This window comes from Sesamum indicum, linkage group LG13 (genome assembly GCF_026168435.1).
Source record: "Sesamum indicum cultivar Baizhima isolate 11 linkage group LG13, ASM2616843v1, whole genome shotgun sequence".
Classification (NCBI taxonomy): Eukaryota; Viridiplantae; Streptophyta; class Magnoliopsida; order Lamiales; family Pedaliaceae; genus Sesamum; species Sesamum indicum.
In genome coordinates this window covers 11664776-11736864 of record NC_142669.1, presented here as the reverse complement: position 1 = coordinate 11736864, position 72089 = coordinate 11664776, and the positions used below count along the sequence as shown (strand labels likewise).

The following is a 72089-nucleotide window of genomic DNA, read 5'->3' as shown; positions in this document are numbered from 1 at the left end:
CAAACTGCGCAAGTTGAGAATAAGAGAAGATAAAGAATAGTATTGTAGTCCCATGCATATCTTAGTGATATTTAATATTGAAATGTCATAATTGTTTATTAACACTCACACCTTATCTATACACACACTCGGTTGAAACATAATATTTTTTATAAATTTTCTTGTCTCTAAACTCTATATTTTAGCTCGGATTTGATTCAATCGAATTTGAACCAATTATATGACAAGTATATTGTGATTGGTATACAATTTAAGAAAAGTGACTGATCACATAAATTAATTGGTTCGACCAAATTCGATTCGGAGAAAAAAATTTCGTGTCTAAATTAGACTTGTTACAAATAAAGAAAAAAGTCCTAGACCCAATTCATGTATAGGGTGTAAACCGAGTCCAGACACAAAGTTTATATTAAGTTTGGGTTAGATTTCTACAAATTGATACCCATGAATCTTTATATTCAATTTGGACCGTTTTCTTTCAAAATTTATGCGTTGTAAATATTTATCATAATTCTTTAACTATGTACAATTTTTATTCAATAAATAATTGAATAATTTATTATATAAATATATTAATTATATTAGGTATGTTTGTCAACAGGTGATAAACAATAGTGTTTTATTGAAATTATAAAACTGAAGTTTAAAAATTGGTAATTTAAAATTAATTTCCTTTCAGTATGTTAACTTGATAGTTCTATATCAAAACATTTTTAAATGATATAATAAATTATATATTCTTTAAAAACATTCAAAATTGAAAAGAGATTATTTGTGATTTGAACCTCAAAAATCATAATTTGTTGATAATTATTGATAAAAGTATAAGATACTGATCTAGTATGGAAAAAACCTAAAGTTGGTTCTTATCATATTGAGTATGTCATGATCTGGATTTCAATTTATAGTCGCCAAATAAAAAAATAAAAAGTAAAAAAATTAAGAAATATTGTACAGAATTTATATTTTTGAAAATAATTTTATTGATACCTAAATACAAGTAGTTTATTTATTGGGTTCATTTTGGTAATTTGGATTTAAGTAATGTTTGTATAATATGTATCTCTAACATGTTTTACGTATTTTGCTTTAATTTATATTTTTTTAGTTTTTTTATTTATTTTATATTGACTAAAAAGATCAAATATCACCTACGAAAAGAATAAAAAAAAAAAGAGAAATGAGTACTAGTCTTACGCGATCCATAAGGATTCGTTTGGTGTGAGGAAAAGAAAGTGAAAGGGGGAGAGGGAAGAAAAGAATAATAGTTTTCCTTCAAGTTGTTTAGTATGATTGGAAGGGGAGTAAATCTCAAATACTTCCCCTTATTTGATACATACAATAAAAAACTAATTTTTATAATTTTACTGAATAATCCTTCTCTTCGTTATATATTAGAAAATAAAGGAATTAATATATACTAATACAATTTTAGTATATTAAAAATTTAAAACCATTATCAATGAAAAAGTTTATCAAATAAGAACAAGAATATTTTTTAAAAATAAAACTATTTGTCAAAATGAGTATTGTTCATTTATTCTAAACTGTTTAACTTAAATAAAATAAAAAATACTAAAAATTATTTTCCCTAACGAATTAGAATTCGCACATCAACGCCTCTATTGGTACCAAAAATAACTTTGTACATCCTCTTCAGACACGTTGAAGTAGACAATGCAAAGAAGGAATGCATCTCCAGCGATTTTGTTATAATTTTTATGGTAATTCTGTATAGTATTAGTGGGAAAGTGAAAAGAATTGGAAAAAATTATATATATATATATATATGAGTATAGAGTAAATAAAAATAAAAACTACAATTTTCTATCTTTTTTGCCTTATACTTCCACTTTTTCACCTAATGTGGATGGAAAGAAAATTAGACTCCAGAGGGGTTTCATATACATCGAGTTTTACTTCATCTCTATCCCTTCCTCCTAAACAAACACAAAACTATATCTTATACATTTATTTTTACTTCCAATTATCTTATACTTCCACGTTTCACCCCAACCAAACATACTTTTAGAGTCTAATACAACAACTTTAGATTTAAAGACCCGTTGGATATTTAGAAATACAGAGCATATGGGTATAAATAAAAAAAAATCCTACCCATTAACATTTCTAGCCGAAATCATTGAGGTACAAAAATATAAGTAATTACTAAAAATAAGAAATGCAATATTTAGTTAAGTTGGCGTTGAGCAAATAAAAGCCCCAATTGCATTAATTCATAGTCCCATTAGCAATAGTTTTCCCCACTAATTCAACATATGATCTTTGTTAGGGGCACATAATACTTAATTGTATCTTTACTAGATCGCCTTCTTCTGTTCAGATTTTGTGGGACATCATAATTATTCAATTTTGTTCTTCTTTATTTGGCTAAGTTACATTTTTGCTCCATATATTTCCTTATTTTTGTTAACCTAATTGCATAGAAAACTCTCTCAGTAAGAAAATTAATGGAGAGTGAACAACACGAAATCTATGTACTTTGACCTATTTTTGAATTGAATTTGATTAAAATACTCTTCTATTGTGAACAAAAAGACCCATCTTTTTTTTTCCTTTTATCTATTTTACTTTTTCCTTTTCTTTTTATTTGCATTTTTGGTATCTACATTGTCTTTTTAACTCGCCAACTAAATATAGTTTAAAATATAATATAGCTTCTTTTATAATTTACTAAAAAGTAAAATATAGTTCATATTGAATAAAATATGAAATTTAAAAATATTTTTAAACCCATAATATAAAGATAAAATACTAAAAAAATTAAATAATATTTTCTTAAATTTTTATTAAATAACAAAATACAAAAAAAAAATATCTTTAAGGCTTAACTACATTTACTACCCTATATATTAGAGGGGCGGCACAAACTACCCTGAAGTTAACAATTTTCGGCGATTGTAGGATTCTGGCCAAAATTTTTAAAAGTGACTGGAATTTGCTTATATGGACAAAATTAGGTCTTTTTTTTGGGCATTTGCTGACTGAGCACTTTTTTTATTTTTTATATTGCCACATAAGCACTTACATAGGAAAAAAAGTAGAATTATGTAAAATTAATTTGAAATTTCGTATAATGTCTATAATTATAAAAATAAAAATTATTATTTTATATAATATAAATTAAAATAAAAAATTAAACACCTGGCCAACCCCCCTTCCCAATCCCTCTTGCGCTCTGCCCTCGATGCTACAGCCGTCCCCTCACTGAAGCCGGCTACGACATCACTTACCCTAGAAGAGGGGGTTGATGGCAATGTGGGCGACGTCGAGATCTGTAATTCGGTTGCCCAGATGTGCACTGGGCGATGGCAACGTCTCTCAGGCTAGGGACACCTCGCCCCCCTCAGGGGTAGCGACGTGGAGGCTGGGATCGGGGGCAGGGCATGGTGGTGGGGGTGGGGAGCAGATAGGTTGTAGGAGGTAAGTTTTTTTAATTAAAATTGTATTATATAAACTAATAATTTTAAGTTTTATGACTTCAAATTATCTATAGTATTTTAATCTATTATTTAATAATTTTAAGTATTTATATTTTATGTATACATATCTTTAAATTTATGATATATTTTAAAGTGTGTGTAATAATTTATACACACAAAAATTAAATTTTTTATATACATAAAAGGCCAAATTAGTGAAAAATTCAAATAAAAAAGTGTTTTATTTTTTTCCCATATCATTCCCTCTGTGGCAGGATTTTATTCTATTTAAACACTTAGATGGCAGTTGATTTAAAAAAATAAATGCTCAGTCAGCAAAAGCCCCAAAAAAAGCCCTAATTTTTGTCCACATAAGCAAATTCCGACAACTTTTAAAAATTCGGTGGCTGGAGTCCTACAATTGCCAAAAAAAAAAAAAGAATTTTGAGTTACTTTTGGCCACTCCTATATTTAGGGTCTTTGTTTTGCCACCCTCCTTAATATATGGGGCAATAAATCCAATTAAGTCATATCTTTCATATAATAATTACATATTAACAAAGATGTAGAACAATATATAAATATAAAAACATTCTTAAGTCGGAATAAATTAGTGTTCATATTAAAAAAATATAAAGAAATAATATAAATAATATATATTATTATTCACACAAAATTTTGTATTTGCAAAAATAATTATGAGACAAGAAAAATATGAACAAATGAATTTTATTGATTTAAAAGAAAAGTGGATAGAATCTCTAATTTGAAGATAATCCCTTGAATCTTTGCACCGAATATGGATTCAAAAGCTTGAAGCTTATTTTTTAATGTGGATGCGTAATCTCCTCGAATTGATAGAGCAAACTACGTGTCACCTTGAAATTTGGTATAAAGACTTGAAGATTTGATATCGAGAAAGACGTGGAACCTTCCCGGTTGCAACACTTCGTTATGGTGGAGAGTTTCGGACTTGGGTCCCTTTAGTGTTGTATGGAGTAACTTGTGTAGAATGTGTCTTTTCTTTGTTGTGTGGATGTTCTCTTTTTAACTTGATTGGTGGAGGCCCTATTTATAGGAATGGGTACGGCTACAATAGCTTGGACTCACATTAGTTGGGCTTGTACACTATGGATCCATTAACTATTGGGTTGTACTTGAACATGCTTTGATGCAATTAGCTAATTCAAAATAAAAGATAACTCGTATTTATCTTGGATCAATCCACCAAAATACATAAGACCTAAATTTAGTATGGTCACTTATGCCAATTTGTTATCTTGAAGACATGAAAGTCCAAATTTATTATGTATTTTGATTTGAAACCCAATTATTAGCCACTTTATTTTAAACTTTAATTTGGTTTTGGTGTCAACATATGCCCTATTTTCAAGGCTGGACGAATAACATGCCAATTGTTGTCGAAAGCGGGACTTGAAGTAGTTAAGTTTCTTTCTCCATTTTTTCCTTCTTTTTTTTTTTTTTTTTTTCATCTCAATGTACCACCACACTTGACTTCACCAACTTGTTGTAAAAAAATGCATGTAGCCTTTGAAGCTCAAGTAGGACGGCTTATTTGCCTATTCAAAATTCTCTTCACACAAACACACACATGCACAAGAATTTCTCTTCACGATTTTTGGCTTCTAATTTCTTTGTGCAAATTTTTTTGTTTGAAAGAGGTGGACTTTGAGGATCACAACAAACCCCACCCATCCTCATTTCAAGTGGCAAGGACAACGTCAAGGTCAAGGACACCACCTTGTACGTCTATGTTTGACTGACATCGTCCCACTTTCCTAGGTTCAATCTTTGTACAAGTCATGCACATCCATTGGTGGTCCAAAGAGATGAAGAGAGAGGTGTTTGACTCCCGCTCCAGTGTTTTGTCTCAATCCAAAGCCTTACGACATCGAAGCTAAAATTGAATTAGCACTTTCAAGTCGTCACCTCATCATTGACGGGGCTCATGAAAGATTCTGCAGTCCAAGTTCTCGAGACATTCCTTTACACTGGTTATCGAGGTTGGATGGATGACGTCTTGAGCAGCTATGCAAGCATAGTTCACGCCACCAAGATTTTTGCAGTCGTTCATGCATTTCGTTCCCCGTGTGAAAAACCAACAAGAACTTCATCCATAGACGAAGCGCTAGGTCATCATGTGAGAATCCCTCATGAATCCAAGATTCATGCCACCACTCAACGCATTTCTTTCAACATGCGTCAACAAAAAGAACCTCGTCCATAGATTGCGTCAACAACAAGAACCTCATCCATAGACAAAGCTCTAGGTTATCATTCAAGCATCCTTCACGAAGTCAAGATTCATGCCACCGGTCACGCATTTCTTTCTGCACCCGCGACAGGAGCCCTCGTCCAAGCTTTCCTCGAGCTAAGGTGCCTTTCCACAAATGTCTTTCATGACGTTGTTAGAGAATCTCCGATCTTCTTAATGGATGTTCATGACTGCTTGTACACGAGGAGTTCAATGATGAGGTCAACGTATTTCTTTCAACATGCGTCAACAACAAGAACCTCGTCCATAGGCAAAGCTCTAGGTTATCATGCAAGCATCCTTCATGAAGCCCAGATTCATGCCACCGCTGAAGCATTTATTTCCACATGCGTCAACAACAAGAACCTCATCCATAGGCGAAGTTCTAGGTTATCATTCAAGCATCCTTCACGAAGTCAAGATTCATGCCACCGCTCATGCATTTCTTTCTGCGCCCGCGACAAGAGCCCTCGTCCAAGATTTCCTCGAGCTAAGGTGCCTTTCCACAAACGTCTTTCATGACGTTGTTAGAGAATCTCCGATCTTCTTGTTGGATGTTCATGGCTGCTTGTACACGAGGAATTCAATGACGAGGTCATCGCTTTTCTGAGAATTTGCTAGGCCATGATGCTTGTAAGCCCTCCATGCCCAGAACTCACAAGTATTTGCTTTTGGCTTGCCACTTGCTTCCTACTTATTCAAACAATGTTCTCACCTCCGACCAAATTATTTTTCATTGATACAACACCTTCTTCATGCATCTCTTGAGCAGAAGCCGCTTTTCTATTCTTGAATGACCTTGACTAGTTCTTCTTGTCAAAGCTCTTAATGTTTGCCCATAAACCGTGAATCATTTAATGAGAAGTCTTTTCTGCTTTGGCAAAGACACTCTTTGCATGATGATAAAGAGAGTTTGTTCAACTTCAACAGACATGGTTGTGAAGAGGAATAAGATTCTGACGCTTGAAGGTACTTTATGTTTGCCTGCCGCTTGAAGGTACTTCATGTTTGCCTGCCGCTTGAAGGTACTTCATGTTTGCCTGGAAATGACAGAAGCTTTGAAGATGGAAGTGTTTCTTAAAAACTCGAGAGGAGACTTGACAACTTTCGAAGTGGCCGCCCACATGTTTAACACTTAGAATTTTTTTTCGTTACTTTATTTCTTTTTTCTGATGTAAAAGAATATTTGAGCAATAATGCTCTCTTCTAATGTAAAAGAATATTTGAGCAATAAAGATGTTCTTTCTAAAACTTCTATGCGTATTTCTTCGGGACTTCCCTTTTTAATTTTTTTTGTGTTGATGTTGGTCACGACAATTGCAACAGGTGTCACGTGATAAATTAATCATCTCTTCGAAAATCATTTGCTTTGAAGGCAAAACAAGCTTAATATGCATCGCCTTTTTTCCCTTTGAAGAAGAATGTTTTCCTTTTTAACATGATCGAGAGGAACAGGGTCATGTCAGAGAGCACGACCAAGGAGTGTTCCTACGCCCCTCTGTAATCTCCTTCAATTACCCTAACAAATTCAAATTTATCCCGATAAGACAACTTATATAATCAACAATTGAAATATTCCTCAAGCGAATTAAATACTTCATCAAATTCTTGGTAATATTATTCTTCACCATAACATATGAAATTGACGATATGGAGTTTCTAGCTATTACAAAATAATAGACACCAACTCAGTCACAATTTATATTCTTGTATTTATATACTAGAACTTCCTACTTAAGCTGGCACTGTTAATCCATCTACACGGTTGACAACTAGCTTATGATCTATCTCCTAAAAAAACTATAGAAAATTTTATGAGTTGCCAACTGGCTCATCTTTCCACTATCTTGCATTGGTGAGATCAACTATGCTCACCATTCGATGTGTGCCAATGAAGCAGCTTAGGAACTTCTTTTCCATTTCGTCCAAACCGTCTAGTGACACTATTTCTAGATTGATGTACCAATTGAAAGCATTCCTTTGAGCGATCGAATGAATTGCTTTACCAAAATATCACCATTAGTACTGACGTTGTTGCATGTCTCCATGAAGTGGGCGATGTGTTGTCTTGGGTTGTCTTTTTCATTGAATTGTTGCAGTTCCGGAGGCTAATATCCCATCGGCATCCTCAAAGGCGTCGATCCACTTGCTATATGGCATTGAATACACAGACGATCTTTGGGTTGTTTCGCCATCGTGGGTTTTGATAGTATTTGTGATGTGTAGACTTTTGCACAAAGTCATGCATCGGTGGTGTTTTATCCTCTTGCTCTCATTTTCAACATCGTTTGAGAAGGAGGCATGCTTGTGGTTGTCATGAGGTTCTTCAACGATCGTATGCCCTTGGTTGCTCACCAATTGTGCGATCTGGAGGTTTTTGTCCTTGATGATCTTTTGGACATTAGTTATGGTTTGGGTCATTTGTGCTAATTGTTCCACCATTTAGGTCGTGTTGGTCATCATGGTGTATAGGATAGAACGCATGGATTTTGAGTTGATCTTGGTAGGACTGGCTAAGTTTGAACCATCCGAGGAAGTAGTATCTACAATCTTGCCCCTGGTGGAGGATTGACAGGTGGTGTTGACAACATTATTTTTGTTCATGGCGACTTGATAGTTATTGGATGCCATTGAGCAATTAGAAGTGATGCCTTGAACTTCAATGTAAGAGGAAGGGATGCGGGGTAGAGGTTGTCCCACTGGACATGCCAGAAATTTGTTTACACAAAATTTCATGTTTGCAAAAATAATTATGAGACAAGAAAATATGGACAAATGAATTTTGTTAATTTAAATGAAAAGTTGATACAATCTCTTATTTGAACATAATCCCATGATTATTCGCCCCGAATATGGATCCAAGGGCTTGAAGCTTGATCCTGGATGTGGATGCGTAATCTCTCCAACTTTATAGAGCAAATTACATGTAACCATAAAATTTGGTATCAAGATTTGAAGATTTAATGTCAAGCAAAGCATGAACCTTCGCGGTTGCAGCATTTCGTTGTTGTTGAGAGTTTTGGACCTAGGTCCCTTTGGATTTGTTATGTTGTATGGAGTGACTTATATAGAATGTGCCTTTTTTTTATTATGCTGGTGTTCTCCTTTTGACTTGAGTCGGGAGACCTTTATTTATAGGCATGAGCAGGTTTTTAGTAGTTTGTACTCACACCTGTTGGGTTATACACTATGAATTTAATTTGGATCCATTAACTACTGGGTTGTACTTGAACATTCTTTAACCTAATTACCTAATTCAAAATAAAAGATGACTTGTATTTATCTTGGATCAATCCAGTAAAATACATAAGACCCAAATTTAGTATGGTCTCTTATGCCAATCTGTCCTCTTGAGGGCATTAAAGCTCAAATTTATTATGGACTTTAATTTGAAATTCAATTATTAGTCATTTTATTTTAGGCTTTTAATTGCTAATTTATTTCAAATTTTTTTGGTGTCAATAATTATATATATGTATTGTGTTATTTTTATATAATAAAAAAATAATTTTTAAGATATAATTACTTTTATTTTAAAAAAATAAGCCAATCTTTTTAAATAAAATAATAATAATATATATTTTATTTTTATTTTTATTTTTTATTTTTTCTCTTCCTATTTCGTTAGCCACCAAGGGCGATGATGACGATGGGGCTACACTAAGTAACGGCAACATAGCCCAGATCTGCCCCAAATTAAGGGTGGCGATGTTGCCGCCTCCTTCTAAAGCAGGCTGGGTACAGGTGAGGGGTTTTATGGGGTTGGGACTAGTGATGCTAGGGTGGTTTTAAAGGGGTGGAGTAGATGACGACAGAGGTGGTGGAGTAAGCGGCGACGAAGGTTGTGCAACGAGTGGATTTCAAAGGTGGAGCGGGGATTAGAGACTGGCGGTGCGGGGGTGGTTCAAGGGGTGAGGCAGGCAACGCCAATGTGTGGGAAAGGGATTTTAGGGGGTGGTTTTCAGGGATCGATTGACCGTCGGTGGGGGTTGGGAAGGCGTTTGAAGAATTAATCATTAGTCTTTTAAATTCATTTTTAATGATAAAAATTATAGTGATATATTTTATATTATATATAATATATGTCTTCAAATTTATAAAATGCATATCCTTAATCTGGTAATAAGTTAAATCTAATGGTTGAGCATAGTTGATTAAATCTTATAACATTTATATATTCAAAAGAGATCCCATAGTTATTGAAATATGGAACAATGTATATTAATAAGGGTATAATGGTAAATTAATATAAAATATAACGTGTTGTGTATATTTTATAGAGAGCGGCAAGTAAGGAACATTTATGAAAACATATGGGGATTTTGCTTATATTTCTACTGTAGGGGCTTTTTAGATGAATTTTCAAAACGCATAGGGTTCAATGCAATTTAGCCTCATTTTTTATTCTTTTTAATTTTTTTTTTCATTTAATACATTAATCAATAAGGCTTTGTTAATTAGGTTGGATTTGGATGGATATTAAACCCACCCCAACCCTAGCATTCACTTAAAAAAATTATCAACTCGACTCTATAAAAAAAAATATTTTAACAGCGATTAAAATTTCTGACAGCCAAAAAATATAGATGGGATTTTCAATGATTTTAGACAAATTTTCAATGGACATCAATTTCTAGCCTGACAACCATACCAATTTTATTAGAAAAATCGTATGAAATTTGACATGAATTTGTTGTGTTAAAGTTTTCAAACAATTTTTTCGAAAAATATGTTTTGCATAGAATTGTCTACTGCTTTTTTGATGTCTTTATTTATTTTTGTGATGGTTGACACATGAGGCACAACACAGTCAAAAATGCGTAGTAAAGATTAAAGGAAGCAGATCAGCTTAGGAAGCATGGTGGAAGCACAAAAAAATTAAAAATTGATAATCAAATAATATATATCTTGATCAAGGGTGTACCATTAATCTATTTCACGTGTTCGGTGTATAAAGATAGAATCTAAGGTTAAAGAATTTTAAAGAAAAATCTAGGGTGCATTAATATAAATGAAACCCTTACCCTCGTTTTTTTCTTCAATTCGCTTCAAGCGTTGTTCCTCTCCAACTAGGTCGTCCTCCTCAAGATTCGAACTTTGAAACCCTCCGAAGAAGTCCGGTACAATCAATGGGGATCACTTGTTTTGTCGTGCTAGCAAGACAAGAGGCGGGAAGGTGAGAATCAAACACATGTTATCAAATTAACGGTTTTGATTTCTCTTTTGTTCCTCCTTTGATTCCAAAGGAAACAGAAAGAACAAGATAGAGAGTGTGTGGAGAGAGAGAAAATCGAGTGGTGAGGGTGAGAGGACGGGTGCGTATCTTGTTAGGAGACAATGAGAGTGGAGAGTAGATATGTGTTGTGATGTAGTCTCAACGCACTACAAAAACCTAGCTTATTTAAACTCTCCTATGTTAAGAAAAGCAATCATCTCTTTGATCCAAGCTAGGTCAAAATCGGACGATGAGCTTGGATTTAAATGGACTAGGTTTTGAAAGATCAAGCACCCACATCCAATGAACCTATATATATTGAATTCAATTTAATAATAACTCCATCATTTTAAGGTCCATACCTTTTAATCTAATTAAAAGACCCAAGCTCATTATCTCTTTTTTAATTTATAACTCAATTCATAAATTAAGCCAAGCATAATAAAATCAATCTAATTAATTTTTAAAAGTCCTAAACCCTAATCAACTAATCCAATTAATTATTTTTTTAAAAAATTTGAACTATGAATTTTTATACAATTGATCCAATCATTTATTCTTTCTAAAAAATTAATTCGATCTAATTCAATTAATCCCTTCCTTTCAGAATTAATACTAAATTAATTCCATCACATTTTGGTGATTAAAGTGTGACTCTTTAAGTTCACCTCAACTAAACTTGAGCGTGTGTGACCAACACAATTAATTAAAATTAATTCAATCAATTATTTTCGATTAACTAATAACTATAAATAGTCTGTTATCATAGGCGATCATCTAGAAACAGTACATGGCACTGGAAACTAGGTAAATAGTGGATTGAACATTTAATTTTCGAGTTCCATACCGGTATGTTCCTTGAATAAACCGTCTCCTGGCCTTAGTCTAAGGTATGGAATTGAGAGTCGGTTCCTATCTTAGACTAGACATCTGCTCTTATAACACGAGTCCTCATTTACCCTACTAATTGACATGAAAAATCCTATCTCATTCATTCAATCACTGTAGCCACAGATTCGAAGGGTTTAAATGGGTCCTAGAGCGTATAGGAGATACTGATGTGACAACACTGACGGGAGAAGGATTTTATTTGGAATCCACCATCCTCACTACATACTCCGACTGTATTGGATAAGGCTTATGATAACCATGTCTCACGACATGCACATCTTATCATATCCAAGATATAGTTTTCGTATGCACGTGACTGCCATGATTCCTCAAATCCAATTACCAATCCCAGTCATATCGTCCAAGCCCTCAAGGCTTTCATATGACGAAACCCGCGAGTCAGTTCAATTAGTCAGCTTCCTTACCAACTAACCTACTAAAATTGAATAGACGGCCCACGTGCCCTGCTGATGACACACGGCTGCAATATTTAGTCTCTATAGGACACTCAATGCCCCGTTTCGAAGTTCTCGACTTAGAACATTTCAAGCCGATCCTTAGAAGGTGGTTTCTTAGCTGCCAAACCTATGAGCAGCCTACTGCTTCCTTGGTGTATTCCCATTATCCTATATGTCATGCTCAAAGCATACACAACATCAGGTCCAATATATCGAACAACACAAAGACATAGGGGATGTCAAAATATCTAGGCTTTCTCATCAGTTTGCCACGACTAAGTCATGAACAACTTATCCATTTATTTAGAAATCCAATTCCTCTTTATGAAGAATTTTGTGAACAATATTTGTATCCTTGTACTTCTTAACATCTTAACCTCATATTAGATGAATAAAATGTTACACACTAAACACTTTGAAATACAACCCAACTCCCATTAACTTTTGAACTCACTTTATTGAATAATATTTAATATGATTTTAACAAATCGAATAATTCTAGTTTCCAGTTGAACATTGGCTAGACAGGAAAATCCGGACCAGCTAGAATGTAGCAGGACAAAAATTATTTGACCACATGCACGTCGGCCATTGGATTATGTAAATGAGATGGTCATTGGTGTATATACAGATACATCATGTGACGATTCATGTTGATTAAGATATCTCATTTGTCTGTTTTTTCAATAAAATAGAAACTCGCAGCCTCAATTGTCATCTCACGACCAAAACCACTTTTTATTTTAAAGCTGTCACATTTACTGTAATTATTATAAATTTATCTCACAACCATTTACAGTTCTCACAAATAATATCTCATTCCAATGAAATCAATTTGATCTCACTTTTTTTTTTTTTTATTGCGAACACAAATACAAGCAAGCAATCTCAATCGTCACTGTTGTATCTTTCTTCCAATCAAACCATTCCGACATTCAATTGTCACAGTTGTATCTTGGTACAAGTTGAAAGGCTTACCTGGGAACGACAATATCTGCACAAGTTTGTCAACATTAATTTGGTCAACCCTTCTTTTGTACAACTCTCTACACAAAACAATTATTTTCAACCTACTGATGTGCTCATATTAAACCACATATATGATTCCAAATTCAGTCAATGTAGCAATTTGTGGTATCTCAAAATCGATTATAATACCCCAAATAAGGTAGAACGTATAGACTACGATATAGAATACGAATAAATTATTAAAATGGGGTGCGGTTTAAGTCAATTCAGGGTTTTGATATATATGCAATATGAGTATAATTAAAACTAAATTAAAATATTCGTTACTCAAGTGTAATTGATCAAAAAAAATTTGTTCGTATGCGATTTGTTAACTTTACGAATTTGTTTGATAAATTTTCAAGATGGTTCAATTTGAACTCGTTGATAATATATTTAAAAATATCAAGTTATTGAAACTTGTATTACGAAAAAAATAATTTTTCGCAATACTATAAATGACGATAATATAAAAATCATTATAAATCCACACTATAAATCGCAGTCAAATAAAATCAATGCAAGAATTTAAATTTTTACCACAGCTAATCAACAGTTACGTTGCCATAGTTTCAGCTATAGCCAAAACATTTGGCAAGATTTTAGCTACAACCAATATTTTGGACTCACTTCTAAAAATAATGATTAATAGCAGTTGTGGAGCTATGGTTAATTTGTATTCACCACGTGATGTAGGCATGCATCCTATCATTGTTGCAAACGAGGAGTTTGAGTGGTTTATAAGCTCCAAGGCCTCCTCTACCTAGCAAGGTGCTTTTTCCGGATAAAATCATGAGACCCATACAGAGCCACAACGGACAATACCGACGGGACATCGATCGAGTTGCAAATTGCATCAATTGTCTCCGTTTGTGGGAACGGAGCCATGTGCCCCTTCTAAACCCCATCTGGGGGGCTAATGATGTAGGCAGATGTCCCACATTGATTGCAGATGGGAGTTTGAGTGGCTTATAAGCGCCAAAGCCTTCTCTCCATAGTGAGGTGCTTTTGTAGGAAAAAACTGTGAGGCTCAAAAGAATCCAGGGCGGACAATACCTCGCGCAATAAGGAACAAAATATATTTCTTCTAGTGTTGAATTAGCATTTGATCCAATAAAAGTTCGTTTTAGCTCGATTAGATCAATAACCAAACCTAATTCAAACACAAATTTTTACGCTCGATAATAACTGATACAAATTTGAATAATTATATATTCAATTCAACTCAAATCATAACCTAATTAATATAATCCCTCAAAAAATTATAAAATTAATGTATCAAAGAAGAAAAAGAATTATGTATTTGTATCATAAGCTTGAGTAGTATGGAAGATTTAAATTATATCCCTATGCGAAACTGGGGTGTCATATAATCAATTAAATTATTGTTTGTTGCATATTCAACGATGCATGTAACTATGTATGTATATAAGAAGAAGAAACTCATTTGACGTAGAATATCCCTGTGTGGTTAAACTTTCTAGGCCAAACATTAGGATTTCACAAATTTTTGTGGAGTTCCCAGAAAAAAAAAAAAAAAGAAGAGAGAGAGAGAGAGAGAGAGAGAGAGACAGCTCTGCAAATATTTCCTTATACAATTTAATAGAGTTGATAAATATCAGGTATATTTGTTTGTTCTTGTGGATTTGACTATCTTATTCACTGAGTAATCGAAATGGAAGCTGAAACGCCTGATCAAGTCAACAAAACTTCAAGAAACTCGAAAAGAACCAAAGTTTCAGAAGCTATGAATTGGGCTGATGAGGCTGCCGGCGGAGAAAAAGACGTGGAGGAAGGAAAGAAGGCACTGGAGGGCGACTTCGTCGTTGACGTATCAAGAAACAGTGGAAACTCAAAAGAGGCAGAAAAAGTGTGCAGAATTTGTCATTTGTCCGAGGACTCGGAACTCGTCCTGCTTGGCTGTGATTGCAGAGGCGAGTTGGGTGTTGTGCATCGCGATTGTGCTGAGGCCTGGTTTCTGCAGAAAGGAAACAGGTAATTTTCTTGTATAATAGAACAGTAATACTCACGTCCCAAGTTACTATGGATGAATGATGAACAACCCATCAAAAGATTGGGTATATTGCTATCATCTCTCGGAAATGCTCACTAAAAAATAAAATATCCTTTTATCCACTGTGTTTTTTTAAAAAGGAGCCATTGCCTCTTCAGTGAGGAGTAATTTGCTCCTTTTCAAAAAACATAGCAAGATAAAATAGTATTTATTTTTTATAAAAATTTCTGCGAATATTTCGAATCATACAGGAAGATAACTTGTAATTTACCCTCAAAGATTTGTTGACTTGTCTACTATTGCATACTTTTTGTGAGGTGTATGTGAATCTTGTTATAGTGTTTACGAGATGCAACATATGTAGGTTGTATTACTTCATTTTAAAAGATATACGGAAATAAATTACTTGTTTCTTTTTTTCTATCGGAGTTAATTTGCTCATTTACAATATCACACTTGTTAAATTATATTTAACCCTAATACTTAAAAATATAGAACTTGAAAATAAACTAAGGCCATATTTGGATTCATAAATTTCGATTTGAGAAAAAAATTTGAAAAAAGGATTTTAAATAACTACTTATATCAATAAAACTGGCCGAAAAATTAAAAATCTTCAAATTAAACAAATGCTAATTTTCGGACTAAATGTGCTAATTTTTTATTTTTATTATAATTGTCAATGCAAATTCTAAAATCGGAGAAGACCAAAAGTGCCGCATCTATAGTTATAAGATCAAAAATATATTTATCCCAACCTCCAAAGGTCCCTGTCCAATTTGCTTATGTATAATCATGTTCCCTACTCTGACAGATTGTGTGAAATTTGTGGAAAGATGGCTAAGAACGTCAGAAGCAACAATAGGGAGGACGCTACAGCATTGGAGATAGAGTCGAATGAGATGAGACTGGTGGCAGCCACTCTCGATACTGCCGACGAGAGCTCGCGACGTTGCAAACGATCTTTCTGCAATTTGCTGCTAGGATGTCTGCTTCTAGCTTTTGTGCTGCCGTGGTTGTTGCGGGGCATCGACATGTTGTAGTGATGGATGGATATAAGCTGAAAATCTGCCGAGGGTTTCTGGATCAATTTGCACCATGAATGTGTGTTAGAGGTGTTGGTTTCTTTTCCCAATACGATAATCTTCTAACACCGGAGTCATAATTAATCCACTAGAAATATAAGAGGTTTAATGCAATTTACTCCTGTGATATTTTGAATTAGTAAATTATCCTTTAATGAAAAACAATAGCAACTTGTCTCCCTGTGTTTTTTATAATGAAGTAATTTACCTTCTTAAAAAAAAAAAGGGAGTAAATTGCTACATTTCGAAAAATATAGAGAGATAAATTACAGGGGTTGCATGCATTTTTCCAGAAATACAAGGCCAAAGGAATTAAATTGCATAAAGTCCTTTTAATTTAATGAAACGAAGATGTGGAAAAGAGGGAATGCATGTTATTATTAGGGTTTAATGCAATTTACCTTCATGTGATATTGCAAATGAACAAATTATCCTTCTATTATATAAAAAGAATAGCAATTTACCTTTTTATACTTTTTAAAATGAAGCAATTTACCTCTCTGTCTGAGGTAAATGGCTTCATTTTTAAAAACACAAAAGGATAAATTATTATATTTTAAAACATATAAATAAATAAATTAATATTTTTTCAATAAAAAAGTAATTTATTTATCTACAATATTACATGGGATAAATTGCATTTTTCCTGTTATTATTATACTATCATCGCCTTACAGTAGTGGTTTTAGTGGTGTGGTATTTGGGTAAAACGATAGAGTGATTTCGTCCCTTATTTCTGCCTTATAATTTTCTCTTCAATTGCAAGTGTAGAGGCCCATGAGAATGCATTGAACTTGCTGGTTTTGAATATATTAATCAATGAGGGTAAATTACTCTATTTTCTTTGATTGCTTTTTTTGTAGTTATAAAAAATTTCTTGCAAGATCAAATGTTATATTTATATTTATTGAAATTTGTTCCATCTTATATTTACTTTCTAGCATTAGGGTTTCCACCAAAATTCTTATGAATTAACTTTTTATATGTCCATCTATTGGGACAAAATTTTGTTGACCCAGATTTGAAGGGCTTTTAGTTGGTGGGACTGTTTTAAAGAGTCCACTCCACCATACCTTTTTTGGGAAAGCATGTTCTACATTGATTTTATTTAAGTTTGGATAGGGTTTGAATATTTGGATCCGATTTGATTTAAATCCAACAAATTAAATCAAGTTCCATAATATTAAGTTTATTATTTAATTCAATTAAATAAAATAATCAATAAAAAATTCATGTGAATATTTTAATCCAATTAAATATATACGGTCCAGATATGCTCAATTAATAAATTCAATTTATTAATCAAGACCAAACAATCAATTAGTCCGACTAATAAATTTAAGCTCATCTTCACTAATTAATGAATCCAATCCATTAAATAGACAAGCCCATCTACTAATTAATTAGTCGAAGCCTCTTTTAAACTAATTCAATTAACTTAAAAGGATAAACCCACAATTTTAATTAATCCAATTATTTAAATTCTTGGATTAATCCCAAATAAATGATACAAGCTTTTACTTTTCTCCATGAATTAATTTAATTTAACTAATTTAGTCCATTTCTTCCAAATTTAATTTTAAAGTGATTCTATCACTCACACTATAATTTGTATGCGACTTTTAGGTTCATCCTCAACTATACTTAGGTATGTTACCAACAAATTTAATGTTGGCGTGAATATTTGGGCTCCAAGTTCCATATAAGTACAGTCCTTTTGTCTGTCATCTCTCGACTTTATTCTAAAACATGGAGTTGGATGTCGTTTTTCATCCTTGACTGGGCAACTATGATTCATACTCGAGATATATTTATTCTATTGATCCGACCTAGGGAATCTATCTCTAATCGATCAATGGCTTTGGCTAAATACTTTGACAATCTAAACTATCTCAGAGCGCAAGAAGAGTTACTGTCAAAAATCAATAGGGGATAGATTTTCTCTTCGAATCCACTGTCCGAGGACTAATCCCATACTATCGAAATTGAAAATTCCAATCGTATCAATCAAGCATGAAAAAAATACAATTTGGTCCAGCTTCTTAGAGGTGGTGGCACTTGTGGTCCAGGTCTTTTCCAAAATAGCATATGAGCATTGTAATTATAAAAAGTGGTAATTTAAGCATAATTTGCCCTAATTTCTCCATATTTGGTCACGTGGACTGCACATGACATGTTAAATTTGGGACTTTCACACCTGTCCGGGACATATTACCTGCGTGGAATTTAAAAGAAAAAATTATGGTGCAATGAAATAGCAGCATTTAACTTCAAGCTTTCTTATTTTCATTTTTCCCAAATTTTTTTGTTGAAGAGCCCTAATTAGAAGATGGACGAGCTCTTACAATCTCTAATGAAGGCGAAATTGGGCAAGATTTTGAAGATGTCTATTGTTACTAGTTTGGTCGAGTGCTATTATGGAAGGAGGGCAGTGATTCGCACTTTGTGGACTGACATGAACCCTAGAAGAAGGTTCATTCTTGTAGAGATTATAATGTAAGAAAATATTCTCCTTGCTTCTTTTTTTTATGTTATAATATCATGATTTTGAGGTATATCGTTCGTTTCTTTTTTTCCTTGTTGTAGTGGGTGGGTGTCAATTTTTATTTTAGGAGGACCCTCTAATGTATAGGAGGGTACAAGCAGTTATTCCTGATTTTTTGAGGAAGAAGAATGAATTGGAACTAGAGACTTTGAAGTTGAAAACCAACAACAAAAGATTATTGAAGTTGTTTTGTTTTGTCATATTTGGCTTGTTTCATCTGCATTTGGCTATGCTTTGGATTCTGTACGAGGAAGGATGAAGGGTGCACTAGCTTGAAGATGAAGATGGTTGCTGGCAATGTGGAGTTGCAATTGTAGCTTATGTTTGTGTATGTTAGGTAGGCCATAAAATTGTAGCTTAAGTTATGAAGTTGTAATTGTTGGTTGAGCCAAATGCTGCTATTTTAGATTAATGTAATACCAATGTACTGTAATGAATTGTTGTTTTCAGCAATGTTAATCTTTTGAGGTAATTGTGTTTTTTATTTTAGCCTGTTATATCTAAGTAGTTTCAGCACATAAACGAGACATTGCAAACATACATACAATGAGATTCCATTAACTGTAATGAAATCCAGCAATAAGAGTGTCATTCGCAATCCATGTGCCAAAAAAAGTTGTCATTTTCATTCATCCCATTAAGCGTGGCAAGTAACAGGGATGTATGTGCCAAAACTAATCACTATAATAAAAACCATATCCATAAAGAGCAACAACTATGTCAAAAAGTTGTTTTCAAGTTTGTCCATATAAAAAAATTGCATACAAAAACCAACCATGTTCAGCTATTTTTAATCTGTACTGGTAGGTCGATTTGAGAGATCCACAAAACTTTGTCCATGTTCCTTTATGACAGTCTTAGAGACTAGGATTGCTGGTCTATTTGAGACACAAGTCATGAATGTATGAGCAGTCATTGGGGAAGGTGCCCTAATATTCAGTCTTGGCTGCAATGTGGTTTATTATTGGAAGGACATTGTGTTGTGAGCCATCTTCAATTGTTCATACATTGATGGCCCCTGCAAAGACACTTGAGTCATAGTAGGGCTTGGTTCTGTCAAAATTGTCTGGCTTATGTTCTGTGTTATAGCTTCAGTTTGATTGGCCTCTTCTTGTGAAATGACTGGAGGAAAAATAGGTGGATGGACATTGGTCTCCATTTCTGAAACACTCTCATTCACCTAAAAAAAATGAGCAGTAAAAATATGGAGTAATAAATATAAAACCAATACATGACCAAAAATTTAGTAGTAAGTTATTGTTCACTTATTCTATTTGGATCTACATATATGCAATGTTTTCTAGGCCTTCGGTTGCTTGAAGTTGAAGCTCTTTTCTGTCCATAAAAGCATAAAACAATTAGAAAACATATCCTTAAACAATGAAAAAATAGTAAATATGGAGTCATTACTAACCTTCTAATTATGTATTAGAGTGGGGTCTGAAGTTATTCCATGGTTGTTGCATATCCTTCCAAATTGCACATCCCTTAGCATTGTGTCCAGTCTCACCACATATTGTGCAATGTTGACTACAGCGTTGCTTTTTAAGAAGCTTATATGGCTTGGTAGGTCTCTTACCTTTCTGCTTATCAGACATAAAGGTGAATTCAGCATCGCTTTGAATGTTCAAATATTGTTTTAAGACTGTTAAAAACAACTCCCATGTATCTTTGGATTCTCTCTGCATCACTGCATATGGAACTGGGTATAGATTGTTATTTGGGTCTACCCCAACAGGAGTTAGCAATATTCTCCCATGTGGGCCTTTCAAGTGACAACCATCTACCCTTAAAATGGGTCTGCACCCTGCCAAAAGACCTTGTTTCATAGCACTAAAGCATACATATAATTTCTCAAATCTGTTTTCCCCATTTTCATCATTCACCCCTAAAATGACTGTGGAACCTAGATTTGCTCTCTTCGACTCTTTTGCATAATTCCAAAGTTTACTAAATTGATGTTCTGGACTCCCTTCAAAAAATTTCAATGCCTGCCTTTTAGCTCTATATGCCTAATCTCTGGATGCGTGACATCTAAGCTTATTCATAATGTCTACCTTCCACCCCTTGACATTTCTTTTAAGATCGAATTTGAAGTTTTGAAGAAACCTTTCACTTAGCCAAGTAGTTTTCATATTTTTGACATTAAACACTTGTAGGCAAGTATGTTCATCCTTATACAAATTAATCTAAAAGGTTTGTTCATTCTTTAGCTTGTTTGCATGAATTCTCCATTGATAACCCTCCCCCAAGACACACCGCATATATCCTGAATGTGTCATTTTTTGTAAACCTCACACTTCTTTTGTTTTTTATTTTTTTGTAAACCTCACACTTCTTTTGTTTTTTATTGCATGAGACTGAACTGCTTTTTTGAAAAAAAAAATTGAGCTAAATATCATCCCCAATTCCAGTGAAAAATCATACATCTCAATTGAATTGAATACAGCATAGATAGGCTCATTTCCCTCCTCATCTGATATCCTATGTTCATCCATGTCATTGTCAATAACCACTACATCATCTGAATCCCATTCTGAGTTAGATTCATCATCATTCCCAAAGTTAACACTATGTTCATCTACATACTTCCCATACAGTTCATCATCATCAAAACTACTATCAATCTCCATATCAAATTCATTTTCTAAAAATCACCATCAAACCCACCTCCCTCCAAATCCCTCACAGCCCCTGCACCTACATCTATGTCATCAGATATTCTACTTTTACTTGTTTCATTTACATTGATATTTGTTTCCCCATAAATTCAAAGTCATCATCAGCAAGAACCTCTTTCTTTTTTCTTTTCCATACCCAAACTCCTACCTATACTGCTTTTCCCACCACATTCCACGCCCACCTCCTCGGGTTGTGGAGGATCATGCTCTATATACATAGAAAATTCCCTACCTTTCAAATGATTCAAAGCATGTTCTAATATATTCTTATCACTAAACAACAACTTAAACCAATCATTTTTTATTATGTAATATCTTATCCCTTCCCAGATATTTCACATTTTTCAGCCAACAAGTCCAAATTGTTCTTGTTCATATGAGTTGCATTAACATAATCAATTTTTTTAACTGTGCCGCCAATACAAGTTGCTATAGGCAAATTCCTAAGCTAACCACCATAGTAGAATGATATTGTTATGCTTTGAGTGTCAGGGTCTGTAAATTGAAAAAACAAAAGCCAAAAAAAATAAAACAAAACCAACTAAGTAACACAGCAACAAATTAGTAACACAACCAATACATTAAAGTAGTATATTATGTGGGGTAGTAAATATTGTAGGGCACATAAGGGGACCATGAATACATTATTCAAAAAAGCCTCATCTTTTAAAAAAATAGAGACAATGAAACAAATATATTAAACCATTGGAGCTTTCACCCAAAAGTAGAACATAAAGCTTGGGAGAAGGCAATTACAATATGCTAATGGCAGCATTTTCATATGCCTCTCAGCACGAATCATCACCATCCTCACAAATCACGACTTCAGCTCTTAAAGAGTAGACCCTCTCCAAAGCGTACGCACTTTACAAAAGTCTTTTGTAGATCCTCTTGTGACTCTAGGGATTTCGAGAGCAATTTGGGTTTCTTCTTTTTGGGAGAAGACAACACATCTTTATCATGTGTCGTTAATTTCCCTCAAAAGATATTACTTAGGTGCTACTATTTCACTGAGGTGGCAAGGCCACATGGTTTTTTAACCATGTCAACCTTGCCACATAATTTTTTTAAAAAAGTTTCACGCAGGAAATATGGGTTGGACATATGTGAAAGCCACAAATTTAACAAGTCACGTGCAGCCCACGTGATCAAACATGGCAAAATTAGGGCTATTAGGCTTAAATTGCCACTTCTTTATAATTACAGTCCTCATATGCTATTTTGGAAAAGACCTAGACCAAAAGTGCTACCACCCCTAAGAAACTTGACCAAAATTTCATTTTTCCCATCAAGCCTTGAGGGCTTCCATATGAGGATTCCCGTGAATCAATTCAATCAACTGACTAACTTGTCAATAACCTACTAAAATTGCATAAACGATCTATGTCTCCCGCCGATGAAACACGACACTGCAATACTTAGTGCAAGTCTCAAATAGGACTCTCAATGCCCTGTCTCGAGGTCCTTGCCCTAAAACGTTTCAAATCGATCCTTAGAAGCTGGTCTCATAGCTGTCTAGCTATACGCAGTTCAAATCCACAGGTTTAACCTTTCAATTTGTGGGCATTTATTTTTACATTAAAACAGCATTCAATGTAAGTAGTAAGCACAACAAGCACATGAGTCAATTATAAATACTTACTCTATTCATCTGAATAATATTAGTTTTATAAAAATTGATTAATAGTCCCAATCAACTAATCTAATTGGTTTTCTATACACCTATTCTAACAATCTTCTACTTGACCACTAAGCTAATTATCCATGTCGGTCAAAACCTTGTGAGCATGTGCAATCTAGATACTGGCTCGGCTTCGTGGGTCTACTATAGCACCAAAAACTCTCGATCTAATCAAATGGTAACAATCAGTTCGGTTCACCACTTTAAATCTAATTCCTCGAACCTCCCAAAGATTATTAGATTTGTGAGCCCTATATTGATCCTGTGTATTTAGTCACCTACAGATGTCACACTAGATTTAATCCAATGAACTACTGGCAAACCCACTTTGTCCCACGAAATAGCTTTACAATCTTTCTCCTTCTCAAAAAGGATTTGCAAGCGAATAAACCCAAATTGTCTATTACTAAAATTGGCCTACCATAACTATAAGTTTTGTCTTGATTATCTATTTTGTAATCCTTTGTTTGAGTATTTATAATTTAATTATGAGATAGTGTTTAATTTATGTATCAACCTAGCAAACAGGAATATACATTTTATGCAAAAAAAAAATAAAATAAAATAACTTTTTTGATCAAAAAAATGTATTTCAAAATATTATCCAACAATAAATGAGACATACTATAATCTTGCTAGGTTACATAAATTCTATAAACACTATCCTAATATTATCACTGCTAAACCTAACTAGTCCCAAGTCTTTGCAGCAACAGCCTTGTTAGCTAAGCCTTAGGACCGTTTGTTTTGGTTTTCTACTCCTTATCACTACGTGCAAATCATTCGCAAATTTATGAATGATTGGTATCTAATACCAAAGGGTAGAATAATGTGAGGATTGATCATCATTCACTAATTCGTGAGAAGATACTGAACTTTTATATTTGAAAAAGGTTTCAGTAGGGATCTCTGAAATAGATGACGGTTGATAGAGGAATCTTTAATATCATAATTTCCAATATTCATACTGCGTCCAACAAAAAACTTATGTTGGTCGTAAAACACCGATTTGCTTGTTGAGACCTAATTCTACCTTCATAGATTTCTCGAGATATTTTTTTACGAAGTTTTGTTATAACATCTATAATTGCTTCTGATTTAGGGGGACAACCTGGCAAAATAGACATCCACAGGAATTAGCTTACCGATCATATATATATATGTTCAATCATTTACGTGTAACACTAGGTTTTTAGCAATAGTAAGTCAGCTACCATGACTGACACATGTCGTTGGCACAACCCCCCTTGGCAGATTTATGAAATGTCATCTGTTTTCTCATTCTGTCTCTCTCTCTATAGATATATACCTATTCTTCATACTCATTCCCTCTCTGTACTAAATTGACAAACTTCACTTGCAAAACTGGAACTGACATATATATACGCATTAAAATCAAAATAAACTTAATTACTTACAGATTAACTTCTCATTTTGGTGGTCATCAATTTGACAGCAAGAATACCATGGGAAACTGGAATCAGTCAGTCCTGAATTCTAGTCAATCGAATGTATCTTGTATTGCAAATGAATATTTACTACTGCATGTTTCCATACGAGTTAACTTACATAATTACCCTCAGAACTAGTATTATCTTAAAAGACATTCTAGTCGAACAAAAAAGTGATACACGCTTTTTATATTTGTAGATAGAGACATAGATACAGATAGATTCCGGTGCAAAAAGGCTCCACATAAAGAATATACCAGTGAACCATGGTTTACATGTTGAAATCAGAAGATGTTTGAACGCTTCACCATTAAGAAGGATGGCTATCTCCACATTTCGAAAAATGCAATGGATTATCATAAAGTGCCAATTCAATTGAACACCTGAGAGTGGAGATGGAGCAATTAGGCGTTGGGTTTCTCTCTGGCTTTTCTGTTGTTACCAGACACCACAGAAGTTCTACTCATGCAAACCCACAGAAAAGTTGTAATACGAAGCTGATTGTGATGCCAAGACCTATTAAAAGTTGCACACTAAAATGTGGAGTTTCTGATCAAGCAATTGTTACCAGGCTGAGAAACTCTACTCTTCATTTTATTGGCAAATGGAACTGGATAACATCTAAGCATCGTGTATAGAAGATCAATGAGTTGCTACAGAAGAAGGCTTCAGTTTGTGAATAAATGAATGAGGATATCACTCCTGACGTATAAAATTTAGTATACAGACAGTAAGAATAGCAATTTTGACCAACTTCTGAAGCTACTGAAGCTGACGAAAGTGTAGAATCCTGCCAAGAAGGGGACTGCCAGATCCAAGAGCTCGAGAGAAAGCCCAAATGATATTACTGTGTTTGCAGATTTTCACCAAAAGCCAAGTTGTATATTTGAGCATAGTCGTCTACAAAATGTACCTCAAGGCCCTCCTTGACATTAGGTGCCAGCTCGTCAAAATCTCTCCGGTTAGCTGAAGGAAATATGATGGTCTTCACATCACTGCGCCTCGCAGCAATCGTCTTTTCCTTAACCTGATTTTACAGAAAGAGCATTTCATGATGAATTAGGAAAGCCAGGCAACATGAAAAGATAAAATAATATGGCATGTCTCATGATTTTAACTACTTTATTTGATGTACAGACACTCCAGATAATGACGGCGAACAATTTGTTTGCTCGGTGTGGCAAACATGGAAAATGCGGTCTTACACCGAAGCATAGATGACAAGTAAATCTTGAACCACACTCAATCAACTTGATTTTAAGGGAATGTGCACAAAACGGCCCGTGATGAGCAAATGTAGGGGCAGAACAAGCGTTTTTAGCAATACTTTGACAGAAGATAAAGATTGCTTTACATACCCCACCAATAGGAAGAATTTTTCTCGTTAACGTGACTTCTCCGGTCATTGCAAGGTCCTTCTTGACAGGTTTATTCATGGCAAGAGATAGCAAGGATGTTATCATGGTGCATCCCGCACTTGGGCCATCCTTAGGGGTAGCACCAGCAGGAACATGAAGATGAAGCTTTGTATTGCCAAAAAATGGGTTCTCAGGATCCTTCTCAAGCAATATGGCCCTGGCAACGGTGTACGCAATCTGGGCACTTTCCTTCATGACATCACCAAGTTGTCCGGTGAGATTGAGAGCCCCTTTACCTTCACCTTGCTCAACTGGGGTCGTTTCTATGTAGAGTGTAGAGCCACCCATTGCGGTCCAAGCAAGACCCATAACAACTCCTACTGGAGTTTGATCGTATATTCGCTCAGCATGGAAAACAGGCTTGCCAACAAAATCAACAAGGTTAGATGAGTCAACTAAAACCTTTTCCAACTTTTCAGCAGCTGGAGTTTCCTTTGTCTTCTCAGCTTCCAAAGTATCCTGCCAGGATGACATCCACAGTACGAACGAGTCAGCACCAGTATTAATCGGGACAATACAAATGGAAGAATGCATAGCTCATGTTCAGGAATTAAACCTTCACACAGAACATGTAAGAACATTAGAACTAGCAAGCGATTTCTACCAAGAAACATATTTTCCGTCTCTAGTTAGTTGAATACCATATAAAGCTAATGCTAATTTAATTAACATCATTTAGAGAGACTTAGAAACAAATATCCCATTAGTCTATAATATAAAAGTGGACATATTTGAGATACCTCTAGAGTGCCAGATTGATCCAGAGAAGTTGGAATTTGGTCAGCTGGGGAGTCCACTATTTCAGCTTCAACCGCATTTCCAGAATCCTTTTTATCAATACTACGATCTACTGTTTCCGCTTCTACCCGTTCAACTGCAGTTTCATTAGACACAGAACCAGATTGAGCCTTTACCTCATCAGGTTGGACCTGAGCTCCTTGACGCACAAGTTGTAGAGCAATCTGAAAAGTAATTAATGAACCGAATTGTGAGAAAAAGCACAAATAATATGAGTTACCACGTATCTCAAACATGATAAATTCAAATCATCAAGACTTATGAACCAATGATGAATGATGCATGTGTAACTCTGAAACTTGATGCTCCAACCAATAAACAGAAAGTTATAGCAAAAACCTTTCGGTATATCTTCTCAATTTGCTTTTGGAGATTCCGGACCCCTGCCTCTCTGCAATAATTTTCGATCAAAGCAAGAAGTGCTGAATCTGTGACTTCAACCTGGTCCAGAAAAGAGAATGGAAAACTAAGTGATCTACGTAAGAGAAGAGACATGTATATACAAGCATCAACAATATTTCAACGATGGGCATATCATTACTTGTTATTGAAAATCAGTTGAAAACAGATGAAAGCTCAAAGTATAATGTACCCTCAACAGTAGGTAAGCCAGATAATAGAATTCAAGATCACAGCCAACAGTTCATACAGCACGTCGATAAACGCCAACCACAACAATATCGCTTAGCATCATAGCTCATAACCTTTTCAGCTTACCTCTGTATAGTCATACAGTACCAGCCCCAAATTCATTTTAAGCCAAATTAGAGCTTCCATAACTAGGTTAACTAGAAATAAGTGCAAGATATATCCATACCAGAAAGTCAAGGCAGTGAATTTGGAAGCAAAATACGATCATTGTTCTGTGCTGGTGACAAATTTCATCAAACCATGTTTTGAAATGAAACATTTGTTTGACGAAAATCATATACACAGAAGGGCAAATAATATGAGGAAATTTATGAAGATCCTCCGGCCAGAGCATCCAAAGTCATCTCCCAATTATTGAATCTTAATTTTAACATTTATATGGGACCAGAGTTCTTTCAGCCTCTGTTTTGCTTAGCAGCAGCCACTTTCAGTGGAGTGGTCTCAATAGAACTTTTCATGCATCACCTATCAGCTTAAACTTCACGCTCCCTATGCAGTGTCAATTAGAACTGTGCATTCATCCACATTAGAAGAACCATCAAAAAACAGAGACATACAGAAACAGAAAATCCATCCCCAAGCTTGATGGTCTGGACTCCCAGACACCATCCTGTGAATTACAAACAATTTTCTAGCATGTCTTGTCCAGTATAGAAGTTTTGGGAACATCAATGACATTCAGGCATGAGAACTAGGAGGTGGTAAGTTCCACCTGCCGCTCATCTTCAAAGTGTGTTTGTTTTTGTGTGTGTGTCTGTGAGAGAGAGAGAGAGAGAGAGAGAGTATAGGGAGGCAGAGGAATACCTGTTCAGGTTTGATACCACATGCTTCCCGAGTGGTTTTCTCCAAGTAATCCCTCGCAATGTGCATTTTCTCATCAGTTATATACCCGGCAATGGAGATTACCTCCATTCTATCCAAAAGGGGGTTAGGTATCATTTCAACGACATTTGCTGTGCAGACAAACAAAACCTGCACCAAATGTTAGAACGTAAAACACATTTATAACACATTAAGCAGGTTAAGAAGAGAATCACAGCAAAAAATCCAAAGTAAAACATAATCAAGAACTATGTATATGGAGTAAGTCACTATTGCTTATAAACAATTCAATACTTGCACTTGCAAAAGACAATATGATAGACAGCTAGAGTATGAGACACTTTCTTTTCCGGCAATTCCAACAAAATATTACCATAATAAAGTTTTGTACCATTTTCACTCCATGTACCCTATCAAATGTCCTTGGTTAGATTGTATTAAGCCTCAAGAGACAACCACTGCCCATACCACAGGTTATGCAGCATAGACACACCACAAATAATGAAGCATATAGACACAAGAATGGGAAGCTTAAGCAAAAGGGAGCAGTTAAGTCATGTTACCCACAATTATATGCCAACCTAACAATCTTAAAGCTTCAGTATGGACCAGTACAAGAATCCTTAATCAGAAGTCTACATTAAGATGTTAGCAATCTCAAATAGGTTAGTATCTCAATCTAAAGCTTTCTTTGGGATATTCAGAATATTAAATTTCAAAAATCAGATCTAAAATGTCTTACCATGCACATCAGATAGATCACTATGCAGCAAACAGATACACCACATCATCCAAAGATCAAAAGTTTATAGTGGAAAGGAACACCAAAGTGTATGCCCAACCACAGTACATCCAGTAACATCATTTTTAGGTTTCCAATGTGTAATAACGAATTTTTCTGAACTTGCATAACATGCTAACCGCATTGGTTATTGGGAAGGAAAAATAATACTATTTTGCCCCATTTGTCAAAATATTCTAAAGAGGATCTTGAAACCAAAATTCTAAAGATCATCAAACTTCTAAAGATGATCTTGGAAACCAAATTCTTCACCAGTCTAAATCACCCGGTTGGACTATTGAAAAATCACCATCCTGTGTGAGAAATATAATTACGAATTACTTGTTTAAAAAAAAATGATGAGCTCTATGTAAGAAAATAGAAAAGATTTGAGTAAAATATCATATCCATTCTTAATCATACTCAAGACGAGAAAGTATTTATACAAGATGGTGCCTTGACAGAATGTTTGTACAATTCCAAAAACACAAATTAGACCTCTCGCAGGAAAAGACACAGGGAATATCCGGCGATAAACATGCTGCCTATTCCCCATCGTGAGCATATAAGTAGAGAGAGACAGAAAATATATTTCACTCTCCAAACTGGTACTTTTGAAAAAATTGCTAAAGGAATGTCAACAAAGAGGCATAGGCAACTCGTCTCTGCTACAAAACATTAAATAGCATTGTGTTTACAGAAAACGAGAATGCTATGGGCATGATTTCAACCAATACTTAGATATGAATACTAGCGAAAACCTATAACTATATCGACCTAACCAACCAAATCTAACGGGTAATTCTCTTCTCACATGCCGCAAAATGATTTTGCAGTTAAAGTATGAAGCAGTGCCAGAATGGTCGTGGATTTTAACATTCCATCTCACACTGAGCACCAGGAATAACCATGCAATGTGAGATTTCAAGAAAGTCTTACTTCATACCTATCCTTTCCTATCAACTTCAACAAGGTCAAGCTTGTATGCATTACAGGCAGTCATAAATATGAAAAGAATATAACCAAAGTGTTTCATAGTAGATCAAGAGTTCCTCTCTGTGCTAATTATGAGTATAATTTTACATTCTGTCCATCAAAATCAAATCCATCAACCCCAATAAGAAAAATGCCCCCGTAAAGAAAGTCAAAAGGACATCTCATGATTCTGATCCACATAAAACTAAGTCTGAATCACACTAACCTTGGACAAATCAATCGGAACATCAAGATAGTGATCTAGAAAGTTTGCATTCTGCTCAGGGTCAAGGAGTTCCAGCATTGCACTTGCAGGATCACCTGCATGTCCTCTCCCCAACTGCCAAAAGATACATGAAATCAAGAATGTTATAAAATCTGATAATGAAGGGCACGTAAGGCAAAAAGATAGAATAAAAAAAGCAATGGAGCTGTTCATCATGGACACAACTGATAAGGAGGAAATACCTTATCTATCTCATCAATTAGAACAAGAGGGTTAGCTGTTCCCACACTTTTTAGACATTGCACCATCTTGCCTGGCATGGCGCCAATATAGGTTCGGCGATGCCCCTGACGTGCATCTCAGAGTTACTAAAGTATATCATGATGTGAAGTTTTATCTTCAACTTAAGTGTTCCAAGCATCACCTACCTTGATTTCGGCAACATCAGATAAACCTCCGACTGAGAACCGGTAAAATTTTCGGTTCAAGGCCCGGGCAATGGAACGACCAATGCTCGTCTTTCCCACTCCAGGAGGTCCAGAGAGGCATACTATTTTACCTATAAATAATTGAAGAAAGAACAAGCAATAGGTTCAGTACTCTATGTCCTAGATTTATTTGTTGCAGGGATGCAGCAGAGTTAACCAAATTCACGGAGGCAGAGGAAGAGAGAGAAATGGAAGAGTAAAAGCAACCTTAAACGTGCTAACTACATCTGCTGTTTCCAAACTTTTATTTACTAGTCAAACAAGCGGCAGCTCAAGCACCAAACCTTGCCTAATGAAAACCTGAATTGAACCAACAGCAAAAAGCCAACAAGCTGGCTAAAGTAGACTTTTCTAGTCCAGAATCCAAGGTCAAACATGAAAGTGAAATCAAGACAAATTCTTTTATTTTTCCAACTTGGTACAGACCGGCAAACAAAACCAAAAACTTGAAACCCTACAATTGTCCTTGTTCTGTTTAATTAGCCCCCGCCCCCGCCCCCTCCACCCCCCAATAAAAACAAGAAGCATATCTATAAAACCCAAGGACAAGACACATTGTCTACTCTATCAAGCGCGTTCTTTCATCAACTCGTGTCTGTGCATGAAACCACATGCACGCTAATATAAAGATATGTGACGGAAACTATAAAGATGGCTAGTGCAATGGAATGCACTCAATGTATAAAAAACTTCAGTAAGACAGTTGAAAGCACATTATTCAAAAGTGCCAACCTTATTCGAGAAAATTATAAGAGATAAAATTTAACAAACTGGCAAACCTTGTGAGGTTCCTCTCAGTTTCCCCACTGCTATGAACTCCAATATCCTCTCCTTAACATCTGTTAATCCATAATGGTCTTCATCCAGAATTTTTTGTGCTTGAATTACGTCGAAGTTCTCATCGCTGAACAATAGGAAAGAAATTATAAGCAGCATAATTAAACTGTCAGGTATTTGTAGCAAAGAAAAATTGAAAAAGTAGCAACTATGAAGTATTTTACAAGTCTGACAAATTTATATCAATGGGAAGCATACAAAATGAAAAGGTCCACCTACTCAAGTCAATTATCATATTTGCATCGGTTCTAAAGCCAAGAAGAGATTTCCAAAATTACAAAATGAAAACAAGCATCAGCTAGCAACTACTTCGTCTAAATTCCAATGAGCAGGAGTATTCCCTCGAACCTTATGCTCCTAAAGAACCTGACCTTTAAGGCATTTTTGTGTAGTAAGCTCGGTCATTCCAAATGACAGTCTTTGCCTCCATCATTATCTTTCTTTTCAGGGAAACTAATGTCTTCTTTCCTCCACCAACTTCCAGAAGATGGTAAATCACTGTGTTTTTTCACAAGATTAAGAGTGACATTGCCCACTTCTCCATCTAGAACCTCACTCTTCTCACCACAATAGCTCCAACTGTTAGTTTCACCATTTCCACCATTCTCCCATCAGGGTGACAATATTTTACTTGGCGCAAACTCTCGCACGGTCGCGCCTACATTGTTGGTGGTGTTCAGTATGTTATTATGCTTTATTTTTCATGACTTGTGTTGTTTGTTTATGCATGCAGCATAGTTGTTAAAGAATGGCGCATATTTGCACAAATAAATTATATGTTCATATCTTAATATGTTTTAACATCAATATTACACAAACAATAAAATACCAACACTAGAAATATATTAATCATCATACCATAAAAGAATATGTAAAACAAGAAGTCGTGGATTTTATGTTCCTGTTTTGTTTTTCTTTTCTATTTTTATGTTACATTTTTCTATTACTTTCTTTATTACAATTAAGTGTTTTTGTTTTTGTTTCCTATTTTTCTGTTACATTTTTCTATTACTTTCTTTAGAGAAAATAAGTTAAAAAGTTGGTTTGAGCAAGCCTGGAAATATATATATTCCTTTTTTATTTTGTTTTCTCCTTTTTTTTTCTCCTTTCAAACAGAAAAAAGAAAGAGAGAGATGAGCCCTTCCTTCCCAAAACAATAGTTCTGCACCGCAGCTGGGAACCCTAGCTCCGGTGCCGCCTTCGCTATCCCCACCCCCTGCCGTTGGACACTCTTTGTCACGGTGCTGAACCCTCGGCCCACCCCCATGCCTCTTTGTTCCTTCAGCTCTTGCAGAATTGGCAATGCCATGGCAAAGCCAGCGAATCCTCTAAGAACGGCGCTGGGCTCTCTCCTCGCGTTCCATTGCCTTTCTGTGCTTTTAACAACTATGGCATGCAGTTTACCAATTCGAATGCCTTTGGCTTCTACAGGTCTGATATTGGTGGTACAGTGGTTTGACAGTCAATAATTTTGTCCACTAAGTGACAAAACACTAAAATCAGTATGGACTGTTGATCAAATTTGTTTTTCTACTGTGAAGAGAGCTTTTAGAGTTATAGCCAAGTCCAAGGGCACACCCGCTAGCCAAAGCTTGCCCCCAACCTTACCCCATACCCGCTCAAGTGGTTTACGTTGAATGGAACTAATGTCATCTACTAAGTCTGTATAGGAATTCCATAAGCCTCATTTCCCATTCTTTTCCCCGACCTCTCTTGTCGCATCAGTGTTTAATGTTATAGTTCTTGTATATCTCTGCACAGCAACTATGTTAAGGTTGAAATTTCTTCCATTGTATGGGAGCTCTTTTAAGCATTTTCCAGTCACCAATATATGGTTAGCAAGATGCTATTTGGAAGAATCTATAATGGGGAAAACCACCAACAAAGTCAACTGAGACCAAAAAATAACATCATGAAAAAAGAGCTATTTGGCACTGTATAAAATGATCACAATCTTGAGATGGAACTATGTAAATTTACAGTAATTAATCTTGAAACGGAACCATGCAGTAATACTAAATTCAGTCCCTTTGGATTTTTTCAGCCCACAGTTGTGGGGGAAAGATGTTCATTAGCAAATTATTGGCCTTCAGATAAAAGTTCAGTACCATAAAGATGGCACAATAGCATCTATGCTAATTTCACAGCTGTAGGTTTTTCCAGTTCTGAATTTACTCGTGTCAATATCAAACTTCATGAACTAATTCAAACTACACAAGGATCCATGACATGATAATTAACTACAAACCTGTATTCTCCCCAAGGCAATGCAGTCAACCAATCAAGATAATTGCGTGTCACGTTAAATTCACTTGAACTCGCTTCTAATAATTGTAATTTTGTTAATTCTTCTTCTATGACTTGCAGAACATGTTGCGGGATTTTCTCCTTCTTCGGGTCAAGCCTTTCTCTGAACTTTGCTGTAGCGACATAGAATGTGAACAACATTAATCAGAAACTATAATATATAATTACATCAGACAGCTAAGGCAATATACACTTTCATATTTTCCTGACTCTGTGTACCAAGAGGATATGTGAATAACAACATATGGAAAAAGACATCACCTGCACGCATCAGCAAAAGTAATCCATCCTAGTACTAATAAAAGTAGGAACACACATGTACAGGGTGAGAAAATAAGAAAATAGTTGATCTTAGGGTGACCAAGTAAGAAAATAGTTGGTTTTAGAGTGGGATTCTTTAACCAGCTATTCTTATATCTATGCTATAACAAGAGAATGCACTATTATCAAGCCTTTTAATCTGCCTATTCCACCTGGTAACCTTCAAGCTTCCCCATATATCGGCTAACGAACCTAAGGATACAAAGCAGCATACACCACATATCTAAAGCTAGCTACATTAAGTGAGCATCATAATTTCTTAAAAAAAAAAAAAAAAAAAAGGAGGCAGTCATGGACATCCTTGACATTATTTTCCCCGAACCAGTGTAGATTATATCACATCTTTTGCGTATATGATTTGCAAGAGGGCTTTACCCTTATGCAAGTTGTCAACTGCTTTAATCTGTATCAAACACCTATTGCAGTTACAATAAAGGCAATACGAAAGAGGACATGTACAAAATATCAGATTCAATAGAAACAAATCCAAGTGAATTCGACGAAAGAGAACGAACCAGAAAGAGCAGTTTTGTCATCTGTCTCCAAACCAAGTTCCTGCACAAAAAAATGCTTTTATAAAACTTACTCCTAGCAATAAATATCCCACATTTAGAAGCCTATTCAAGCAGAAATGTAGTCACAAATCAGAGTTCTTTATGATATTCAAGTAACGTATTAGAAACCACTTAAAATTTTCCACTAAAATAACATGCCTTCTTTATGGCCTTCAGCTGTTCATTCAACAGGTAGCGACGCTGCTCTCCACTTATCTTCTCCTCAATTGCCTTGGCAATAGATTCCTTAGCACAACCAAAAACAGAGAAAATTTGAACAAAGTCAACAAACATAAATGAAAATCTAAAGGTTCCAGTAGCAATTTATTGTCCAGCCAGTCATACCTGGATCTTGCTAATCTCCATCTCTTTCTTCACCAACTCCAATGTGAGCTTTAGCCGTTTATGCACCTGAAAGGTGCAGAGACTTGATAGCATTAGAAATGTGAGAAAACAAATAAATCCCAACATCTCCAAAACAACACCACAACAGCACGGATGAATAGAGTACAGAATAGTAGTTTTTGAGGAAATGGTTTTTTTTCTCCAAGAACCTTGAGCACACATATCAAGATCAAGTTCATATATTTCTTTCCACAGCCAAAATGCTTCAAAGATCTTTCCAGAATTATACACTTTTAAGGCTTGACATGCTTTTGGCTTTTACTATGTTAAACAGGACATCCATAGACCAGGGAACAGGAACGATGATTTGACCCTCTGTGAAATATTCAAAACCCTTCAGGACACCCAAAAAAGCCATGTAAACTAAGACTGGTCTTCGGTTCCTAAAGAAAGCCTGTCACTAAGCAGGCGGAGACTTGATAGTTACTCTGAAAAATCAGTAGACCTAAAAGCAGGACAAAAAGAAAGTTGAAGGCCCAATATTCATTCTCAACAGGGCTGTATGCCGGTTACATTGTACGTCATAACTACTTACATCAAGTTCTTCAAGCACTTGCTGGCACTGTAATTTGTTGGCACCTGATATTGCTGCTCCAAAATCTGCCACTCTTGGATAAGTAAAATCACCTATATGCTGCAGATATTACAGGTTAGGAGACAACACATAGCCAGAAACATAGAAAGACTGGTTCCCCTTCTTCTAAGAATGACCTTTGCAACAGTCCTTACTTCTATTTTAAGTATATTGTGGTTAAATCAAGCAATAGATTCCACAATTGTCTCAAGCATGCAAAACTCATGTCATTAAAAATGTTAAGTAGTTTTTCCAAAGTATAAAAGACAACTGTTTCTGGACATAAATCTCGAGAAAATTGAATATTTTAAGACAAAATATATTTCATGAGCATATAACATTAAAACAGATATCTTACAACCATAATGTCAATTCAAATTATTAAGAAGAAATCAGCATGCATGTTTCATAAGCATATGGGCAAGAGAACTTCCCCTTTATCAGGAAACAGATGGACAAACCCATCTAACTGCTCACTGATAGCCTTTCAAACACAGTCACCCCCACCCTCCACAATATGGTACAAGGTTGGATCCTTAGACAGCTTTTACCAGTCACCAAAACAGCATCAATAGATGCAACACCTAACAACGGCGTTCTACATATGCAAGGTGACACTGACATCTCAGAGGGAGGTGGTGCCGAAGACATTCGTACCTGAGTATAAGTTTGTGCATGATCTCGCCAAAGGGGGCTTGTTTTCAGAACATCTCTCAAAGTTGATATAACTTCAAAGGATGTGGCCTTGAGAATGTCATCATCCTTATCATATGGTTTTTCCTGAAACACACATAAAAGATATAGTGGAGAAGGCGTCAGATAATGTGGACTTCTAGTTCTATCTAAGAACTCAAGTTATACACACTGTACAAGTTTTGCATACCTTGAGATGATCAACTTTAACTGTGAGAGGATCTTCACTGACCTGCATAAGGAAAATACCTTAGTTGAGTAAAGTTTGCACCAGTAAGATAGACATAAAAAGCACAAATAGTACAACAAATCCTTTTTCTCAACTGTACGCATATGTGAAACAAATGAAAACTTGGTGGGGGGCAAAACAAGATGAGGTTAGTTAATATATAGAGAGTGAGTTAATAAACATGACATATGTATAATCTACAGAAGAAACAAAAATGTGAAGAAAGAGCTCTACTCACCATCTCTGTGATCCGAAGTCGTCTGTGACCGATGAGAACAACCTGATCTCCTTGGATGCTTGTAATCTATATCATTAAACCAGCTTGATCAATCTAAAGCATTTCTCATTTAGATATGAATTCATGGCATGGATAAAAAAGTAGGAGGAGACATTACCTGAGCAAGTGTACCAACTTCATGAAGGCGATTGAGCAGATCCTTTCCTTTGAGGTCATATATGTTCTTTTCTGCATCTGAACCCTCAGTACCTTCCTCGTCTTTAAGAAGGAAGGCTCCTGTATAAGGGGCTTGTCTTTTTCTACTCTCTACTAAAGCTGCTAACAATTTTGGATCCTTGGAAAAAAATCTAATATTCAGATCTCTGCTAACAAGAAGACAAGAGTATGTTTTACCTTTACCTAATAGCAAACTGAAACAAGTTCACAAGGGTAATGGTATATATATAAAGATTATTGTTTAAACTTCTTCACATATGGTACCAAAGAAATTCAAGCTGGGTAGTTACCATTTCTTAATCAAAGCACTGCAAGCTCAAGAAGTAGGATATACAAGACAAAAAACAGCACCAACAAATGATCAATGTTGAATTCAGAATTCACAATGTAATTCATACATTAATGTTATTTTTTTTCGATGGAATAAAATTAATACGAATTTTAATTATGATTTATCAATATTTGTTATGATTTTATTTATAGTTAAAATAGCTGCAATAATATTTAATCATGGTAAATATTTTGGGATCTTACTTGTAGAAATGACGATATACAAATATATTCACTACGAATTTTCTACTGTTAATTATGACAAATTAATCAGATTGAAATCCATATTTCTTCTAATGGATATAATTGACTCGAATATACTAAAATATAATTAATCATATTAAAAATATTATATTTCTTTCTAAAAAATATAATGATACATATAAATGTTATATACAGTTAATTTAAATTTGGAATAACTGGCATATGCGCCTTCACTTATTTGGTACATTTATCAGTCGAGAAGATGGAAAACAGACAAACATCATAAAAGGATAAGTAAAGACATCCAATAATACTATGGCTGTTTATAATACTCCAGGAAGAAATGTAAGAGACTGTAACAGTATAAATATAGTTATACAGAAAGTACACAACCAGAACCAACCATACCTTGACATATATTGGCATATAAAATCCAGGAAACAATGGTCTGTGTGGCAGTGGCAATGCTATAACCTGAACAAGAACAAAGATTAACGAAAATAATACAAACAGAACCCAGAATATAATGATCTATCTTGCAGTGGCAATGCTATAACTTGAAAAAAGAGAAAAAACCATATACTTGTATAACTATGAGAATAACTTGGAACAAACAACTAGAATCCAAAATTTTTTTTCTTCAAAGTAGTCCAATGACGCTTCTTAAAACTCAATGTAGGAAACAGAATATCCAGAACAGAACAAAGCTACTGATAGAGATTAAATTCAAAGGAGAAACAAAGACGATAAGAAAATTTAAGTTTGCCAGCAAGAAAAAACTTGAGCAAGATCACAGGCATTATAACAAGCATATATGTAATTGCATTTGCTGCAATGCATCTAAGGAGCACTATACAGTGCAAAGGATCAGCCGACTCCACTACGTAATCATTTAAAAATAGCAACTGGGAATACATGCTCCAATTTTTACACTGGTAGCTCTTGCACACTAATTCAATTAATTAAATCACAAGATCACCATAGGTCCATAGCAGTGATCTTTTATGCTTTTCAGAAACTCCTGCCCTGGTAGAGTACATTTTACTGGTGGTCACTAGGAAGACACCAAATGATCCTGGCAAAAGAGCATGGACAACTGTGGGGCTGAATTTTTGGAACTGGACAGAGTTCTCCCTGGAGAGAATGCATCTGTTTACCATATGACCTTTCAAGAACCAACTCCAATTAGAAAACAGACCTATTAAAACAGATTAGAGAAGTAGTAATAGCGAAGCACAATAGACTTGCTTCCCAAAACTACAAACTGGCAATGAGCAACATCAAGCCTGTGTTCCTGCACTAACTACTAAACCCCAACCCGAAGAAGGGAAATTAAAGAAAATGGTGACCAGGTCCTTTTTACAATCACTCATTCAAAACTTGGTCCAAGAAAAATTTACAACCTCATGGTGCCAAAGACTACCATCTTGGTGAGGGCAAGGATAAGCATCCTTCTTACCAAACAACTGAAAAAACCCATGCCTCAGGCACCATCTTCTAGCCCTCATTAAAGACAAATTTGGGTTCCTGCTTTCTTGTGTCTAGTCTAAGTATGGAAGAGAGAGAGAGAAGGATGTTAAATTCTGTTTTTAAATACCAGCTTCTAGAAGTAACTCCTTATAACAAAACAGTTCTTTTACATTGCACCATATAGCCAAATTACCTACGTGAGGGATAACTATGTTCTTCTCAGTAACTAAGAACTCTTATAATAAATAGCACCGCAAGGGGGGCGAATTAGTGGACAAATCAGCACCAAGAGAGGCAAAGTTCAGCAATGAATTTCTTGATATGCTTTATGTCGTAAAACAATTCAGAAACTTCTAGCATTAACCTGAAAACAAGCTATTCCTATAAAGTCCTCCTGCAACCAATTCCACTTGTTTCATTGCTAAAAATACAATCACATACGAGAAGATTAAAACTGAAGAACGACTGCAACATCCTAATCCAATAAATAAATTAACTCATACTACATTCCTCAATTGAATAATTAAATCAAATATTCACGTCTCACTCAAAACTATATCAGTGATTTGTAACATAAAATGCAAAAGACAAATTTGAAGAAATAATTACATTCCATTACAATCACTGTGGTGCAAGTTCGTATATATGAATATATATAAACAACTTCTTCCTATCCTGATCATAAAATTAACGCCAAACACATTTTTTTCATATGACATCAGATAATACCAATCCAAATACATAAAGCAACGTCAATCCTGAAAGCTTACCGTTAAACAATCTTCCGGTTTAACTACAGTAGGTACAATAGCAGATGAAGACTTGGACTCTGGTGTCTCTTCGCCCGCCTCGACCCGTTTCATATCTGACCCGGCCGGGTCAACCGGGTCGGACCCATCGGTCGAGTCAGAGCAAAAGAACCTCCGGAAAAGATGCGGACTTCTATTGTGCCCTCGAGGCACCCGCAGCAATGTTGATACGGGCTCTCTAGCGGGCACGTAACCGTGGAGGTGAGCCCCTAAGGGGACCCGAGAACTGCACCTGGTTAAGGCCTTCAACATGTGGAATTATTCAGATGCGGAGGGTTTTGGAGAAACTAGGGTTTGGAATTTATGCCAGGACTTTGTATTAAAGTTGGGTAGGATCCCGAACCGCCATTGCAGATTGATGTGAAGTTGTCTTATGCTTGGGGAAGAAGTAGCAGACTTTTATGAGTTTTCCTCTTTTCTGGTATAAGCCCTGCATAAACCCTTCCCTTGCTCTCTAGTGTCCTAGTACCATCTTTGGTTGCCCCTTAAGAAATGATGGGAAATTAGTTAAATTAAAAAACAATATAGAAATATATTACATATACTTAGTGTGTAAAAGCAAATAATTGGGTGATAATAACAAAATTAACCTTTTTATATATTCATTATATTTCAGTTATAATATGTTCTTATATATATAATTGACAAATATGTCTTATTATATTGATTAAAAATATATATTTTCCCGACATTGAAAGTCTAATGTGACAAAATTAATTCAAAAAAAAATCTTTTAAATTACTTTAAAATGACTTGAGAGATATATTATATTTTTCAATAAACTTCTCAAAAACATTTGCGGCGTGTTTGGATCTAAGGGCGAAACAGGATATATGTTGGGTTGAAAATAACTTGACCCATTTTTGTGTATTTTTTAGTGTTTTAGCACAGTGTATTCATTGTTAGGTTTTTATTTTTGTTGTTTTTGGTGGTGGTCCCATTGTCATTATGTAGAGGTAAGAGTTGGCTTTGGTGCAGAATTGAGAACAACCCTTAAAATCTATGCCCCTTCGCCAACCACCCTCACCGGTGTCAAAACCAATTTCTCCATTGCATGAGATGCGATCAACAAGGCAGAGCGAGCCACCTCGTGATTGTGGTTTGTCTAGATCCACTGCAATGGACAGTTGCGCCGCCGTCTGACCCAAAAGTCGCAGGTCTGTTAAGTTGCTTCAGCCCAGAGGAAACATTACCAGCCATCGCAGGTTGGTTCCCCCTTAAGGATATGCTTCTTTCGGCCCAAAAGACCCAATGATGCTACCCATGGTCGTACTCTCCCGTTGATTTTGACCCAATGATGTCAAGACCCTCACCGGTGATGATGTCAAGACCCTGTGGTGACTGTCATATGACCCTCACCAATAATTTTGAATGAACTTCACAGGATAAAATCAACTTGTCTCCCTTCCCAATGATGCTACCCATGGATAAAATTGTGTGGAGACAAGTTGATTTTATCCTGTGAAGTTCATTCAAAGTTATTGGTGTTTGATGCTTTTGGCATTTTTTTCCTTATGTGTGTGTCGATATTGTTAATTTTCTTACTCTGGGAGTTGTACGGTGTCTGTATAATGTCAATTAAATGTGCTAACAATGCCTTGTATGAGAGTGATTTGGTGTGTAATAAGAAATCTACATGTTACAAGGAGAGTTGAGTTTCACAAATGGGGGATATACTCTACTTCATTGTTTGAATTGACTTAAAACTTGAAACTATAATTTATGAAAAGTCGATCTATCAAACATGACTGTCATATATTTATAGTTGCAATCTTGAGAATCCTTCTATGTCCTTGTGAGGCAGCAAAAAATTAGTTTACTGACAAATTAATGCAATATGGTTAGTATATTTTAATATTATTTAATATAGGATTAAATACACTTTGCCTCCTTCAACTATACTCTAGGTTGCATTTACACCCCAAATTGTATAAAAATTCAACACTCACCCCCTTAAATTAATTAGTTGAACAAAATTGCCTTATGTTATATATAGTTATAGTGCTCTTAATTAAAATATAAATTATATAAGTTACTTAGTTGGAATATATTTTTTCTCATTATGAAATATTTGAATTTTTATATAAATATTACACTTATTAGTTTGAGGGGGTAAATAATATGTGTGATATAGTTGAAGGAGGTAAAGTGTATTTAACCCTATACTCATGTATAGGTTTGACTTACTACTTGCAAATTATGTAGTAATACATTTAGTATGTATTAATATACACTTAAATTAATATGATTTAGTATTGAGTACATAAAAAATGAGGGTTATGCATGGCTAATGAAACATTTAACTTATTTGGGGTTCCATATAGATGCATCGACCAAACGACATAGGGTCATCAGAGAGCTCTCGTGCAGACAAAATTGTTTGGACAGTAGATGCAGAGCGATTGTTCAACAAGTTTATGCACGAGGAGTATGTCAACCACCATCTTAAATCACCAACTTTTTCACCTTCGGTGGGGGCTCGTATAACCAAAAGGACGAATTCGGTGTCAAGCTATATGTTTAACCATGACCAACTAAAGGGAAGACTCAACAGAATGCGTTGTGCATGGCTCCTAATGAATGACATTCTTAATCGGGGGACTGGTTTAGGATGGGGCTCTAAATGGAACAGTACAACTAACAAGTCTGGACGTTTGTAGGAGTTGTGTCGGGTATAAATCCTTTGCCTTTAATTTACATGTAATGTGCAGCAATGTTTCACATATATAAATCCCCTACAAATGGTCTAATGTAGGAAAATCCCAAGTATAAGAAAATAATTAAACACGGACTATCACACTTTGGCCTATGTACCCAAATGTTCGCACAAAACATCACAACAAGGGGCATTGCAAGATGCTCCGGATCTGCCTACCCACCCCATGCATTCCAAAATGCATAGGCCGGAGATGATAAATAAGCGATGGTACTAATTCAGGCAACGACAATCAAGAGAAGACTATGAAGATACGGATTTCTCTCAGTCACCTCCATCCCATCGCATGATGAGTACTTTTTCGGTCCCCCTACACCATCATTAACCTCCCCATCTAGTAGCAAGCATCGGACATTATGTGGGATAAGAAGTATGAGATCATGGATAGGCTGGATGAGTCACTACATGGAAAGATTACCAGAAGTGGCTCTAAAGCCATGGAGTCTATCGTATGGTGTGTAGATGAGTCAACAAAGTTTAAGGATCTGTCGAACGTCATCTTCACCAGCACATCGGAGCATTTTCATAGTCACAACACTTAAACAATCTTCCTCCATTTAGATGATGAGAACAAACTGCATGGTTGCATTCCCTAGGCAAGTGATTGTGTAATACATAGTCATTGCACCAGTTTGCACGGATTTGTGTTAAGTATTTTCAATAGATGTATTATAGTTATCCTATAGAGATTGTAACCCTGTTATGTATTTTTACGTATTATTTATTATATTTTCTAGTGTCATGCTTGTTGTTCTCCTCTCCCTTTTAACTTTATATCTAACTTTGGTATGCCTAGCACAGAACTATTGCAAGCACTAGTGAAGGAACTAACAATGACACGAACAATGGGAGCGGTAGTCTGGGTTCACCAAGAACCCCAAGGAGCAATGAATCTAATGTCCCAAAGAATTCTACACTTTTAGAGATCTTTTTTTTTTTTTTTTTAGAGTCATTTTCGGAGATCTAATATACCCAGAGTTGTTTAGAAAAAATGTGCTAGGAAACACTTCTGTAATACAGGGTGAAGGTTGGTTAGCAGAGATAATGACAACCCCATACGTGGACAGGTTTTATGACAACATTCAAATGACAAAGCCATGTTTATATACATTAGTTGAAGCGTTCACTTCAAGGGGGTTGCTGCTCTCATGGACATTCCTTGAGAGTCAACTCCACAAAGGAGGTTGTACTGTTTATGTATACGGTTGGCATGTACAAAAGGCAACACGATAATGTGTAGCTCTTTCAACACTTGAGACTATTCATCACATATTCCACTAAGTGGTTTCTGCATTGTGCGCTATGGTGCTTGAATTAATCACTCGCCCAAATGTTACAAACAGACATCTGAGGGTGGCTAATAATGCATATTCTTCCCATACTTTAAGTTACATTCAATCGTGTACATCTGTCTGTACAGGCAGATTGAGTAATATTTTTTGGGATAATTATTTTGTTCATGCTCCTTTTTCTCACATATATTTCTATGATGTAGGATTGCATCGAAGTGATGGACATTACATTTCCACCAACATGGATCCCAAGTGTGGATCAAAATTGATACCAATCTCGTAAAGGCAGCCTAGCATAGAACGCAATAGCAATATGTGATTTCGATATGAATTTCACTTATGTGTATGCTAGATAGGAGGGTAGTGTAGCCGATGCTCGTGTCTTGCACCATGTGATATCACAAGACCCATCGTTCCCTTTCCCTCCAATCGGCGAGTAATTGATGTTATGCTTTTTCCAACACATAAGAACCCAATGTAATTGATCTTTCTGTCTATGCATTATAAAGGTATGTGGGACAAGAAATATAGGCAAGTATTATCTTGTGGATGCTGGTTTCACAAACTACCATTACTTCTTAGTGCCATATCGAGGTACTATGTACCACCTAGCTTAGTACAGGGGACATAGTTGTCGATATCGTACCTCATAGGATTTGTGTAACCATGCCCATTCTAGGTTGCAGAATGTAATTGAACATTGCTTCGGTGTGCTGAAGACGCAATTTCCAATATTGCAGTGCGAGATGTTGAGCTACTTTGTTCAACGCTAGGTCGACATAGTCATTTCATGTTGCACACATCACAACTTCATTTGCTTATTAGTTTATTATTTTTTAAAATTTTTAATTTTTCTTTTCTAAATATTCATTATGTCCCTCTTTTTATTTTTATATATAATTTGCTCCCAAAATATTTTATAAAACTCTAATTTACTTCGTTCAAGTTTTAATACAATCAAAATTTGAATCTATAATTTATTTACTAATTAGTTAAATTTTGTAAATATTTACCTATTAATCTCATAATTATGTATCACATCCATATTCTCACCTAAATATTTTTTTACTAATAATTTGTGACACATTCTAAATATGTGCGTAATTCTTTAATATTATTTAAAATAAAATATGTATTATTTAATAAATTATATATAAAATAATATGTTATTACTAGATTTATAAGGAAGTGACAACAAAAAAAAAAGATAGTGATATAATATTAGAGAGGAAAAAGATGCATATATATGGAAATTTAAAAAAAAAAACTACCTAAAAGATAGTAGGAGAGTGGTAAGTCAAATAAATAAATTAAATAAAATATTAAAATAATATAAAATAACAGATATAAAGGATGAGATACTAAAAATATATTCTTAAATTCCACTCCCATTTTCTGAGATTTGGTGTAATTACATGTAAACACCTTGTTGTTTGAAAAATTATTTTTGGTACTCCTGATATTAGAATCAGTTCAACAAATAGGTTTTTTCATTAGTCAAAATTCACTGAAAATTTTTTTGTTAAGAAAATTAAATAAAAATTTATATTTACTCTGAATTGATTTATTGCTGGCTTATTGCAAGTCAAACAAATCTTTTGTGTCTAAACTACTCTTATAACGGTGAAAACATATCTCCTCATATGCATTAATATATGAACATGTATAAGAATAATTTGGTTATAAAAAAAATTATTTGACCTACAATATATTATTAATAAGTCAATCGTGAATAAATATGATTTTTTCATTCAATTTTTTTTATTAATATCATCAAATTCGATGAATTTTGACTAATAGAGAGACTTATTTATGAGACATAAACAAACCTCAGAATAACTAAATTTAATTTTTCAAACCACACAAAAATTATATATAATTACACTAAATTTTAAAAGAAAAAAGTCTAATTATTCCTAATAATAAAATACAAATAATGAGAACCTTGGCCAATGCTTTTTTGTGGACGATGCCACAAAAGATCCTCAATGGAATACAACCTTCAATGCAAAAAAAAGTCATGACACCCATACCCTACCTGCCAAAGACCTTGAAAATAATACTTCCAAGAGATAGGATGAATACGTACTACTCGCTTCACACTGTATGGAAAAAAAAAAATATAAACAATTCTTGTGATATTATAAATTATTTTTTTACAAAAAATAAAATAGTAATTTAATTTTTTGTATTTTAAAAAATATAGTAATTTTTCGTTCTGTATTTTTTTAAAATGAAATAATTTAACTCCTTAAATAGAAAGGTAAATTGCTTTATTTTGACAAATACAGAATGGTAAATTGCTATTATTTCTTTATAAAAGAGTAATTTACTCATTTACAATATTCAAGAGAGATAAAAATTAAACCCGTATATATATTATATATGCTATTTAAAATAGTATATGTTTGCTTATTCAAAGTCTTGGCACCATAATGATAAATTTCTTGTAGCTGAATCATTCCAGTGATGTCCAACAAGAATGCATAAACACATCAGGACATATATTATATTGTCATTTCCCTTCCAGTAAGCAATAGTTATATTTTATTACAATATGCTGGCTCATGATCTCACGAAATCTGGTCCGAGATTTTGGGGGTCTTCCAAGTCAATTGAGGGGTTCTTGAATTTATGATTGTTACATAATGGGATAATTACATTCCATTTTTTTAAAATTTTGTATAATTATATATAAATTTTTTGTAATTTGAAAAATTACATCTGAAACTCTTGAAGTTTGCTTCCGTTAAATAATTAAATCCCTTCGTTACTCAAGATTTACTGAAGTCGTTGATATTAACAAAATTAATAAATAAATAAACGAAAATTGACATCATTCCTTGATTGATTTGTTTCTAACTCATTGCAGGTAAAATATACCTCATCAGATGCATTTACGTGTGAAGACGTATAAGGGTGATTGGGCTATAGAAAAATTATTTGACCTGCAATAAATTAGTAATAAGTCAATTGCGAATCAATATAGATTTTTTTCTAACTTTTTTTGTTAATATCGACAAATTCGATGAATTTTAAGTAACCAAAGTACTTTTATATGTTAGGCGAAAGCAAACATTAGGGGTGCTAGACGTAATTTTTCAAATCACAAAAAATCTACGTGTAATTACATTAAACCTTAGGGGAGGGGAGTATAATTATCCCTTATATAATTGTTAGACATTTTGAAATTATTAGTGGTAAACCCTGCATGGGCTAGAACTTTTGGAACTCTGTATATCCCATTGTTTTCAAGATAAATTATATCGACATTCCTTAAGAGTACATCTAATTACAAAACATTTTAAATCATTTACAATTATAATTATATTTTTTGAGATTGTACGTAATTGTAATTTATGTTCATTAGAAATAAATTTACTAGTTATGGAATAAAATTATGGTAATAATAATTATTATTAACTATGGTTACACAAAAATTAATGTAAAAACATAATTATCTACCTTTCGAAACTATTTTTGCCATGACTATGAGCTATTACAAATGTTTTTATACATGGCTCTTAGGATGCAGTCTCTCTAGCTCTTTACTTCAATGGTTGGATTACGCAGTGTTGAATTATGCTTCTGTTGTTAACTTCAAAATATTGCTTTTAATTTGTCCATTTTTGTAGGAAAAGATTCAAGCAATTCCCTTTAATAAAAAAAAAAATTATAATATCACAAATAAGTAAATTATCTCCTATGAAAAAACATATCAATTTTATCTCCTATGTTTTTAGATGCAACAATTTATCTCTTTATGTTAGATAAATAAAGCAATTTACCTCGTTCGATAAAAAGATAAATTTAATATGTCAGAGTTTCAACCTATTAGTTTATGCAGTGGCATACATAAGGTAGTCTCTAAAGCTATAACCAACAGCCTCAAGCCTATTCTTAGTACACTCATTTATGATACACAACCGGCTTTTGTCCCCGGTCGCTTGATCGCTAATAATGTGCTTCTTGCCTATAAGCTTAACCACTTTCTCCTTCCTAAACTGGGGGCAAGCTGGCCATGTGTCTTTAAAGCTTGATATCAAAAAGGCGTACGACCAAGTGGAATGGGTTTTGCTTCAGAGTATATTAATCAGACAAGGTTTCCACCTGAAAATTGTTAAATTAATTATGCTTTGTGTTAGCACATTGACTTACTCTTTTTTGCTTAATGGTGAACAGTTTGGATTTGTGCGACCTAATCGGGGTATCCAATAAGGGAACCCTCTATCCCCATATTTGTTCTTATTTTTAGTGCATCAAACTAAGAAGCAGGGGGAGCTCCAAGGTGTGGCGGTCACATGGCATGCGCCCAATATTTTTCACTTGTTGTTTGCAGATGATACATTATTCTTCTATCAAGCTAGTAAGGAGGCACTCGGGTGCATAAAGATGATTCTCGGGCAGTTAGAGCAAGCTTCTGAGCTGAAGATCAACTTAGACAAGTCGACGATGGTGTCAGTAGAAATGTGCCGCAGGCTCACCATACATCCCTTGCTACTATTCTTGGTATCCAGGTGGTGGCTAAACAAGCAAGTACCTAGGGTTTCCAACAACGATGGGGAGATCTAAATGAGAGGTGTTTGAGGAGATGAAGGAGCGAATGTCGAAACGTCTGCAGAGTTGGGTGACAAAGCAGTTATCCAAAGCCGGGTGGATGGTCCTCATCAAGACAGTCCTGCAAGCGCTACCAACCGATATGATGGGTTGTTTTGAGCTACCCAATTCCCTCATTAAAGAGATGGAAGGGATGATGGCCAATTTCGGTCCTCTGGATCACGTGGGATCGTTTGTGTAATAGGATGAAGGAGAGTGGTTTGGGCTTCAGGCGGATAAGGGAGTATAACATCGTGATGGTAGCTAAGCTTTCTTGGTGTGTTGCGACACAACCGGATAGCATCCTGCATCAAGTGCTTAGGCAGAGGTACTTCCCAAATGCAACTTTCTTTTAGACGAGACTAGGGGGCTCCCCTTCTTTTACTTGGTGATCCTTACTCCGACCAAGGGATCTACTGGTTGTAGGGACCCGCTGGAGAGTCCCAGATGGGAAATCTGTTTCGATCTTCGGAGTTCCTTGGCTGCCTCGGCCTGATACGTTCCAACTTATCTACCCACCACGATCGCTCTCAGGTAATACTAAGGTCGCAAATCTTATGGGTGGGGGCTAGAATGAGGCTCTGATCAATGAGGAATTCAGAGAAGCTGATGCCTCTTGTATTCTGTCTATCCCATTACCCGAACAACCTGGTAGGGATTGTAAGGAGTGGATCGATTTCCGGCCAAGTACAAAATCAGAGATTTACAGAAACTTAACAATATTAGAGGCTTTCCTATAACAAATTACAAGTATTCTAAGGAATATAAAAACTGATACAAGAAATAAACCAGAAAATAATACAAGTACAGTAGAAGGGGGAATAAGATACTTTAAACGGCTCAGGAGCCTAAGACCCAAGGCCTACAGAGGCCAAAGGCCACAACCCTCACACGGTTGCACAAACAACTTAAAGCCATAGAAGGCTTTCTGAACCACTAAGGTTCACCCACAGAATCCACAGAGGAATGCCACAAAGGCTTTATCAAAAGAACCACAGAGATTGAGCCACAAAGGCTTTTGGTCGTATTTCAGAGAATAAGAGAAGAGGAAGAATATTGATTATCGCTTAACCCTTGAGCCATAATAGACCAACCATTTAAAGGGGTCGTCTATTAATGGCGGATTAACGGCCATTGATTGGGAAGACAAGAACACAGAACCCCAAAGAGGGTTATGGGAAGAGCCCTAGGAGACAGAAAAGGAGAAGAGACAAGAGAAGGCAGAAAATGGTTTAGGATTAGATAGATTAGGGTATTTATATTTAGGGTAGGTGGGTCAAACCTTTGCGGATCGGGTCAGGTGGATAGGTGGCCCAGTGGGCCTTAAGTTGTTTGGCCGTCCAGTGCAGGGCCCAGACTTTGGTTTGGGCCATAATTTCTTAACAGGGATGAGACCATTTGGCACTATGAGTGTACAGGGAGGTTTTCGGTGAGTAGCGCATACAATCTGGCGTGTAACCAAACTGGTGTCTCTAGCTCAAGTTTAATTGTCCAGGACTGGTCTTTCCTTTGGGACGGGTTCCTTGGAAGGTCCAACTATTTCCTTGGTAGGTCTGTAAAAATGCACTCCCTACGGTGTTCAATTTGAGGAAACGAGGGGTGGGGGTTCAAGGATGGTTGTGCATTGTGTGTCCCGGAAGAGGAGACCGTGCTACATGCTTTGGTTTTGTGTCTGTTTGCTAGACTAGTGTGTGGTCATTTCTATACGCGAGTGTGGGCTTGAGGAATGGATGCGGGTTGTGCGCCATGAGCTGGAACGTGAGGATTTCGAACTCTTCCTGCTCATTTGTTGGAGCTTATTGCACAATCGCAGTAAACCGATCTTTTGAGGGCAGGAGAATGCGTCAAGTTCTGAGTATGGCCAAACAACATTTTCTGGTGAGGAGAGATCGTCTTATTTTGGAGCAAGGATGAGCAGATTAGTTGGTTGGGAATTGAATCTTTGTGCTCCTTTTGTATTTGTGTTTTCTTTTCCTTAATTGGTTTTTTGGCTGTTTTGTTAGTCCGGGGTTGGATTGTTTTGTTTGATTTTTTTGATTGAATACAATATCCCCGCTTTCACTCAAAAAAATAAAAAATAGAGAGGTAAATTATTTTATTTTAAAAAGTATATGGGTAAATCACTATTTTTTTATTTTAAAAAAATAATTTACTCATTTACAATATTATAGGGGTAAGCCCAATTTTGTAATTAGTTCTTCGTCAGTTCGTCTGCAAGATTAGATAGAAAAACAAAATCTTGACTGAAGCTCTTGAAGATGCATGAAGGACCAGAATTTACACTTAATCCGCATTCATTTCCAACCATATTTCTTTGTCATTATCATTCAACACGAAACAAAACAACAGAAACTGGCAATCAAAACTGTTCAAACTTGAACCTCAACACCTCGTAAACATATGTACAATGATAAATTCTTGAACCAAGACAACAACATATGAGTGCAAAACACCAAAAAAAAAAAAAAATTATAGAAAAAAATTCAAGCAACCCCTGTCAAATATTACAAATCAACAAATTATTCGTATGAAAAAGAAATAGTAATTTATCTCTATTTATTTTAAAAAATAATTTAATTGCTTCGTTTTAAAAAATATAAAAATAAATTACTATTCTTTTATAATATTACAGGGAGGTAAATTGCACTAAATCAAAAAAGTATAACCAAAATGAGAAGTAAATTACTCTCATCGAAATGACTGATATCAATATGTTATCTAACAAATGATGCAACAGTTTGAGCCCAAACTTTGAGATGCTTTTTCATTCTGATTTCATTCTCTGAAGATGGGATTCTCCAGTTCATCAAATGGTTGTTGCTTCCCATTCTCTGATTCGGAACACCCCACCCTTCAGACAAATAAGGCCTGGAAACTCGATCATTTTCCTCAACTTTTTCACGATCCTCAGCCATTTTGCCACATTTCTGCAGCCCCGGAATGATCGAAACCAGGCCTGAACTCTTGTCCTCTTCAGTGAAAACAAATCCCAAGTCAATGAACCCTTTTACCTCCTCAAACTCGAGAGCTGATGAGCTTCTCCTCATCCCTTTTCTCTCCTGATTTCCGGTTCTACACTGTTTCTTCCCATTCGATTTCTCAACCCTGTCTTGTTCGGCAGCTTCCCTGGAGAAGTCAACCTCTTCTTTCCCGGATAAAATCTTCTGCAGCTTCGGTTTGATGATAACTGATCTTGAGGAAGTTGAGTTCCCGGCAGCGTCTTTGAAATAGCTGCGCGTGTCGACGCCTAAACACCGAGCACTGAAGGATCGGACTTGAAGATTTGCCACCCGGAAAGTGTTTGGTTCTTCACTTTGATCCCTCTTCTGATCATGCACCATCATGGCTGCCGGAGACGGACGGCTGTGTTTACTCGCAAATATTGGACGTTCGAACCAGCAGGAATCGAGGAGCTTTAGAACTTCCTCGGCTTCCATTTCGCCTCTTCTCTTCTGATCACGAAAGATTTTGGTGTAGAACAACAAAGGTCTTGCAGGGCAATCAGTACATGCCTGAACTTGGAACAATGGGAAAAAATTATATTTTTGGTCTGAAATTTTATATTATTATTATTTTTGGTCCTATAACTTATTTTATTTATATATTTAGTCATTCTTATAACGAATTTAGTCCTTACAACTCATATCTGGTCCTTTTTTCCGGTAAATTTGGCCTCAAATAGACAATTTTGATGCCAACGGCTTATATTATACGACTAAAAGTGAGATCTACTACATTGCGAAGGGGACCAGAAATGTAAACACATCACTAAATCTGTTAAAAAATAACCAGACATGAAATATTCAGAACTAAATCAGACAAAATAAAAACTAAATATATGAATAAAGTAAATTACAGAACTAAAAATAATAAAAACATAAAATTACAGAATTAAAAATATAATTTTGTATAGAATAATAGTTGTGATTTGATGCGCATATTATAAGAATCTTGTCATTAGATGGCTAATATTTTATAGTATATGATCATATCACTCTACTGTTTATTTAAATTTTTAATGCAAGTACCCATTTCTTTAGTTCAATCATTGTGCAGTTAGTCGGCAGCTCAAGTCATCCGCACGAAGTTGAAAACCGTGAGCAGATACAGAAACTATACTATATATGTTTGACTGTTCTAAAATTTAGTCTGTTAGAGATCTTTGGCAACATCTAGGCAAAATTCAGCTTCTTCTACTTTGTAAACCACGTGGGTTACACATAATGCTTATTGCTTTGACAATATTTAGAGATAATTATATTTACACCTCGTATCTATTGTCTTTTTATGTAAATTATTCCTATCTTTTGAAAAATTACAAAAATCATCCTGACAGTCTTTAAAAAATCCAAAAATGCTCCTGTTGATTAGGTCAATCTTTAAAATATTTCTTTAAGAATAGAAATGCCCTTTTAGGGTGTTTTTGTAATTATCAAAAGGTAGAAGGGGTGTCAAAGTAATATTTATGAAAATGAGTAATATGACCCCATATTTTTTTCTTTTATTTATACCTTTTTAGTTTTATTAACTTTTTTTAGTGAATCTCTATATAAATTTGCAACTTTCAATAATTAAAATGTACGATTATTCAATTAATATATAAATAAAGTTAGTTAATAGATTATAAGTTTAAATTTAAAAATTATCACACTTGTATAAATTATTTAAAATTAAAAAAATTAGTTCTCCTCTATTTTTATTTATAACTAAGTTTTTTTACTAAAATAAGAATTAAAAATAATTTATGTATTTTATATAAATCTAATTGGAATTAATAAAATAAATTTATTTATTTATTAAAAAGATATTTTAATAATACGGGGGTTAGGGTAGGGTGAGCATTGCGGAGTGGTTGGGGAAGAAGGGGTAATTTTTTAAAATAAATAATTTAATAATTTAAAATATCTTTTTACTAAATACATTATTTATTTTATCAATTCTAATATGATTTATATGAAATACATAAATTATTTTTAATTTCAATTTTAGTAAAGTTTATAATAAAAATAGAGATAAATAATATTTTAATTTTAATAATTTTACTATGGGATAATTTATATATTAATTGAATAATTTAATATTTTAATTATTAAAAAGTTTAATTTTATATAAAAATTCAATCTAATAATTAATATTTAAATTAAAACTGTATAAATAATAAAAAAATATATTGGGTGATATTACTCATCTTCATAAATATTACTTTGACACCTCTTTTACCTTTTGATAATTACATAAATACCACTAAGGGCATTTCCGTATTTGAAAAATTATTTTAAAGGTTGACCTAGTCAATAGGGGCATTTTTGAATTTAAAGGCTGTCAGGGTGGTTTCTGTAATTTTTCAAAAGGTAGGGGTGATTTGTGTAAAAAGACAATAGATGAGAGGTGTAAATATAATTATCTTTAATATTAAAAATTTAATTAAATAAAAATATAAGGTATATCATAAATTGAAAAGCATTACTTCAGAATTTGATAAGTACTTTATAAGTGAAAAGATTTTATTGATTAAGTTTAGGGTAAATTACATTTTGCCATACGAACTATGTTTCTTTTATTACTTTGTAATCGATTTTTTTTTGTGTTAACTTACCATCTCAACTTTGCGAAGTTTGCACTTTATATGATTGTTTTTTGTTGATTGCTTGTCAGAAATATATCACATGTTGTGCATATGTGAAAAATATGATACATAATCTTTAAAATATCACATGTGTATTGTATGTAATATTTTCTCGACAAAAAATTTGGTTGAAAAATAGTTATAAATAGCAAAGTGTAAAATTTCGTAAAGTTGGATGGTAAGTTGACAAAAAAAAAAGTTTAGATGCCAAAGTATAAAAACCATTGTAGTTTGGATGGCAAAATATAATTAAGGGATAATTGCATTTTTCTCCCCTAAAATTTGGTGTAATTATACATAGATCCCTTGTGGTTTGAAAAATTATATCTAGCATTCCTAAAGTTTTCATCTAATTGAAAAAAAAAATCTATCTTTACCTCCGATTGACTTATTACTGATTTATTGCAAGTCAAATAAATATATTTATGATCAAATTATTGACATACGTCTTCACGCATTGATGCATGTGAGGAGGTATATCCTCACAATTTTAAGGGTAGTCTAGTCGGAAAAAAATTATTTGACCAGCAATAAGTTAGTAATAAGTCAATCGATTCTAAATATCAATTTTTCATTCTGAATTTTTATTAATATTAGTAAAGTTGGTGTATTTTGACTAACGAGGAACTTATTTAGTAGACAATTGAGAAAAATATTGAAATTTTTTGTTGACTAAATATTGGTGATTAAATCCCTCACGTGACAAAAACGTATGTGTAGTAGAGAAAGAAACAGGGGTGTTGCATATTTAGTAAAGTTAGGGTAATTAAAAAGTAAAAAAAATGTAATTTACCCTCTTCTAATATAAAAAATTCTTTGTAAAAAATAGATAAATAGTAAATTATCTCTTATGTTTTGATAAATATAACAAGCTATTTTCCTTTTAGACCATTGATAGGAAGTAATTTGCTTCATTTTTCAAAAATACTGGGGATAATATGTTAATCTTTTTTTATAAGGGTTTTTTTTTTTTTTTTGGCTCATTTAAGCCTGAATGAAAATATAAAGATTGTGACATAAACTTTAATTTTGTACTGAAATATTAAGGCACTGTATTTATTAAAATATTCTTTATAGAAAATTCACACACTTCTACTAGAATAAACCTATTCGTAATTTTAATACATGTGCTGGAGTAGCTCAGTTGGTTAGAGCGTGTGGCTGTTAACCACAAGGTCGAAGGTTCAAGCCCTTCTTCTAGCGATGTTAACTTTGCTGTTTCGTACTTTTTCCTCTGTTAGGAATAAAGTTAAAGTGTATTTCCTCAATATTTAACTTAATGTTCGAAAAGTTTTGGACTCGTTTGCAATTTCTAAAAAAATAAACGATAAAAATATCAAATCGAGATGAATATATATTATATTTTGAGAGCTTTTGCAAAATTTGATACCGAAAGAATCAAAATCGTGAAATGTAAAAAAATTACAGCACTATTTTGTAATTCTAAAAGAATAAAAGGATAAAAATAGCAAAATATTAAAATTATAGGATCAAAAATATATTTAAGTTTATTTTATTAATTAGTATATTAAAATCAGTAATGCAAAAATGAATAAAGGGGAAAGAAAGAAAAAAAAAAAGAAAAGGGAGAATGCACATGTCCTCGTATATATTACCTTTATACAATTGAAAAGCACTTTTTTTGTATTTTTAATTATTTGATCTGTGAATTTATTTTAATTATTTTACTTTTTTTTATAAAAAAAAATCCACATCCTTTTTTCTTCTTTATTTTATTTCAATAATTTTTCATGACTTTCATAGATTTTTTGATGTTTTTTTTTTATTAATTAATATATATTTTTAAAATTCTAATAATTTTTTTAAAAACTATAAAATATTATGCACACACGTTTGAGTGTATCACATTTACTAGCATCGATAAACAGCTTTATAAGAAGGCCTGAAAAGAAGGGTAAATTACAACCACTTCTTTTGAGATTTGACATAATTACAAATACTTTCTCATTGTTGGAAAGGTTATAAATACCCCCTTGGTTTTACTGTCCATCTAACAACGAGCCCATTCTGTCGTATTTTCATACAACTTTTATGGTGAATTGACAAAAATGCCCTTTTTTATTATAAATTATAATTTGATACATATCTTATAATTTTCTAAAATATTTTTCTGAACTAATATTCCATTTATATTATTTATTTTACACAATCTCAATTTTTTTTTTATTTTTTAAAAAAATTCAACAAGGGTAAAATAGTAATGTCCACTTTACCGTCGGCTACATAATGATTTTTCATTTTAGGGAGATATTTGTAATTTTTCAAATAATGAGGGAACATTTATAATTATATCAAATTTTAGCGGATGAAGTTGTAATTTATTTAAAAAGAAAGAAAGAAAAAGAGTTTTGCTAGATGGCCTTATATGCTACAAGTTAGTGACCTCTCATGGCCTATGGGTTCTCATTGTGGGGGGAAGATTGATTTGAGAGGAGTGTCTGGTTGGTAGTCTCCTGTGCATCTACACCTGCAAGTATATACAACATCAGAATAAGTTGCCAAGTACAAATTCATCTCAACAAGATTATATTTGTTTGGAATAATTACATTTACACCCCATACTTTATGCTTCATTTAAACAAATCATCATATTTTATAAAAAATTACATATATGTAGTCTTCAGAAAACGTGACTATAATTTACAAAATCATCCTTGTTTTTCATAACACATACATCTCTCAGAAACGTCAATATCATTACACAAACTATCCTTGTGTTTTGATTATCATGATAAAACTTTGTTCGAACTTGATTTATCAAACTTAACAAATCAAATCTCATTTATCAAACTGAGTCGTGCTTAATCCAATTAATCTCGTTTGAGTTTGATTAGACAAAACATCAAATCAAATTGAAAAGTAATTTTTTTATGTTCAATAATTCAAATAAACTTAAATAAATGTGTTCCGTTTGATTCAAACCATTTAACTAGTTTTGAGTTGAGTCGGATAACTTCAAATTTTGTCGGACTTAAATCAAATTGTATTACATTGGATTTAAAATGAATTGATTACAATTTTAATATAGGTTGACCTTATTTGGATTTACTACGTGAAATAAAAGTAAGATCTATTCTAATTGTATTTCTCCCTTGATTAATATAGAAACCTCTTTCCTATTTGATGGTTAGTGAAGCCCACAGGCTCAATAGAGTTTAACACACTTTACAGAACATAGAAAATTGCCATCATTACATGATGGGCGATGAATTTTATCTTGGAACACACCATTCCCCATACGTGTTTTGTTGTGCTAGATCAGGGCTTTTGGCGACCAAGATAAAATAGTCATGTTTTCCGAAACTCAAATATAGTCTCCCCAAATACAAGGTTACTGTGGCTCCTCAAGTTTAAGGATTAAATCCTGTACTATCACATCTAAGAAATTTAAGATATACCGGTCATGTCTCATGGACTTCCATATGACAACTTCTATGAGTCAGTTCAGTGAACTTGACAACCTCTGGTCAAGCAACCATTAAAAATCATAGACGTCATATGTCTGTCGTTAATGAAACTTGACACCTAACATATGGATACATTATTTACTGTGAGTCTCTATAGAACCCTAGACGCCCTATTTCGAGGGCTCTCGACTTTCAATATTTCAAATCAACCATCGAAAGTGGATTTTATAGTTGCCATAATATCCGCAACCAAAATTATTAGTTTATGTATAGCAAGAGAAATAAGCAAACGCGACAAAGGAGGCCGAATAAGCTTTATTTTATTCATGATTTTCAATATTACATTTTAAAGAAATTGTAGAGATAGACTACCAAAACAAACATTCTAATTGACTTCCTGATCAGTTACACTAAAAGTTTCCTCATACGGAGGAGGGCAGAAAACTTGGAGTCGGCTTGGGAAAGTCGCCTAGTCGACTACATGAAATTCCCCAAATACAAGGAGGAGCTAGCTCGCAAGGTCCGCACGTATAATATGTGATGCTAGCAAAAAGTTGCTTGTGTGGATAGGTACGACTCAGTCTTTGGACCTTGGTTCCTACCAATTCTTTTATTGCGCCAAATAAACTGTACAAGTTGAATTTTACTATGAATTTTATCATGTAGCAATACTTTTAAAGAAAATAACGTTGTTTAATGTTTTTACTACGATATTATTTTGTTGCAAAAGAATTATATTTTATTATCATTATCATATCAATAATCATTATTTTTTAATATATTTACATACATAATTGATCTTCAAAGAGTGTATATATATATATATTGACAAGGGCACTTCGCCCTTTTAATTGATTATAAATTGGAGTATTTTTCCTCATGACCAACTTTCCGACAAGTTATACAGCACTTTACATCTAGGAATTTTAATTCTGTAACTACAATCAATGGTAATTTTGATCTTGTTTAAATTAAGTTTCATAATTTAATTCTATTATAAAAAAAATAGTAATTTTAAGACAATTCTGGCTATTTTTTTCAGAAAATTTCATGTGACTTGCACATGATCAATTAAATCATAAATTTCGGTAAAATCGATCGAAATTGTCCTAAAATTGCAAATTTATTTTAAGTATAGGATCAAATTACAATATTTGATTTCAACAAGATTAAAATCACCAAACCCAATAATTACATGACTATGTCGTCTATGCCAATAAATTATACGAAATATTGAATGAGGGATAAAATAAAAAATTTATACAATTTTTTTTATCAAGATTAATATTTTTCGTCCAAATCAATGAAGAAACGTAAAGTTGTAAATTGAGAATTTTTGCCAGAATCAAATTCCTTTCTTCATAACCGCAAGTGAATCTTTTTATCCTACACCAACACCACCAGCCATGCCAAAAGCATCTTTACATTAACAAAGATGTCAAATTCAGCCACTATAGAAAATGATAAGTTGATTGATTGGTTTGTATCTTCTATCACATTTTGCTATTAGAAATTGAAATAATATTAATAATTAATTGATACGTGTTCTTTTTCACGTTAGAATATATTATAATTCTGAGTAAATTACAAAAATCTCTCATGACGTTTGACATAAATATGGATATCCTTTCGTTGTTTGAAAAATTACGTAATATTCTTTCTGATTTTAACAATGGTCTGATAATTAGCCCATTCCGTTAATTTTTATTAGATTTTCATCCACTTTTTGTAGTGAATTGATCGAAATGCGCTTGTAGACTAAGACTTATAGTTTTATTTATTTTTTGAAATTTTTCGAATTTTCTTTATAATTTTTGAAAATTTTCCATCCACATCATTTGATTTTTTTTACAAATTAATATATTTTAAAAAAAATGTAAAAAAAAATACAATAAGTGCAAAGTTCATCATTTCGTACCCCCGTCCAATGATTATATAATTTAATCAAACATCGAGGGATATTCATAATTTTTCAAATAACGAGCAGTAGTCGTAATTTAGACAAATTTTATGGGGGTCATTGTAATGTACCCTGTAATACATTTACATTAGAAAATTTGACGAAAGGAACTATATACAATATACGTGTGGATGTGAACACGAAAATGTAATAGAAGATACTTGGCGCGTTTCCGACATGGTAAAGCAAAAAAAATTCCACTACGTAGGCAAAGTTGATGAATAAAATTCCTCACCCTGAAGCCTTCATTCCATGTCTTAAACACCATGAGTGGAGGCTCCCGGAGCAGTCGGCCCTCCGAGAATTGGCAGCCTGGACCTGACTACTGGATTTATCTGCCTACTAATCTATCAGACTTTCTTCCCCCACGAAGAACTCCGGTTTGCTGCCTCAGTCTCTCTCTCCCTCTCTCTCTCTCTCTCTATATATATATATATATATATATATATATAAACATGAAAACTAGACATCTTTGTCTATTGATGTTGAAGCTAGATCATACGTTTCATTGCATCTTTTTCTGGTTTGTCTTGTTTTCAGAGTCAGAGAGGAAGAACGAGAGATCCGCGGTGGTTTCTTGAGGAGAGATCCATACGAGGTCCTAATAATGGCTTAGTCAGGTAATTTCATTAGAAGCAATTTACACATATCATATCGTAAACGAGCAAATTATTCTTTTATTGAAAAAAAAGTAGCAATTTATTTCTTTGATTTTTTAAAAATGAAATAATTTACCTCCTTAGATCGCTTTATTTTATTTACCCACTCACACACGTGGTTAATGAGTTATACGAGATTCCTAAATTATTTTATTTTAAAAAATATAAAGAGATAAATTGCTATTTTTGTAATAAGTAATAATTTGCTTATTTACATAAAGAATTTGATTGCATTTTTCCTTAATTAGAATGATTTGTTGTGGTTAATATACGACAGTGCATCTCCATCATGTATATAATCATCCATGAGAATGCGAAAGACTCTTATTTTTATAGGTTCGAAATTTTGGTTTTGATTTGATTCGTATAAAATTTAAGTCAATTATAGGGTATGCAGACTCACGCTTTTCATGTAATTATTGAGCGCTAATTACATTATTTTCTTTTGAGATTTAGTGTAATTATATATAATTTTTTTATAATTAATTAAAAAATTATATTTAATATCTATAAGCTTTGCTTTTTCTTATATGAAAGCAAACATTAAGGGTACTAAATATAATTTTTCAAACCAAAGAATATCCATATGTAATTATACAAAGGCTTAAAGAGTGTAATTATCCCACATAAGTTTTCAATCAAAACTCAAAATTTTTTTGCAATTTTTACCCTATTTTCAGAAGGATACTTATAAAGCATCTTCATTTTTAATTTTTTATTTTATATGAATCGATGAACTATTATTAATTGAAATAGCTCGATTATAATCATTCCTGTCAAATATCAATACCTAACAAAAATAATTATAGCAATCATACCCCAATTAATAATATCAAATACCTACTATGAAGTATAACATGATCCCACGGATAAGTATTTATGCACTACAAACAAGGTAAAATTTGAAATTCACACTTGATATATGCAGCTATCCATCAACAGTGAACCGTCGCCCTTCAGTCCGACTACTGCTCATAGACGACTATGATACATATCTTGGAACTCAAACCCCAGTGCCTGAGACGCCTCCGGCGTTTCAAGAACCAAGGTACACTCAAGAGGAGGAATCCATGCTGACTCCACAACAACAAAAACAGGCAATCAATAAGCTGAGGAAACAACTCTATAGCCCACATATGAGTAATATAATCAGGAGGCTGAGCATCAAGTCTAGTGGGAGCAACGTTGAAAGCTTTCAACAAGACGATGATGGGAAAAGATGTGCAGTTTGCTTGGAAGATTTCGAGACTAGACAGTTTGTGACATTGACGCCTTGCAACCATATGTTTCATGAAGATTGCATTGTGCCTTGGGTGAAACGACAAGGCAAATGCCCTATTTGTAGATTCGTGATTGCTGAATAGATGTGCCTCAACGAAGAAATAATGACACCCGACCGACTCCAGGGCTGGTGGGGCTGAGAGGGATCCAATCTCAATTATGACGCTGGCGTTCTATTTCAATTATGTACTCATTCAACTGTTAGAAAAGGGAATACCAAGTAAATGTCGAGAGATGAGGGAAATCACAATGTGCCTTGTAATATAGACTTTACCTTGTGTATTTCCAAGCAGGATAAGCAAGAATATAGTTTCAATAATTTGATCGATCATGCAAACACATAATCAATCTGTTTACTACTTATATTGATTATTTATGAAAATTACTGGATATTGAAATAATGGCAAAATAAGTTAAAGTTGGACTCGAGCATGAGAGTTTGGAGTCTCTTTTCTGAAAGTTTCTTGTCTCCCTTTTGTGAGAGTCTTGGTCCTTTCCGGTGTCCAGTACACATTCCACTCCAGCAAGCACTTTCCTCTTTAGAGGGAACGCAACACGAGATGGTTCGAGCATACCGCCTACGTTATTAGCTTAATCATAGAGGACGTCAGACTACGGATTCTTAGCAAAAATCTTCTTAGCTTTGTTAGCTCTAGTGTACTTTATAGAGTATGACGTATCTCTTAGCCTATCGAGAGATAATATATCATATGAGCACTGTTGTATTATACCTTCTTTTTTTATTTATGAAATTTACCTTTTCCAAAAAAAAAAAAAGAAATTGAGGATGAAGGCCGTAGTTGGCCGTCTATTAGCCCCTAAGTCAGACCGTTTTGGGCCGTCAATATGAGGCCACATTAATGTACTTTATGCTTTTTGATAGAAGATAAATTATATAATACAAACAATATATTTAAGTAATTTTTTATTCTTTTATACTTTTATATAAGGTTGGATATATGTAAAAAGTGATCTAAATATTTAGAAGAATGTCATAATCATTTTGAAATTAATTATCATATAAATATAAACTCTGGTAAGTAGAAAAACATATCAATTTTACTAATAATTAAAATATAGTAAAAATTCAAAATTCTTATGCTTTATCTATTTTATCTAAAAAAAAAATACAAACAGCACAATATATTATAAAAAGTTATTTGATTTAATTTATACAAATATACATATAAGTTAGGAAGAAGCAAAAATGAAAGGTTAGACCAATCAATCACTAGCAAAATGCCACGTACACTATTTACAAACCACATCCATTCCCTCTACATTATTTCCTCCATTTCTCTTCTTCCTTCGGAACTCCATCACCTTCCTCCCTGGCTCTCCGCAGTCACCTTCTCTCAGGTAGTTGTTTTATTTTGAAGAATTCTTGGAGAAAAGAAGCGTATGAAGTTCTTTTATCTTCATAATTTGGTGGGTTTTGTTATAAGCATTATTTCAATCTTGTTTAGCTCAGTCTGTGGTTGAATTTGTAGTACTGGATTACATATTTTTGGTGGGTTTTGAGTAATTTGATTGAAAACTTTTGATTATGCTTGGGACAGTGGATTCATATGTGTTAATAAGCTTTTTGTTATGTTATTTTTCCTATTTTTGGGCGACAAGGCGAGTGTGAAATTGAAATGGCCGATGATACTTGGAATAATCCTGATTGGTTTAGTTAAATGGTTTTCAGTTTTCACATGTGTTCGATTCTTTAGTTATGATTTAATTATTTTGAGCCCCATCACAAATTCTTGTCCATGTGTGCGCAATGTTAATGTTTCTGCTAAGTTGAAAATGAGAATTCTACTTTGCTGTTAGAAAATTCCTCTCATTTTTAACAATTTAGTTTTGACATTGCAAGTTATGACATAGGCTACTGCTTGACTAAATGAAATTGATTTCATTTTTTTGCCGTATACTCCTTTTTCCATGGTTTGGGATTTGCAAATATTGTTAAGCATCTGTTCCTGATGTTTTAATATGTGCCTTGGATTAAGATAATTAGTCTTGTTAAACTCCAGAGGAACGAAGATGGTGGCTTCATCGGCAATGGCGTCTGTAGTGGGAAATGGTTTGTCCAGTAGTAAAACCAGAACAAGTGTTTCCAAGGAAATTTATGGGGGGCAGTTTGTCCAATCCTCATGCCTTTCATCAATGAATAACATGTGTAAAGTAGTATATATTAGAGCATCACTAGATCAAAGGAGAAATGATGGAAGAAGAGGTTTTCTTAAATTGTTGCTTGGTAACTCTGGACTTGCTGTACCTGCATTATTAGGCAATGGAAAAGCTATTGCTGATGAGCAAGGTGTATCCAATTCAAGGATGTCCTATTCTAGATTTTTGGAGTATCTAGATAAGGATAGAGTGACAAGAGTTGATTTGTTTGAAAATGGAACTATTGCTATTGTTGAGGCTATATCTCCAGAATTGGGTAACCAAGTCCAGAGAGTGCGTGTACAACTCCCAGGCCTCAGCCAGGAGCTCCTTCAAAAGCTTAGGGAGAAGAATATCGACTTTGCTGCCCATAATGCACAAGAGGACTCTGGTTCTCTTTTGTTTAATTTAATTGGAAACTTGGCCTTCCCTTTAATTTTGATAGGGGGTCTATTCCTTCTCTCACGACGGTCTTCTGGGGGAATGGGTGGGCCTGGAGGGCCTGGTTTCCCTCTTGCCTTTGGTCAATCAAAGGCTAAGTTCCAAATGGAACCAAACACTGGTGTCACGTTTGATGACGTTGCTGGCGTGGATGAAGCAAAGCAAGATTTTATGGAGGTGGTGGAATTCCTGAAGAAGCCTGAGAGATTCACTGCTGTGGGCGCTCGTATTCCTAAGGGAGTTCTTCTTGTTGGTCCTCCAGGTACTGGAAAGACATTGCTAGCAAAGGCAATCGCTGGTGAAGCAGGTGTTCCATTTTTCTCGATTTCAGGTTCTGAGTTTGTTGAGATGTTTGTTGGAGTCGGTGCCTCAAGAGTCCGTGATCTTTTCAAGAAGGCCAAGGAAAATGCTCCCTGCATTGTGTTTGTTGATGAAATTGATGCTGTTGGCCGTCAAAGAGGAACTGGTATTGGTGGAGGCAATGATGAAAGGGAGCAAACGCTAAACCAGCTCTTGACAGAAATGGATGGTTTTGAAGGGAATACTGGTATAATTGTTATTGCAGCTACTAACCGTGCTGATATTCTCGACTCTGCCTTATTGAGGCCAGGAAGGTTTGATAGACAGGTCAGTAAGCAATATCTGTCTTTTCTATTTTGATACTTAAATAAAAAATGTGTTCAATTTGAATGTTTGTGCAGGTCACTGTTGATGTCCCAGATATTCGTGGAAGAACAGAGATCCTAAAGGTTCATGCAAGTAATAAAAAGTTTGACTCAGATGTATCACTTGAAGTGATAGCTATGAGGACACCTGGTTTCAGTGGAGCAGATCTTGCTAATCTCTTAAATGAGGCAGCTATTCTGGCTGGTCGGCGTGGAAAGACAGCCATCTCATCAAAAGAAATCGATGATTCAATTGACAGGATAGTTGCTGGAATGGAAGGAACAGTCATGACAGATGGCAAGAGCAAAAGTCTTGTGGCATACCATGAAGTGGGTCATGCCATCTGCGGGTAAGTGCATATTTATTAATACCTGCACTGAAGAGGGAATGATGACTTAATCTCCTGCATATTGATGTTGAAGAGCAGAACTTTTGCAGTATAATTGTCATCCTAATTTTAAAATTTAAACTTTGGGCAGGATTAATCATGGGCTGCCAATTGTCTTAAACTAATTCTTAGGCATTACTTCTTATGCTTCTTCTTACAAAACTACTTTCTCTACCTGATTTTGGAGAGTCGTAATTGTCTAGTCTACTGTGTTTCCATTGATATTTGGCTTAGTTTAAACATATTTTTCTATACTTTTAAGCTTGTTCCATGTGCCAGTTTAGCTTTTATGTTAAAGTACGTGCGATACTCCTTTAAATTGGACAAAGTGTACAAAGAAAATAGTTGGGTTTAATCATGTTGACAAGGCTGTTTGTGACAATTCTGCAATTGTAACTAGCAACCTACCTGCTGACTCTTCTTGTTATATTGTCCTTTCCTTTCTTTCCTTTAATTAGTTTTTCTTCTTAGCTTACTATGTATGATCAATCATGTTTTCCACTCATTGATTTCTCACTTCTTTGCTGATACCAAGTTGTTTACAAGATTTAAATTTATTTCTGAACATTTGAAACAATTCAAATTGTTGCTTGCTTTATCATGCAGAACTTTGACCCCTGGGCATGATGCTGTTCAGAAGGTCACCTTAGTTCCACGTGGTCAAGCACGCGGTTTGACGTGGTTCATCCCTGCAGATGATCCAACCTTGATATCAAAGCAGCAACTTTTTGCCAGAATTGTTGGTGGGCTCGGTGGAAGAGCTGCTGAGGAGGTTATATTTGGTGAGCCGGAGGTGACAACTGGCGCAGTCGGTGATTTGCAACAGATCACTGGCTTGGCCAAGCAGGTAAACGTTCTCCTCTTATGCTGCTTCAATCGTTTGAATGCATCATTTTTGTCATAGATAGATTATTAATTCACCACTTCATGTGGAAGCAATTCCTGAAATCAACCATTACTCTATGGAGTTTCCTTTATTCTTTATTTGTTATTTTCTTTTTCTTTTCGCCTGAGTGCTAGGTGGTGGGAATTTTACGATCACAGTAAAAACACCAGTTAACTCAGACCAACTGGCTGAAAATGCCAAGGCATCGTTCCAATTGAATCATGGCCTTGCTTATTTGAACTTTCTTCATTCTTTCGTAATGTCAGGGTTAATACTATCACATTCTGAGGCATAGAGTAGTTATGAACTATATCTCCCTCACTGTTAGAAAAATATTTGCTCGGAGTTTTGGTATTAAAAGAAAAAGGAAAAAATCTTACGATTACCTTCCTTTCGGAATTTAATTCAGAATAATTATACTTCTATATCTTTGGAAATAAAATATCAGCATTAGATTTCTAAAATTTTATTAGTTGGGCAAAAGAAATGGGTGGTATGTAAATGTTGTAAACTTGGAAGCGAGGATTCAGTAATTTGAAAAGGGGGTCAGAATGCAATTAATTAGTAATTATACAAACTATTGGGGGAGATCATTTTATTAATCTGGCTGTTGTTGCTGACATGTTGCGTTTTCTTTGTAGATGGTTGTTACTTTTGGCATGTCCGACATAGGTCCGTGGTCACTGATGGACGCATCTGCCCAAAGTGCTGACGTGATCATGAGAATGATGGCAAGGAATTCCATGTCCGAAAAGCTTGCTGAAGATATTGATGCTGCAGTCAAGAGGATTTCAGATGAGGCTTATGTGATTGCATTAAGCCACATCCGGAACAACCGTGAAGCAATTGATAAGATCGTGGAAGTCCTTCTTGAGAAGGAGACTATGACAGGAGATGAATTTCGGGCTATTCTTTCGGAGTTTGTGGAGATTCCAGCTGAAAATAGAGTTCCTCCTACACCAGCTCCAGTAACTGCACAATAGCATACCATATTCTTTAAAATCCTATTGATAGAAATGCAATTATTGTTTCTTGTATAAGTTCCTAGTCGCACTGGTGTAGTAACAGAAGTGAAACAGATGAGCTGTTGCCCCCTGTGTCTTGTGCAGAGATTGGTATAGTCAGTGCAGAAGCGAGCAAAGAACGGTAACCATTTTTTCTGCCGCTTCATTTCCAGTTGGCTCTTGAACCTATTTTTCCAGAAATATGCAGCACAATACTCCCCTGTGAAGAAAACAAAAAAAGAAAAGAAGAGCAATTTACTTTCTTACATTTTTTAAAAGGGTTAAATACAATTTACCCCCTGTGACATGGGAAATTAGCAAATATTCGCCTATAAAAAAAAATAGTAAATTATCCCCCTATCATTGACTTAGACGTGGGTTAATTTGCTTTATTTATAAAAAATATAGGTGGTAATTTGTTATTTTATTTTTTATAGAGTTTTTTTGCATGTTTTTTATATCACAAAGGTAAATTGCATTTTTTTCTATTTAAAAATGGAGCACAAACCCCCTGTATGCCACTTGTACACTTTTTTACACTAGTTTTTGACAAGTTTTCCCTCCCTTATGCAGTTAGCCCTTCCCTTTTGTTTCAACACATTTTTTCCTCAAAAAGAAGAAAAAAATGTGTACCTGATTTCGCAAGAGTAGAGGAATTCTGCCATAAGTTTGAGGAGCATTGTGGCCCAGGCAATGAACTAGAGGAATTTTTTGAGGTTGTTTCAAGGGTGTCTAAAGGTAGGGGTTGTTTTTTATAATGCACTCTTCTCACTATTCGTGTGTCTAAAAGTATAAAGAAGAAAAAAAGGACGTGTTCGACACATTTTGAAGGTGTGTTTGATACGTTTTGAACATATTTTGTTTTTTTTTTTTTTAAAAAAAAAAGAAAAGAGTTTTGGCTTAGAAAAAAAAGAAAAAGAATTAATTCACTCTTCTCAGACAAAAAGTTTTTAGGTGAAATTACTAAAATTTTGAGAGATGAACATGATGATTTAACTAATTAAGTACGTATTTTTTAAAATAAATTAATTATGTATATTTTTAAGGTAAATTTGATTAAGAATTTAGATGTAAGATATTCTTATTTTATGTTTTATTTGATATTTTCTATAGGTTAAATTGCATTTGCTGCCCCGTATATTGGGGGGTAGCATTTCAGGGACTGTAGTTAAGGGTGTAGCAAATAGAATCCCAAAATTAATTCTTTTTTTGCTATTGAAGGATTCCGGCAACCGAATTTTGCAAATTCGCCGAAAACTGCTTACCTGGACACAAATTAGGGTTCCAATTTGGGGCTTTTGTTGATGTGGTTGTGCCCTAATATATGGGGTAGTAAATAATTTTAAATTTCTAATCATTTCTTTAAATAATTTTTTAACATGAGGTACAACTCGAACACCCTGTCAAGCAATTTGATGTGTTTGAGAAGTGCTACAAAATGAAGAAGAACGACCAATGGAGCGACTCGAGGGCAGCAGAGGCGCGGTAAGTATAAAACATATTTTAATTTTGAAATTTAAAATTATTTTTTTTAAATCTAATCATTTCATATGTTCACAGGAGCTATTCCAGCAGATGACGGAGGAACGCCAAAACCAGCAAAACAGTAATCAAGGCTCGATGGCCTCGAACGAGCAATAGATGTGGTTGTCAATAGCAAGCGGCCGAATAGGGGTCGAGTATTCGATCTCGGTTGCGAGGTCCACCATACTATTGCTGGACCATCACAACCCAATGGGTCCACTGCTCCATCACCCTCGCCACCACAATTGCCATGCCTCGACCTTGATGATCGGGTAGCAAAGCTTGAGAAGTGGATGCGGCGGATGGATTCCACCTAGCCCGATCCTCCAGCGGCTCAGCCTCTAGCTAATCCCCCGATACTCGACGACGATGATAAAAAATCCACGGTTGAAGGGAGTGTTGATTTAGATTAGGTTTGTTTTTTATTTGTATAAATAAAATTTTTAAACAATACTTTTATCTTGTTATTAAATTATTTTTATGTTCTTGTTATATTATATATTTTTTATATAATATTGCGCATTTAAGAATTTAAAAACTACCTAGATATAATAAAAAATTTAATAATTTATTTTTATGAAAATAAATATTAAAATAGATTAAATATAATTAAATATTATAAAAAGTAATTTTTGTCATTGCTTTTGTAACGACTTTGGGTGTAAAAATTGCTAAGCATGCTGTTACAAATATCTTATAACAGCTACCAAGCATGCCGTTACACCCAAAAAAGTCGCGGTAGGGCAGCCGCGTTACAAAAATCGTTATAACTTTCAAAAGTTGTTACAAGTTAATAACTTGGCCGTTATAAAAACCGTTACTATAAAATAATTATTTGTAATGAAGTTTTGAAATATTCTTGCCTAAATTTTATTTTTTCTTGCAATTTTTAATTCCAGATTTTTAGCTTGATTTCTTGATATTGTATATTCATATGCATCCAATTTATTTAATCTATTCCTTAATTCAATGACTTTTAAGTTTTTTTTTTTTTTAAATTTATTCCTAGAAATATATATTTTCATTCTGTTGTTTATTTATCATCTTTAATTTCTAGTTCATAATTAACTCATTTTCTATATATTATTTTATTGTCCTAAGTTGATTCTCAACACTTGTTAACATACTCAAAATTGAAATTTTGTTTATAACTAATGTGTTAGCATAGAATTATTCTAAAGTCTTATACTTTTAGTTGTTACTATTTTAATGTTTATTCACCATTTAACTTTCCTTATTTTCATAATATAATTTCGGATCGATATATACCAATTGTTAGTTATATTTAAAAAAAATAATAATTAAAGTGGAATAAACCCTTAGTATATATCAAAATAATTGTGCTTTACAATAACTAGAGGCTCAATACTTATGTTAATTATATTTTAATAGCAAGTTATTTAAATTTAGTTATTTATTCTCATGTTGTTTAGACTATTCTTCTATCTCTACCTGTTTTTTATTGTTTTTATGTTATTTTACTTCTGGGTGAATAGCAATTTATCCTCCTGTGATATTAAAAATGAGCAAATTACCCTCCTATGAAAAAAATATAGCAATTTACCCTTCTATGCTTTTTAAAATGAAGCAATTTACCTCCCTATATAAGGAGGTAAATTGCTTCATTTTAAAAATTATAAGGGGGTAAATTATTATATTTTAAAAAATACATAGAGGTAATTAAATCGCTATTTATTTTTTTATAAAGAGATAATTTGCTCATTTGTAATATCACAAGAGGATTGCTTGCATTTTTTCGTCTTACTTGTATGATGTTGCGGAGATAAACAAAATAATTTATAGTTTCATCTTTATTAAATTATGCTCTATCCATTAGTTCCATTTGAAATAGAAAAGCTAATTTATGCTAAATTTGATTTTGATATATAATTACATTTATTATATATTCTAAAACACTTAAGAAAATTATTAGATTGTGATTCAATTTGTTTTTATAATAAGTCAATATTAAAAATGTAAATAGATAACAATGATGTAAACAAATTTAGAAAAAATCTATAAATATATCATATTCTATGAAGATTATAACAAATGAAAAAACAATTACTTGTGAAGACTAAACTATACAATTGAAATTTAATCTGCAACTAACATGTCAATGTGCTATTCTTTTAACATTATACTTTTAATTTTTTTTTTTTAATATTTGATAGCTTGTTTATCAACATATTGCTTATTTTTTGCAATATATTGTACAACACTGCATATATACATATATATATATATATATTTATACTAACGTATAACCCGTGTTATGCACGGACTTAATTTAATCGTAATTAAAATTACATTCAATTGAAATTTCAAATATGTGAAGTGAATCATTTTTGTCAAATAAATTACTTTTTTTTTTTCTAAGAAATAGTTATAGCGCATTAACGTCAATACAATTCGTAAAAATTACAATTATAAAAAAATATATATGCAAAAGATATGGTTAAATTAAAACTATGTTTTATTTAAATAAATTAAATGAAAACCGTCTTCATTATTTGAGAAAGTAAGAAGCTCCACTATGGCTTCAGATAAATGTTGAATTTAGAAAATAAATGACAAATATAATTTATAGGGATAAAATCAATGAATTTTCAATAAATAAAACTTATCATTTTCACTCCATTTAATAAGTAAAATGATTTCATAATAAGAAAAAACCGGAAAATATATATATATATATATATATATATATGTATACTGTACATAATTCACAAAAAAATTAAGATTTATTGCATGAGATATAGCAAGAGAATATTATAAATATATGCATATGGAGCTCATGAAAAGAAAATAATAAAAATAAAAAAAATGTAAATATTGCCAAATACTAAAAGGAATTAAGAAAATTAGTGGAAAAATCACAAAATGATATCCAATTGGAATTTAATGAAAGATAAGTAACGCTTTTAAGAAATACAACAAAATTATTTATTAAGCATCCGAATTTACCATAAATATTTTAAAAATGCACAAATTTTGGAAAAATAAATAAGACAAGTTTGAAAATAATAAAGGTGGAGTTTGAAAAATAAGAAAGGTTGCTAGTCTTAATATTCACCATTAGTATACATATTAATTAAGTATTTTTACAATAAAAAAATTAAATTCTAAATTTTAAGAATTGATCATTTGGTCAAAATTGAAGGGTTTGGGTCAAAAAATGATTTACCCAATTACTCAACCTCAACTAAAAGAATGATGTTATCTTGGCTCAAACCATTAAAATACATATATAATACTCAAATTTGATATGACTTTTGCAAATTTATTATTTTAAAAATATGTAAAATCCATAATCTGTTTTGGATTTTAAATTTTTGACCAATTTGTTGGGACTTTTTGCTTTATTTCAAA

The 72089-nt window shown here is 33.9% G+C and overlaps 5 protein-coding genes and 1 non-coding gene across 8 annotated transcripts; 4 read left to right on the top strand and 2 right to left on the bottom strand.

Annotated features, from left to right (window-relative positions):
• The first annotated feature begins 14770 nt into the window (after positions 1–14770).
• On the top strand, positions 14771–17222 carry LOC105177050 (uncharacterized). The gene is made up of 2 exons (XM_011100074.3): positions 14771–15285; positions 16119–17222. The coding sequence occupies exons 1-2, from the start codon at positions 14966–14968 to the stop codon at positions 16345–16347; spliced, it is 549 nt and encodes a 182-aa protein (XP_011098376.1). The 5' UTR covers positions 14771–14965; the 3' UTR covers positions 16348–17222.
• An 8098-nt stretch (positions 17223–25320) lies between these two features.
• Positions 25321–40579, bottom strand: LOC105176824 (lon protease homolog 1, mitochondrial). The gene is made up of 20 exons (XM_011099743.3): positions 40055–40579; positions 38223–38288; positions 37222–37398; positions 37065–37130; positions 36788–36829; positions 36562–36684; positions 35866–35964; positions 35271–35336; positions 35085–35171; positions 34887–34926; positions 33992–34163; positions 31686–31810; positions 30847–30977; positions 30661–30765; positions 30419–30532; positions 28419–28586; positions 27303–27404; positions 26906–27127; positions 26106–26624; positions 25321–25774 (listed from the first exon to the last, which is right to left on the bottom strand). The coding sequence occupies exons 1-20, from the start codon at positions 40343–40345 to the stop codon at positions 25592–25594; spliced, it is 2898 nt and encodes a 965-aa protein (XP_011098045.1). The 5' UTR covers positions 40346–40579; the 3' UTR covers positions 25321–25591.
• A 10654-nt stretch (positions 40580–51233) lies between these two features.
• LOC105177052 (uncharacterized) lies at positions 51234–52248 on the bottom strand. The gene has a single exon (XM_011100075.2). It carries the CDS (start codon positions 52132–52134, stop codon positions 51412–51414), a length of 723 nt encoding a protein of 240 aa, XP_011098377.2. The 5' UTR covers positions 52135–52248; the 3' UTR covers positions 51234–51411.
• Positions 52249–55452: 3204 nt separating this feature from the next.
• On the top strand, positions 55453–55526 carry TRNAN-GUU (transfer RNA asparagine (anticodon GUU)). Its single transcript has one exon. It is a non-coding gene; the product is annotated as a tRNA-Asn (tRNA).
• Positions 55527–59869: 4343 nt separating this feature from the next.
• Positions 59870–61970, top strand: LOC105176825 (uncharacterized). Its single transcript, XM_011099744.3, has 3 exons — positions 59870–60091; positions 60252–60331; positions 61299–61970. The coding sequence occupies exons 1-3, from the start codon at positions 59978–59980 to the stop codon at positions 61732–61734; spliced, it is 630 nt and encodes a 209-aa protein (XP_011098046.1). The 5' UTR covers positions 59870–59977; the 3' UTR covers positions 61735–61970.
• An 894-nt stretch (positions 61971–62864) lies between these two features.
• On the top strand, positions 62865–67365 carry LOC105176826 (ATP-dependent zinc metalloprotease FTSH 2, chloroplastic). Of its 3 annotated transcripts, none has more exons than XM_011099745.3 (5): positions 62865–63010; positions 63673–64876; positions 64951–65264; positions 65910–66150; positions 66831–67365. In XM_011099745.3, the coding sequence occupies exons 2-5, from the start codon at positions 63683–63685 to the stop codon at positions 67170–67172; spliced, it is 2091 nt and encodes a 696-aa protein (XP_011098047.1). In that variant the 5' UTR covers positions 62865–63010; positions 63673–63682; the 3' UTR covers positions 67173–67365. The 3 variants fall into 3 exon arrangements, with proteins under 3 accessions (XP_011098047.1, XP_011098048.1, XP_020554468.1); XM_011099746.3 differs by having other exon boundaries at positions 62878–63010; positions 63649–64876; XM_020698809.2 differs by having other exon boundaries at positions 62941–63079.
• Positions 67366–72089: the final 4724 nt, after the last annotated feature.

Bases quoted from the DNA above. Each gene is read 5' to 3' on its own strand.
- LOC105177052 (XM_011100075.2), bottom strand. From the start codon at position 52,134: ATGGAAGCCGAGGAAGTTCTAAAGCTCCTCGATTCCTGCTGGTTCGAA.
- LOC105176825 (XM_011099744.3), top strand. From the start codon at position 59,978: ATGAGTGGAGGCTCCCGGAGCAGTCGGCCCTCCGAGAATTGGCAGCCT. The intron at 60,092-60,251 runs GTTTGCTGCCTC...TCTTGTTTTCAG, and splicing joins TTCCCCCACGAAGAACTCCG to AGTCAGAGAGGAAGAACGAG. The intron at 60,332-61,298 runs GTAATTTCATTA...TGATATATGCAG, and splicing joins CCTAATAATGGCTTAGTCAG to CTATCCATCAACAGTGAACC.
- LOC105176824 (XM_011099743.3), bottom strand. From the start codon at position 40,345: ATGTTGAAGGCCTTAACCAGGTGCAGTTCTCGGGTCCCCTTAGGGGCT. The intron at 35,172-35,270 runs GTATGACTGGCT...GGTTGTGCTAAG, and splicing joins TGGAGATTAGCAAGATCCAG to GAATCTATTGCCAAGGCAAT. The intron at 30,533-30,660 runs GTATTTCCTCCT...ATCTTTTGGCAG, and splicing joins TAATTGATGAGATAGATAAG to TTGGGGAGAGGACATGCAGG.
- LOC105177050 (XM_011100074.3), top strand. From the start codon at position 14,966: ATGGAAGCTGAAACGCCTGATCAAGTCAACAAAACTTCAAGAAACTCG. The intron at 15,286-16,118 runs GTAATTTTCTTG...CTACTCTGACAG, and splicing joins TTTCTGCAGAAAGGAAACAG to ATTGTGTGAAATTTGTGGAA.
- LOC105176826 (XM_011099745.3), top strand. From the start codon at position 63,683: ATGGTGGCTTCATCGGCAATGGCGTCTGTAGTGGGAAATGGTTTGTCC. The intron at 64,877-64,950 runs GTCAGTAAGCAA...ATGTTTGTGCAG, and splicing joins CAGGAAGGTTTGATAGACAG to GTCACTGTTGATGTCCCAGA. The intron at 65,265-65,909 runs GTAAGTGCATAT...TTTATCATGCAG, and splicing joins GTGGGTCATGCCATCTGCGG to AACTTTGACCCCTGGGCATG.